The 72089-nt window shown below is 39.0% G+C and overlaps 1 long non-coding RNA gene across 1 annotated transcript; it reads right to left on the bottom strand.

Moving 5' to 3' along the window:
* Positions 1 to 51783: 51783 nt before the first annotated feature.
* On the bottom strand, positions 51784 to 59122 carry LOC116784779. Its single transcript, XR_004356240.1, has 3 exons — positions 59009 to 59122; positions 55648 to 55788; positions 51784 to 51976 (listed from the first exon to the last, which is right to left on the bottom strand). It is a non-coding gene; the product is annotated as an uncharacterized LOC116784779 (long non-coding RNA).
* Positions 59123 to 72089: the final 12967 nt, after the last annotated feature.

The following is a 72089-nucleotide window of genomic DNA, read 5'->3' as shown; positions in this document are numbered from 1 at the left end:
GCTCATTTCTTGAACCCTCATGGCCATCAAAACAGCTGCTAAATACAATGCAGACAAACATGACATAAAAGATATAAAAATGCCCTTGTGAAATCTTCCTCACAAAGACAAAGGCTAAAATATTGGTAGACTTCCTTACCCTCAAATTCCTATTCCATATAAAATTCAGAAATATGAATTATGTTTCTCATGTGTCCTCCTCTCATATTTCGCTACTATAAAATACCACACAGATAAAGTGTAAATTAGTTCTCCCAATTCTCACAGCTATTAAAGAAATAAATACATGAATCCACATCTCTCTTCCCTCACACACCTATGCAATAAACCATTTAAAGCATCCATTACTCTTGTGAGCCCAATCTTTCTTGTCTATGATATCTGTGGTGTTACAACAGAGTGAAGTATGTAAAATGAAAAGCCTCTATAAAGCCAAATAGTTAAACTCTTTATGCAGGTAGCTAGAATCTTTCAACAATTGTTCCCCTCCTATACCTGTGTTACCTAGATATGAGACACTGAGACAGTCTGTGTCCTCCACACTGTGCCTGTGAGAGAAAAAAATATGCAAGGACCACAAACTCTGATGAGCATGTAGAGTGACCAGTTTATCATCAAATATATATATATATTTACAAAAATGTACATATGGAATAAATTAAATTAGAAGCCAGTCTGATTTAGAAATATATATGTGATCAGCCTACCATAATTTAAAGAAAGGCCTTATCCTGCTCACCAGTGTGTTGAAGAGGCATCTTGTTGACAGAAGGGAAAAAAACCAGCTATGTATGCCTCTACCTGCTCTGTTGAAGGCTGCATTATGGAAAAATTGACCTATGGGATACAGAGATGATATTTTCTTTGGGGGTAGCAGTAGACGAGGAGAGCCCTTTTGGGAAAGTAGGGACTGGGGAAAGATGGACTTATCGTACATAAGAAAGGCTGTTATCTCCTTCCATAGCTTCATACTCAAGGTGCAGAAAAAACTAATAGGAAAGGAAGATCATAGACTACCAACACCAACTGCCAATCCATTCCCTTCTGCTTTTGCTTCTTTTTAAATGGGGTAGTGACATGCATCCTCTCTGCACAGCTGGCATTCTAGCATCTGAGATGTGTGTCAATGAGCTTTTGTGATCATGTATCTCGTGGAGCACATCCTCCAGAAGAATTTGCCTGGATGATAGTGGCTATGCTGCTGGGAGCTGGGTAGCAACCAGCAGCATTAGAAAATGGCAGCGAGGGTCAGGATCTCACTTTCAGACGTATCTACAAAATTACCGAGAGAATTAGCACCTAGACACACACAGAGTCTTGCAGTGTTGTCCACAACTTGCCTCCCACCAGAGTTTCTTTCCTACTGTCAGCAACAAAGCTGTGACTTAAATATCTATTTGGAAATCCCATGTGAATCCTTCAGGCAACACAGGCAGGAACGACTGTAATACAACCTAGGCACTAAATGAGCTGTTTGCCAGCTTTATGGTTTGTATGAGGAGTTCTGAGGACAGAACTTCACAAACCTAGTGAGTCGTAAGTCAGAAAACTAAGAAACCCACAGACTTAACATTAGACAACAAAGCTGGAAGACAGTAATGTTGCAAATCTACCTTGTGACTGTCAAGCACATACAGAGAATGGCAGAAAGGACCAAGGATGTAGCTGCATGAACTCCTCTCTTCCCTGCTCCAGATGAACTTGAGGAAAATCCATTGTTGTGGCATGGGTGTGAACAATATCAAGACTTTTCACCCAGATATAATGGAGGCACTTATGGTAGAACCATAGAATAGTTTGAGTTTGGAAGGGAATTTAAAGTTCATATAGTTCCACCCCCCCATCATGCGCAGAGACACCTTCTACTAGACCAAGTTGCTCAAAGACCCACCTCAGCCTGGCCTTGAACACTTCCAGGGATGGGGCATCCACAACTTCTCTGGGCAACCTGTTCCAGTGTCTCACCACTCTCACAGTAAATATTTGTAATATCTTAACCTACCCTCTTTCAGTTTGAAGCCTTTCTCCCTTGTCCTATCACTACATGCCCTTGGGTAATTCAGTGCTGAGCACAATATATGCTTTGTTTGAATTTTGCTTTTCTCAACTATAAAAAAGGCAAATGCAATTGAACATGACTGCCATGGTTAACTAGTTCATATCTGTGCAATGTTTTGACTGAAGATGTAAATTGTAAAGGCAGGGAGGCCCTGCAGAAAGACATCAACAAATTAAAGGACTGGGCAATCACCAACCATGGGAAGTTCAACAAGGGAAAGTGCTGGATTCTGCACCTGGGGTGGGGCAACTCAGGATGTATGTGCAGACTGGGGAATGAGATACTGGAAAGCAGTGCCATGAAAAGCGACCTGGGCGTCCTGGTCGATGGCAAGTTGAATACAAGTCAGCAGTGCCCTGGCAGCCAGGAGGGCCAATCGTGTCCTGGGGGGCATCAGGCAAAGCATCACCAGCTGGTCGAGGGAGGGAATTGTCCTGCTCTGCTCTGTACTGGAGCAGCCTCACCCTGGATCTTGTGTGCAGTTTCAGGCACTGCAATATAAGAAAGTTATTGAGCTATTAGAGGGTGTCTGAAGGAGGGCAATGGAGATGGTGAAGGGCCTTGAGGAAAAGCTCTATGAGGAGTGACTGAGGTCACTTGGTCTGTTCAGCCTGGAGAAGAGAAAACTTAGGGGACACCTCATTGCAGTCTACAAGTTCCTTGTGAGGGGAAGAGGAGGGGTAAGAACTGATCTCTTCTCTCTGGTGACCTGAAATTTTGTCAGGGGGGGTTTAGGCTAGATATTGGAGAAAGGTTCATCCACCAGAGGGTGGTTGGGCACTGGAACAGGCTCCCCAGGGAAGTGGTCACAGCACCAAGACTGACAGACTTCAAGAAGCATTTGGACAATACTGTCAGGCACATGCTGTAACTCTTGGGGATGGTCCTGTTCAGGGCTAGGGGTTGGACTGGATTTCTGTGCTTGTTGTTAAGACACACATTATTCTAACCTTTACCAACACCCATTTACAGTGATTAGTTTTCATCAGTCTTCAATGAAAGTTAACTCATTCTGAGATATTGTTGCCATTTTTAATATATTAGTAGTCAGATAGGTTTATCAATTACTTTAACAGCAAAAAATAGAAGTAGCAAGGTTTGATTTGAATGCATCCAATCAGGCCTTACTGGGAAAAGAGATACAACTCTGCTGTCTGCTGAGACTTCATCTCTGCTGCTGGATAGGTTGTTCCTGGAGGACTTTACAGAGATAAATTTTACTTTTCATTGTTTCATGTAGTTCTCTTGGCTTTAATGAGATTGGAAAGATTACTTAAGAAGTGAATGTGGTATGTAATTTTAACTTCTTTCCATTAGCAGGCCATACAACTTTAATAAAATATAAGGTGAAAGTTCTTAAGAATAGCAGAGCACCTGGACATTCTCAAACAGTTGTCTCTGCCTGACTGATTCATTAGCCAGTCTTTTCATACAAATAATACAAATGATGATGGGCGGCTGTGGCACAGTCCATGCTCACATGATCTGCCATGTCTATTACTAACTTCTTCATATTAGAATTATCACTTTATGTTAAACCAACAATTTAATAGTGTATTTTGTTGCATCTCTTTTACATCCATCAACATGATACTGCCAATTTCCTCTCTTAAATTAAATTTTTGAGACTGTTCTTTCATTTTTCTAGCCCAGATTCATGATTTCCATGCTTGCTATAAATATATGCAAATTTTGGTTCTCCTTTTTTACTGCGTATGAGGCATGAAATACCTTCCACAGCTCTGGAGAATAGCTTGTACATCTTACTATCCTCTTACTAACATTTCTTTTTCATAAAAGTGAGATTAAGCATGGATTCTGTGAAATAAAATTCAGTATCAAAGCATAGCTTATATATAAAGCTATTCTAAATCAAATCTACAGCAAGGATATCATGTTCATACTGATGCACTGAGGAAATATTAATTCCAAAAAATGAAACATGCATTTACAGTGCCAAGTTTCTCTCTGTTTTTTCTGAATTTTCTACTCTCCCCTACTCCCTACTCTGCTTTAAAGTGCCACAGAAGACTTTTCAGCATTCGGTTTGTAGAATCTCATAAAAGCTATGTGATTGAAATTCTCCAGACACAGCTTGGCTTCAAGATGTAAATAATGTTCTGATACTGATTTCCAGAAGCTCACTAAAAGCCTAAAATTTGCAACTTAACTGTTCTCAGAGAGAAAAAATGAAAAGGGAAAATAAAGAAAAAGAGAGAAAAAAAATAAAAATATAATTCAAGAAGGGACAAACAATATTACTCCCAGCAAGTTCAATCTTTTAAAGCTTCTTCCCTGAAAGACAAGCTTAAACTTGCCTGAGCACTTCCCCAGCCATGATTTATGCTGGAATTTACTATGTGTTGGCAAGATTTTGCAGTCCATTCAGTCCAAGCTCAGGCTCAGCTACCAATGAAAGCAAAATAAATACTGAAGATTAATATTTACTGGAGGTCAAAGTAGCATGAAAGAATAAGAGCAAATTTATTATGTAATTATTTCTTTTATAATTATTATTTTTGCTTACACTTGCTAACCCTTTAGATTAAGAAAAATCATCCATTTGTATGGATGACATACACAAAAGGAGGCTACACGGCTTCCAATATCTGACAGTTCTGGGGATTAAGAGAATAATTTGGTTTATTATGACTGTCTGGGTTGCTTGACCTAGCTGAGATGTGAAGAAATATGTGCCAGGTATTTTATTTTCCATGGGAATTCCTCTGCGTGGGCCAACAGGGCAAAATATGTGTTTCAGTAAGAACATTCACAACCATTCTCTGGAGCAGGGGAAAAAGGAAAATACTGAGGAGAGTAAAAAGGGGAAACAAAAAGAAAAGACAAAAAACCAAAGAAAACTCAACAACCCTGTTTTAAAAAGAACTATATATTTCCTCTATATTATATCTCCAGGTACTGATCAAATCTTTTGTGACTGTTTTCATAGTCAATGTGGTTACCTATAGAGTTGCCCACATCTGTCACCTGTGAGTTGAGATTTTCTTGCTTTGTATGTATAAGCTTATACCAGTGTAACTTACTCACTTCACTAATCAGGAAGCAGTTAGGAACAGATAGGTGGGTTTTTTTCATGCAATTTTTCTGTCTTCTCTATGTGAAGAGATGCACATTTTTTGTGCAGCCATGTCCTCTAGTCTGAATAACCTTTTAAACCCAGAGAAAAAAGTAGTTGATTAAAATGATGATTGGCTATCACATATAAAAATTATTACCAGATTATATCAGAACCATTTAGGAAGTTGAATCTTTCCTGAAAACTCCTCTGGTCAGTGCTGCTTATCAGAAAGACCATAGTCACACCCGTAGGTTTATTCTGTGCTGAAAACCTCCTCCATCTGTAGAAGAATCTCCCCCTATAGAAATAGGTGCTGGGGAAGCTCGCTGTGCAAATAAATGCACATATTAACCAATCTTTTTCACATTAAACAAGGCTCTTTGCCCATTAAGATCTTGCTTGTTTTCTCTGGTCTTTCCTGCAGCCCATCTCTAAGGAAAGGACAGGACATCATCATCCAAAACAGGTCTGTATAGCAGGGTGGGAGTTATCCCAAGTCAGCTGTCCACAATTGCCCTTCATTTAAAATGTAGGAACTGGTGATGTGAGTGTTGATAGTCCATTTCTGTGTGAAATATGACCAGTTTTGTTCAACCACTATTGCAGGACTGATTGTGGTTGTCTGTAGGTGTCCCTTTCTAACTCTGGTACTCTTGTTTTACAGGTAAAGTGACCCATACTATGCCTTTCCTGAACAGTAGAAAATTCAGTGAATTTTCTCCTTTCTTTTATCCTCTTTCGCACTTTTGATTGTTCCATGGAATTTAAATTAACGTTGAGAGAGCTGTGTGTAATGACATGGAAAATGTTTTCATATATGGGGTATTTGGACAGTCTGTGGGATCTGGATGCACTGAGCATAGTGCTTGACACTGAGGTCCTAATTTTCTGCCACATACAATCTTGTTTTATTATTTTCACCAGCGTGATTGAATACTAGTCGCTTTCTTGCCTGGGAGCATTCTGGATCCTGTTTTCACTTGCTCTGTAAAGACTATCCTCACTGATGAGACAGTAGTGAGCCATGCACAGAGATGTTACACTGTTAAACCTATCTCAGTTCATGTTTCTGCTTCTGTTACTTAAGCTGGGAAGTAAATCTCTGGGATTGCCTGCGTCTACATTTGGTTAAGATATGAATTCTGGGTTCCTCCTGAAGCCCAGCTTCTTGCATAGGATCCATCTGACAATGATAAAATCTACAATGTTGATATAAGTGTCTTTAAAAACCTTGCAATACCTTCAGGGTATATTATTTCCATGGTGTGATTCACTTAGTCTTAAACTAGACACCAAAAATAGATCAAATAAATCAATTCTCTACAGCTGGTTCTCTGTCTCCACTGCTCCAACACAAGCCTTCTTCTATGAGCTCATTCCTTTGTAAGAGTTTGAAATTAGGCTGGTACAAATCCCACCAGATGTATTTGCATCTACTATAGGAAGTCTGAACAAAGATTTCCAGAAAATCTGCCTGTCTCTTGGTAGGTAAATGGAACCCTTCTAAGGGGAAATTCAGACCAGCTCCTGATGAGTAGGTGACAGCTGCTATCAGAACAGGCACAGAATAGCAGGGCATACTCATAGGATAAGGAGGTGCTGCTTAAAGTGCTCTATGGGGAATAGACTGCACCTGAACTTTTCTCTTGGGACTGTGAATCAGCCCTGGGGGATTGCCCCAGGAGGCAGGTAACATGAAAAGCCTTCAGTTGGTCCTTGCTCAGCAGTGTGGATCCAGGTATTGCTCCTAGAGAGGGCTCTGCTGTTGTGTAGGTTCTTCCTATGCAAGTGTAATGAGGAGACTGAAAACAGCAGACGTTACTAGAGACAAGGAGTTAATGCAGTTTCTTATCTTCCCTAAAAACTGTTTATCCCATAAAACTAACGGGTTTAGCAGAAGTGAAGAAGTAGATATCATACCGTAAACAAACTGGTTGAATTTACTCAATTTTTTTCTTGGGAGGAGGGACTGTTAACAGAGTAGAAACTGGAATGAGGTCTATGGTTTTATTTCTTGAAGCAGGTATGATTTGCAATTAATTCTTTTTGAAGGCAATCACTGTAATTAAAGAAGAGAAAAAGGATTAAAGTTTGCCTTGCAACTGCTGTTAACATTTGCTCGTTGTAAATGAAGAGAAATAGAAGTCTTGCCCTCAATATCCTTCAGTTTTGTCATTGATTATTTTAATTGCTGCCATTGCTTATTAGCATGTGTTCATTGCTTGTTAACATTATATCAATACAAAAGCAACAGCCTTCACCATGTGCTTCAGTCCCTAATAGCACTAAAAACAAATAAACCCTGAAAATTTTAGATAATAGTGGGGAAAATGTGCATATCAGCCAAATGTGTTTATTGTGAATATACTAACTTTTCTCTTTTTTAACAATTTGTATTTGGGGTTTCTACACTGGACCACCAGCATACTTCCTCTGTTTTACTTAAACTTACTTTTCCCTTCCAAACATAATTCTTTTCAAGAACCTTCAAATGCCATTCTTCTGCAGTCTGAAATTCAGTATCTGAGTTATATCCTGGGGATTGCAGTGGTATTATATTGTCAACAGGGCTGCAGCTGTTACTATCATGTATAACACATGTTTAGAGTATAATTTTTTTTCTCTCTCCCAATTCTTTGACTTTGGTTCTTTTTTTATCTTTTGATGGCTTCTTGGGAGAAATGTGAAAAAAAAGAGGAATTAACTGGAGTCCCCAAACCACTACAAATGTAGATATGAGACCTTCAGATTAAAATAATAGGCACATCAGTCCAGCACTCGGTGGGGAAAGGTCCACATTTTTAAAAAGTCCACTGTCACTACAGTTGCTCTACTGAGAAAATGTAAGAAAGACTGGAAGAGCCTGGAGATGAACTGTGAACATACCATTAAGGAGTCCAGCTGAAGTGCTCAAATTGAAAGCATGTTACAGCACTGGGATGTTTATACTTCAACTCCATCCTCCTTGTCTGCTCCTGCTTTTCAATCCAGAGTAGGGAGCATGGTATGCAACTTCTGCCTGCACCGTGTTACCCACCAGCACCCCTGTGATAAACAGTTTGTGGGAACCTGCCCACTTTCAAATGAGTACTAGTACAAATGGAAGCATCCATGAAGCCAAAAGAAGGTTCCATTAAAATATTAAACTTGTGTAAAACAAGGATTAAAGGATGACTTAAGATAAAGACAGTGAAATTCTCAAACAGCAACACACTGCTATTGAACATTATCTTTCTTACAGCAAAGTAATTTTCAATGTGTGGACTATCAATGGTCTGGGAGGGATTTCTTAAGAGATTTGAAAGGTAACTAAGAAAAACAAAGGATATTATCAGGAAGCTCACATTTGTTTTTCAAGGATTCATGCTTAAAAAAAAAATGGGAAAAAAAGGTTAGTTGAAAAATAATGAAAATGACTGCAACTCAGTAAAGCAATGCATTGAATAGATGAAGTACTTATATTGTGATGCACTGAAGTAGTGTCTGGTAAATTTCACTTTATTCTCTCGTGTTTAGTTCTGATGGCAAGAAATTTCTCCCTGACATGGAGAACACTTCAGTGGAACTGGTCTGACACTGGTGAAAGAAGTAAGAAATAATCTACTATTTTGCAGAAATAGGATGACAAACTTGAAATCTAAAAGTCATGTGATTTGACATAATAAAACAGTAGTGAACGTGTGACTGGAACACATGGTAACTTGTAAAAAACAAACATAAACCAAAATAACATCTATCTTTCCAACTTCTGGGTGTGTTTAAGCCAGGGTAAAAACAGAATAATTGTCTTATCAGAAATCATGTTGGATCTCAATCTAAGTATACAAAAACAGAGTCTATGTCCCTATATCAACAAGATTACAGAACAGAAAAAAGCACTGCAGTAGCTGATCTCCCATTTCTTTTCTTAATGTTAGGTAAAATGGTTGAAATTCCAGAAGGCAGTGTAAGAGCTCTGTCATGATCCTTGAATTTCCAAAAGCAACCAGACAATAACATTTTGCTAAGGAGGTTATGAGAAAGAAGCCTTTAAAACCCACTAAATTAATTTTTAAAGGCTTAAAATAGAGTGGCAGTTCTGAGACACTTCAAATTATAACAAGACACTTAGAAGCAGAAAGAGTTATTTTCAAGCTATCCAGATGGATGAGTGAAACTGCACAAACATGGCTTTATTTTAAAGAAAAGATCTATTCATAGGTCTAATCCAGAAGTCAACTGCTCTGTTTGGATTCTCCCAGAACTCAGTGCATCTGCTGTATCTACCCCAGGCTCACCAATGCACCACAGCAGAACAACTATACTTATTTATTAAAACAAACAAAACTCACACAAATGAAACTCAAATTTAAGAAAAAAAAAAAAAAAACAACCAAAACCAACCAAACAAAAAAACCCCCAAGAAAACAACAACAAAAAAGAAAACAAAACCAAAACCTAACCATCAAGTTGCATGCAAAATTAACGTACATAATCACAGGACTGTATTTCCGCTGCTCTCCATCACCTTGAAAACTCACCTTCATTTTATGGACTCTGTCTCAAATTTTTGCATTTCACACCAGTTTGTGATACCTTTGGGAGAGAGACTGTGCCTTTGTCTTTGTTGAGATGGATTAGAAATCCCAAAAGCTGTGACTCTGGACTTTTGCGATCAACAACAGCATTCATCATAATAATATAAAAGTTACCGGATCTGCCTTGGAAGCTAAACCTTTTTTCTTGTGCTTCCTTTTAGAGGAAAATCTAGAATACTTAAGAACCATGAAACAGTGTAATGACACGTATTTACAAGAGCCACATATTGTATTCAGTCAGTATTGTAGTCAGTAAGTAATTAATATGCATACTACTTTTATTGCCATTCTGGTGATGGAATAATTGGGCAACAGTGTTCTTTCAGACAGCCTACTATGTCTCCTTATGGCTCTGAAAGTTGGAGTCAAGAAAATGAAGTTCATGGTTCAGCAGACTGAGCTGTCTTAGTCTCCATCCACTTCTCACCTTTTCCAAGCAATTCTTCTGCCAAATAGGTAAGATAAAACCAATATCTCTAAAACCACTAAAAACTTATGTTGCAATGAGTGTAATAACAGATTCAAGCATTTCATTTTTTCATTCACATTTCATTTTCTGAATGCAAAACAATTCACCAGGAGAAATGGTTGAAACAATGGAAAATGAACATCAAGGAGCCTACACTGAACCTGCCTTGCAGACAAAAACTTCATTGGTCTGTTTAATTTCTGATTCTTTGAAACTTGGCACTGTCTAAGTGTAAAGTGTGATTTTTTTTTTTCATTGCAATTAATATTAATATAATGTTTGCAATCTCGGTAAATAGAAGAGGTGTGTCTTTTTTTCAAGCATGAGACCTGAAAGTATTATTTATATCTTTGATGACATACCTAGCAAATAATCTTTCCAATCAGCTTAGGCTACAGCTTGTATGTAAAGACTTCAGTGAATAGACTGTAAAATTACAAAAAAGGGGGAACTGGTAGATTGGAACAAAACTCATATTGTACATAAGACGTGCGTTCTGCACAGGTTTAGACCCACTAAAGGTTTATCTGGAAAAATAGATGGAAAAGAAAAGAATATCTCAGGACAGCCATGTTTCATCAAACACTAAGGGGATTCAAGAGAATAGGACTGAAGATGCTGAACCAGAACAAGAGCCAACCCACTCCAGGAAGCTGCTGTTGGCTGTCATCAGTAGTGCTCAAGGAAAGGTCAAATCTGACCCTTGCATTGAGTAGTCCCCAATGAACTTGTCCTCCATAAATTTGCCTATTTCCTTCCTAAAAACTTTTATTCTTTTGGCTTTCATCACAACTTAATTATACACTGTGAAAAGGTACTTGCTTTGGTTTGTTTTCAACCTGCTACTTGATAATTTCATTGACTCTACCTGGTTTTTTGACAATGCCAAAACTATTAGCTTTGACAATTTTTTCGCTGATGTCAGCTGTTCTCAAAAGAAATTTGGACCTGAGCGGGAAAGGTTTTTCAACACAAAGAAAAGAATCTTGTCTGAATTGGAAAAAGTGCTTTTTCTGCCAGATAACAATTTTAGAGAGGAGAGCCAGAGACACTTGAACTACAAACCAGGGTAATATGAAGGAAATTTGGTAAGACAGAAATACATGTCAGTTGCCATTTGGAATTCCTTATCTTGTTGCATTTTTTCTTCAGAGCTTAATTCTTGTTGGTTGACATGGACAACGTCCTTTAATTTCAAGAACACTGCATTCATGCCGTTGCTAGATGGAGTTGCCTGGCACCAGAAAATGCAGTGACTGAACATCATGGTTTCACGTCTAATACAGGTCCAGCCTAAAGGAGAGAATTCAAATGTTTGACTGCCACAGCACATCCTGGCATTTGACAAGATCTATGGAGGTAGAAACCAAATGAGAGAGAGGGCAGCTAGATTTGTTAGTAGAGCAGCAACATGCAATGAAGTGTAGTGTAGATTTACATCTGTGCAACGTTAGAGGAAATCTTTATCTCCATTGTGGCTTACAGTTAGACTTTCAACTGACTCCTGTTTCCTAGGATACAGTAAGAACGTACCAGACTCTAATGAATTTGCTGCCTAACACATATTGAGATGTAACATATGATGGGAGTTTTCATATTACCCTTTTCTTTTACAGTCCCAAAGACTGTGTGCATTGAAATGAACTGTTGAGTACAGCAAATGATGCTCAGAGAGCTGCTGTGTTTAAAACAGAGCTCTTGGATTTTGCTCTCTCTCTGCTTTTTATAATAATTTTTTTTTCAACATTTGGTAATTATTTTTTTTTATTTTGAGTTTTGCTTTTTTTTTCTGTTTGGGACACCTCACAGATGTTCACTGAGACATCTTTATGCTTACTATTGTCTCAGGAATATATAAATATCAGTGATATGAGTACTTGGGACAGTCTAACTAAATGTCAACATTGCTTCTCACTTAGTTGCATGGGAAAGACTCACCATGTGTAAAATTACCTGTTAAAAAGTGTTTCATCTGTGCTTCTTATACAAAATGCACACATGAAACCTTGGAGAAAGACAGGTATCTTTAGAAGTAAATTCACTCATCAGTTTTAGGTACATGTCTTAGGATAGCATGAACTGCTCTTTGAAATGGCCCTTTTCTCTTCACCATCGGTATGGTGAACTCAGGCCACCAGCTTTCACTGCAGTTAAACAGCTGAAGGTAGCTAAGGGGACTTTTGTTCCTTCCTCTCCCCGTTCTGATTTTCCTTACCAAAAAATTCTTAGAAGATATTGAAACCAAACGAGTGAAACAAGTAAAGAATTAGGTTAGCATACAAGTACCATGACAACTGCTTTTAAGAATGTCTTTTATATTGTCTTTTTTTATCATAAGCTCTAAAAGTTAGGAAGCAATCAACACACAAAGAGCTCCATATTCTGTATGTATGACACAGGAGAAATTAAACAGATGGAGTTTCAGTTTTGTCCTTGTGCTGTGGGACACAACTTAAAATCATGACACGTATTACTTCAAAATCCATAATCTCTTCTCAGGAGTTCACATTTGAGATTTTGAAAGGCCTGAATGATCTTTAATTAATAAAATAGGTGGTCTCTGCATTTCACAGTAAAGGTCATTGTAGAAGCCTTCAAGGAGAGTATTGAGACTATAGATCTATCTATAACAAGCTCTGCCTACTTTCTCCATCACTGGAGGACTAACTTTCTCTCAGTAGTCCATGGGAAAGGTTAAACTGAAGTCTTAAGATGCTGAAACAATACCTTCACTAAATATATTTCTAATGTGTTCTGTTTGGGTGTAGTTTTCTTCTTTTCAGAAAGAAATCTCTTAGAGATGTTACAAGTACAGTGATGTCAATCAGTCTCCCCAAGACAAGTGTACCTCTGTAAAAATATAAGAATGGAAAATTATCATGAAAACATTGCATCTGGATTTACTCTACACACAAATCATAATTCTAGGAAATAATACAGTATCCTGAAAGAAGCCTTTTATTTCTAATGACAAGGCAGGTATCTTGAGAGTAGCCTTATTATGTGTTTTTCGTCACAGATCTGAAACAACCTTTCTCCTACTTCTGTAATTCCATCTCTCAAATAGAAGGTACAGACTCATTTCCAGGGAAAGCAGTGTAGTCATATAATCTATGCAATTATTTACATTTGATTTCTGTCAAATTGATGGTCCCCTCCCAGACAAAAGTTTTGTATAGGGCTCTTGCTGCTTTCCTTCTCAGGAAACAGAGACTGCCACACAGACACCACCATGCAACCATCTCCTCTACACCACCCGTCCTGGGCAAATGCTAGGAAATGGCAGGTTGGAAATGCCTGGAAATGTGCACTGTGTGCTATCAAGAGCAGTATTTTAATCATCTTAACTTTAAAAATGGATTTTTCAAAGCAATTCCAAAAAGAATTTGTTGTATACATTTTGTTTATTGCTTTGAAGACAGGAATATCATTACCATAACCAGTCCTTCACCAACAGTCTCACAGGAAAAGGGGCGGGGAGTAACAGAGAAAAGCTACATGAAGTGTAATAGTTACAGACTCAAGCGGAATATCAACAGCTGCAAGGTTAATTACAGATCTTGCCAAAATATATTAATAAAAAAAGAAAATGAAAAGAAAGGAAAATCTAAGCTTCAAAAATAAAAGATAAGAAATTCTTTAGAGTAATTATAGGCTGCTGAGGCCTTATGATAATAATAAAGAAAAACATCTGACTGAATTGATGCTGGAAGAGACAGTGACAAGAGGAATACAGGTTGAAAAAAATAATTAAAATCAGCTATCTTGGGTAGGCTGTCATTCAGACTGAGGAAGAAAAGAAATGCTAATAAAATATTAATAGGATCTTTTTGAGATTTTTAATAACATTCTTTTATACACAGGTAGCACTCCAGTTTGTCACTCAAGAGTATCAGACTTAAAAGTACCAGACAAACAAATGCCTGAAAAGTGGGGAGAAATGAAGAGGTTTTGGGCAAGAGTGTTTGACCTCAGAAAGAAATCACCAATACATTCAGGCAAGAGCTGTTTGGAGAATATTTTGTGGAAAATCACTGACTCTGCTTTGCTTCTCAGAGGAAATTATAGCAAGGAGGAAAAGTTATTTCAGACTGACAGACACCAAATGTCAGCAATCATGATATAATCAGTGCAGACTTTATTATATTTAAGTGGTTTGGAAGTCGGCAGATTTCAGACAGCTTCAAAATCTAGAGGAAGACTGTGTCTAATAGACAGTCTTATGAATATTACATACACAAGCTCTGTGTAGCATTGCACATATTTTATGTGATAAATTCTTTTGCAACTGTCTCTGCAGCTTCTTTGTCAATACCCCTTTTGCACTGAATGCCTTTCTTAAGCTGACTTGAAAACCCTCTGCCTTCCCATTTTTCAAGTCTTTACATGAAGCAACTTTGCTGCTGACCCAGCCCAGCTCTGTAACGAGCTCCAGAGAAAATATACTTTGTCAGTCCAGAAAATCACTGAAGTCACTGTGCTCAGACAAGTTCAAGGCAACTGCTAAATATTAAAAATGCGTTGTGGGTTTTTTTTCTTCCTTGTAATGTAACTAGACCTTGTTAGAAAATGTTATTACCTTAGGGGTGGTTCTCAATCCTGTCTGTCTTAGGCAGCTGCTAGGACAGGTTTACCATCAGCCCTTTTTCTCTCCACAGATAAAGCTGCTGAGGATGACACACATCCCAGACACGTGACATGGGGTGACTGTACCACTGTGTAATCTGCAGCTGCACTACATCTGTCACAGCTATCGCAGCTACTGCACACCTCAGCCCAGATGCCATTAATTTTAACTCTACACCTGCAGCGTGCCCGATCTCTCAAAAGACGCTTTAACAAGCTCTTCCCTTCTAAATCAGCAGACTTCCAAATCAGACATAACTGATTAAACTGGCAAGTTTTCTAAGGAGATGGAAGGGCAAAGTGAGGGAAATAATTAAAGTCCTGCCCACGGAAATGTGTTGCATGGTTTGTGATTGTCACTAATGACAGGTGTGTATCTGTGGGTGGAAGGAGAACGGATATTTATTCATTACTGGAGTAAGCTGCCTTGGATATAATGGCTGCTGATAATAATGCCTATTTTAGGATTGTTTGACAGTTCCCATCAAGCACAGAAAATGGTAAATTCCAGTAGGTTGTTTCATCGGAAAGGAGCAGGGTAAGGGGGGAGTGAATGTCAGAGTAGAATTTAGTCATGTCTGACAACAAGGCTGTGGGACAGACATTGTGTTCTCCATACTAAAAATCGCTGGTGAGCATTCTTACACCATTGTGATTTAGAAATTTAACAAAGAGGCCATATTTGTAAAACAAATGTGACCTTTACTGCCACTGTGTAAAGCCAATCAAATATTGGCAAATCATAAAAGCCTGCAAAACTCTCAGGTCAGTTACAATCTGGAGCTAAATATTTCTGAAAATGATACCCTCATTCAGCATGCTTGTCCAGGCTGCTTCAGTGGTGACAGAACATGTTCCCATGTGAGAATGGGCTCCCCCTGCACAAGTGTGAGCTATGCATCTGTACCATCTCACAGTTCCTGCTGAGAATAGGTTCACCATACACTCTCTGCTTCCACTAAAAAGTTGAATCTATTCCCCTTCTAACCAAGAACTACAAGTATGGTTGGATAGGAAAATGCTGACAAAAAAAACTTTGTACGTGTATACAAGCAGAGATCAGAGAGTAATGGGGGACAAATAGGTGAGAGAGGTCCTGCAGTGAGAGCAGACTTTTTGTGACACAGAATAGAGAAGATGAAGATTCCAGAGGCCTCACAATCATTTTGCATTGCTGTGTCCACTATGGAGATCTCTTCTGTCAGGTCCATATGCAAAAGCCAAGGGGGGGTAAATCATCTGGTGAGCAGGTACTTGGTGTGGCAATAAACCCCTTCCAGTCTCTGGTTCCCAAGACCTCAGTTCACAGCTAAGTCTGGAGAACATACAACAAATATGATATGGAGTCATTACACACTGAAAGATGACAGAACATACCACAGAATTGGATGAAAACATATATGAGTATTTGAAAATGTTGATTCAATGGCCTCAGCTATTCTTACAAGTAAAAAATTACTGTTTGAAACACAGGACATAATGAAAATGCTTTAAGGCAGCTAAGCATAGGTTGAAGGACTGAGTATTCACGTACAGGCAACAGGGAGCACAGCTGCTCTCTCAGGCTGGATGCCAGTGCAGCAGACCTCCAACCCCACATGGAGGCAGTTCCTGGCATCTCCAGCTTCTCCAGCTGTGGCCACATGCTGCACCAGTCTATTTGAAGCTGACACACGGTTCTTCCTCATAATATGGTGAGGGGAGGGAGGGGCCATCTGTCTCCAGGCAGGTGACAGTGAACTGGCCTTCAGCAGAGGGGTTTGTAGTGGCCTCCATTTCCATGTGCAAAAAAACCCCACCTGTGCACAGCAGACCAGTGTCTACTGCTTAGAGGTAGCAAAAAGTACTGACAGAGGGGAGGACCAAGTTCAGAAGTTAAGTACTGAAAAATGTTGTGTTCCTGAACTATCATGTCTTGAAGATGAATAGGGACAGAAGACCATTTGAAATGCAGAGGGTCAAATTAGATGGCAGGCTGTGCTTGCTTTGATTTCTGAAGCCTATGATGTGCTGCAGTTCTGCAGGCAAACGGCCAGACTGAATCAAAACAGTTCAATGTCTTACTCAGGGTCTTTCCACTGATCCAGGCCATTTTCTCCTGTTTCAGATATGGGTGTTAACAAAACAAAAACCCAGCAAACAAGTAACAGATTCTGAGAGAAGCTGCTACCAGGGTCATGATCTTCAATACCTCTTATTGGACATTATGTAGCCTTTGAAACTTAGAAAATTAAATACTTTCCAGAATTAGTAGATTTTAAATAGCATTTACTGTAATAGTCATTGATGATAAACAAACAACTGACACAAGTCTCAGATAAGCATATCTAAGATTTTTTACATGACAATTGTAAAAGGAATATGTATGTCATTGGATAAGCTGGCATCCAGGAATAACCTTACTGTAGACAAAGCTCTAGAATATTCTTGTTATTTTTTGTAAATGTACCTCTATAATTTATAATTCTGCTCAGCTTAATTGCCACAGCTATGAGAGACTCAAATATTGCTTCACAATTATTTACAATTACGTTTAAAAAGATCACAATAAAACATAACATTACTGTGATTATATAAGCAATTAAAAAAGATGTTGTTATACCACCTTCTAAATAGAGTACATATATCATCCAAGTATGCACATCTCACTGATTTTTCTGTGACTTTGATTTACAAGATGTGCTGGACTCTGCAGTGAGGATTCATCTCTCACATGGAGATGTTTACAGGTTAGACATCTACAGCTTAACTATTCAACACTGGCCACCTTTGAGGCAAGGGAAAGGAATGACTGACCTACTCCTTAAGCATGCATTCAGGGTGGATCAAATGAACTGGACTCCTAAAATATTTATTTCTCTTCCATTAACTTAAAGATGACCCAAGAAATATATCTCAGGTGTAGACAGACACATTGCAGGAGTACAGCCCACATTGACTGTCTGAAAACAGCAAATATCTTCCTACATCAGTTCCCCATATACTTCCACAGAAAAGTGGAAAGCTTAATGAAATTTCAGTTCTTTTTGGGGTTGGGTCTGTGAGATATCTAGAAAAGCATGTTTTACTATGTAAAAAGGAATGAAAAATTTAATATTTACATTGTGAACCCCACAAATGCAGTACTTGGCAGACATTAAACTTGCAGCAATGATCTGGCTAGCTGAAAGTGGAAACCTGATCCAAGTCAGGAGAGGTTCTAATCAAAATGGAACATGTCAAATATCAGTACTACCTGATGAACAAAGGTGTCTGTGATGGCACGAGGCTGCTTGAGAATAGACTCTGTCCTTTTCGCCGGTTTTGTAATGTCTTACCTTTTGTAATATAAAATGTATCTGCGGGTTTTCTTACTTAGGTGAACCTGCAATGTCAGCTATGTAATTACTGGAAACATCTGTGAATCTAGAAAATTTCTGCAGGAAGTGGACAGTAAGATCTGAAGTTTTTGCCCACAGGAAAACCCCAGAGCCTCAGATTTGCACTCTGGGAATCTTGTTTTCAACGCAAAGGCAGAAAAATTCTCTCAGCTTAGTAGCTTCTTGATGGAACACAATGACTGTGCAGACTAAGGCCCCCCATGACAATAAGATATGTTTTATTTCCTGACAGATTCTCTTTAAATTTGTTAAAGTGGAATTTAGACAAAGCACTTACAGTTTTTTAACATTTTTTCTTATGCTTCTGTCTGAATAGTGATCCAAGAGGAACAATGAGGACAGCCAAACCCAGTAGGCACAGCATAGTGCCCTCAGGATAAAAAGCGTTTCTGCGTCAAATAAACTATAAAGCTTATTTTTTTAAAAAAACTATTCTATGCTTTTTATCCAAAATTATCAAAGCTTTAAAAGGGATGAAGCAATTTTTTATTTATAGCAGGGTAAATTAATCACAGACCTAGTCAAGGTCAACAGCAGCGCTTCAGTCTTCACTGCTGCTGATCTATGTTATTTATTTTTACACTATTGCACTGCTTTGATCCTCAGCTCACTTAGGCTGTTGAACTTGCTGAAGTGGCTTCTGGGTGGGAATGGCTGGGCCTTGTTCTGTTGCAGAGGCAGAGTGCAGACCCAGCCAAGTCCCAGCTCCAGTGCAAGAGTCAGTAATTGCATCTTCCAAGACGTTATACAAGGTGATCCTAAGACAAGGCTGGCAGAGCACAGAAGATACTGCTGTTCTTGTGTGGAAAAAAATTCTTCTACTCAGATATATTTTTAAAATATCAGTCAACTTGACAGATTAATTACCAACACAGTTATCTTCAGACTTCCACTAAACCCTCAATCAGAGCAGGTTTTACAAATATATGAGAAGAATTCTAGTGTAACTAAATTCAACGACATTTCTGTCCTTTTTAGTGAGGGCAAGTTTTCAGCTGTGATCTAGGAAGTCATTTAAACAGCACAAGTAGTTGTGTTATGGGTACAGCACAGAGGACTTGAACACATAAAATATGTCAGAAGAGATACCACCAATCTGTTTTATAGCTGCTTAGATAAACAAATGACTCTAACAGAATTTAGAAAGATGCATGTTCAAAATGTCAAAGTCAAGCTTTTATCCCTGTTAGTAATTATCTCATGTAAGATTCTTTCACACAGTGTAAGTTTAAGTTTAAAGAGAAGAGAGCATGCTTTATAGATGTTATTCCATGTAACACATTAGTAAGGCATATGATGTACAGAGTCATAATAAGCCATGCATGAATTTCACCACTTTTCTGATTTTCCATCAGTCATTGCAAGTATTTACTCTCCTTACTTTAAGTTGTGCACTTTATTTTCAAATGGAAAGATATTTATACAGTGAGGCATTTCATGTCTTAAACATACAATCAATGTGGGGTTCCAAATTGATGTGTTCTGACTGTGGTAACAAAGCTGCAAAGCTTAATAAATCTGGTGCACAGAACTCTGAAAGCAAATTTGGGAGAGAAAAATCTTACAAAGACAAACCTGAAGGAAACAGATATGAGACAAGGTATCTTTTTAAGGTTTATCTGCTCTAAGTGATCTCTGGGAAACTGGGGACAGTAACCCAGGAGGAAAAAAATATTCTTCATGTTTAGAGTCAGGAGGTTTCCAATGCCCCCCAGATGCTTTTGAGACATGGTAGTGGTGGTGTTTAACCCTGGTAGGTAGCTCAGCCCCACACAGCCACCCACTGACTCCCCCACGGATGGAGGAGGGAGAGAATCAGAATGGTAAAAGTGAGAAAAAATGATTTAATAGATAAAGGAAAAGCAAAGTAAATGAGAACAGGAAATTTATTCACTACTTCCCATAGGCAGGTAGGTATTCAGCTGTCTCCAAAAAAGCATGGCTCTATCATGTGATGGCTACTTCCCTGATCGGGAAAATCCCTGCTTGATTCTTTATGAATGAAAGAGCTAGAGGATTTCAGGATATTTGTGTCTAAGTCAAGACACTTGTGGAGACACCTTCAATACTTTTTAGTTGATGGTTGGTCTCAAGAGAAAGTTGTGGGGTTGACTGATATGTGTGCATGTAAGTGTGTGTGCACTTTCCTGTGGGAATTTTTTTCTGCATGTTAGAATATATAATGCAACATGTTTAAGAGAACAACATTGTACAAAATGAGAACAGTGTAAGTTTTTCATTGTCAAGATAATACAAAAAAAATTGCAATATGTAGTTCTGTTAGAAAACATTAAAACCCTGGCAATACCTTTGACCTTATCCTTTCTCTTTTGTACCTCTTTTTTAGTGCTTAATCTAAGTCAACTTTTGCACTCCTGGAGTAACCAGCACAATTGTTGCTGCATGGGCACACAAATGAACAAGAGCTCTGTAGAGCATTCAGTTAAACTTTAGTGGGGACAAAACTGTTGAAATACCTTTCAAGTTTGTCTATGTGACGTTACCTTCCAGTGACGTTACCTTCTACTAACCCTATAGGTTCCCTCTCTGGTGTTATACCATTACTGCATGTCACTGTTAAAACAGACAGCAAAGAAAGATTCTAGTAAATTTTGTACAGTTCTGATGATGACAGACCCCACTAATCCAAAGTAAGGGCTGCCCCTGCGTATGTGGGGTCATGTTGGCAATATGTTTATGCTCTCTTTTTCTACTTATAGAAGTGTTCAAGGTGGAAAACCAGAGATTTCTAAGTTTCTCAGCCAACACTAGCTGTGCCAGTTCTGATTAGCTCAAACATCTGTACATTTTCATCACCAGCAAAACTCTTGGTACATGAGTATCATGGTGGTGTTTGTGGTATTTCCACAGCCTGAACTGTCCAACTCTTTTACTGATGACCCAGACTGACATTATGTCAGAATAGATTGCAAAAGCACAAATATTTTGCTGAGGATCTCATCTGAAACACACCAAACACAGCTGAGACTGAAGTACATTTAATTTGCAGGCTCTGTAGGAAGGGATTGGAAAACTGCCCACAGAAGTGCCAGAAGGAGCAGCTGAGGCCATTGCTGTCTTCTCAGCAGTTGTGTGAAAAATATGTCAAGCAGAGATGAAGTCTTGGCACTTTCCCTTGCTCCTCCTAGTGCATCTGCATAAGAAGTCGATGTTCATAGCAGAGAACTGGACAGTGGGACAAAGCTTTGGAGGGGCAGAGTCCCGCAGATCCTCCAGCACTTCAAGAGAGTTTCCTGTACACAACAGTCTCATGTAGAAGGGGAAATACTGGAGCCGCCTCGTTTCTTACAGCTATCTCTATACACATATTGACTGCCCAGCACATCTCCAGTTTCTTCTTTGCCAGCACTGGGAACATGTGAGGAACAAGGTGATTTGGGAAAAGTGTAGGGCAGGACTACAGCTATCATCCTCTTAGTCCCTTTGGGAGGCTTTACTGATTTTCTGGTCTGCCCAATCAAACAGTAAAACATGTCCTGCCTGTGGTTTGCTTGTTTCAGTAATGCAATTGTCTCAAAGGGTCTATGAGATAATACATTGGTACTTAAAAAAGAAACGATGTCAGAAAGGCACATGCTTTTAAGCGGGTGAACTGAAACTCTGCTCATAACAACTGACAGTGTTACTCAGATCACATGAATTTTACTGCTGAACTTTATAGGCATATCATTTTTTTTTCAGAAAAAAAATAGGTAAAAGCAGTCATAATTTATTAATTTTCTAAAGTTGGAACTGTTTAATTCTGTCAGTGAATCCTTACTGTTCTGTGATTAGTTTATCGCAGATTATATACAATAGTTGAAGTATTCCCACTCACCCTCACCAGCTCTAAAACGTGTTTCTGTCCAAAGGATGGCAAGGGAATCATTTGAGGTGCCTTTCTTAGAAAGGCTTCCATTTAAAAGAAATGCTATTTTCTTTTGAAATAACACTTCTTATTTTTGAAACTCCTCAAAGTGCTAGTCATGTCTATCACTTGTCTGTCCCTGCTCAGAGCTTCAGAGCTTAATGCAAAAGTCTAGAAACTCTTTGTATGAAAATTTCATGCCTCCAGGTGCTCCATTGATTATTCATGAAGCTTTTGGAGCTGTCACCATGGGAGCCAATTGGCTACAACTTATTTAGCATATTAATGACCTATATGAGTTAGTGCATGAGGAGACATCACGCCACCTGGAATGCAAGTGGCAAGCTGCTGCTGACTCAATCAGCTTTGCAATGGGAAATAAGGAATTGGAAATATTTTACACAGAAACAGCAAAGCTCTTGCATGTCCAAATGCATTCGCTCAAATTAGCATGCACGGCTTCAATAGCTTGTTTTCATAATATGTTCCTTTTATCTGTGTGTTTGGCCTCATTACAAGCTCTCTCCTCTTGCCAGAGCACATGCCTCTGAAAAGGTTTAATAAGTGAGTCATGTGGTTTGTGAGACATTACATCAGAATGATTTAATACACCAAGGGCAGGGCTATACGTCAGGTCCAGCTGCTGTTACTGCCGTTACAGTTTGTGTAGCAGGTAAGTTGATGGTCTCCAGAAAGCAGCTAGATAATGATAACAATTAATTTTATGGCAGCAAGAGGGGGACTTCAGCTGAGCTAAGCAAGTTTTTATTTTCCCCATTTGCTGCAGTGCTGTTACACCCAGTCAGCAGGTGAAGCCCTGCCTTGACGTTTTGTCAAAATTAAAATGTTAGAACCAAACAAGGAAATCGCCGAGGGGGAGCTGGGAAGCAACGGCGTAAGGAAGCTCTGTCTAAAACAGAGGCAGCCCCATTAAATCCGCAGACAAGCGGTGCTAGCAGCGTGCTCTGGCGGGGCTGTGCTGGACCCTGCGGACAAGGTGCCTCCTCTCCCCCGAGCACTGCAAATCACGCGTGGCTGGGGAAACACCGACCACCGCCTGGCACCAGCAAAAAGGCTGAATGGCCAGGCTCTGCCTCTCCTGGTCACAAGTGCAGTAAATTACTTCCTGAGCAATCCCGCTACAGTCACGGAAGAAAAAGCTAAGGGTCGGGGTCAGTCAGAATAGCACCGTCTGACCTTTACATATTTGAGATACAGAAGATACATTGCTAAAGATTTATTAAAATTATTTGAGGCCACCTTTGGGGACATAAGAAATTTGTTATACAGTGCATGGCTTCAGCTGGCTGACAGGGGTTTAGGGCTCTTATTCTTATTCTGGAGGCCCCTGAATCCCTGAATGAGGGCAGGGTGACAAACGAGAGTGATATAGTTGTGTAGCTGTGAAAAATCAGTCTCAGCAAAAGTGGCAAAACACTTAAGCACATGCCCAACTTATTTTCACTTCCTTCATACCTTCTGAATATGTTCTCTTGACTGGTACATTGATTGCTTGAAGATCTTGCTTGAAATTCACAGTTAATTTATTTAGTAACTAAAACAAGCAAGAAGTTGCTCACGGGGATATGGTACATGACTATGTAGTGTATAGAACTTGCTAAGAAAATGCATGACCTAATACCTATGTAGGTTGTTCTTTGTGATACAGTTATAATAATAATAATTTTGCAATGAAAGACCAGTTGGGAGAACCACAGGCCGAAGTACAACTACAGCTAGGAGAAAACCAGGAGGAGGCAAATGCAGAGCCTGTTTGGATGCATAAAAATACATGTGGGGAGAAAATCCACCACGCACAGGAGCTCTGTGCAGCTCCTAGCCATGCTATTGCTGTCCATATAGAACACCATGTCTCTTGCACTAAAGTGTGATGGACCCTTTCAGGAGGCAGAGAAGGACCTCTGGCACAGAATGCCTAAAGGGGCATAATTTCTTCCTTCCCCATAATTTCTCTCTTCCCCCTCCCCCCCACCCCCCTCAACAAAAGGCTTTATCTGTATGTGCTGGAGAGAAAAACTTACTTCCAGAGATCTGTCAGATTTGGTTGGACACCTGTTTCCTAACCCTAGGAAATATCTATTTTTCTATAAAGATCTAAGTGAGATTTGTGTGATTAGTTCACACTTTGATTCTAAGTCTTAGATTACTACACTGGTCATAGGCATAGAAACTCTAAGAAACTGAGACTTTGTTCTTCAAATTTTACCTCTCCAAAACTAGGCAGCAGCATACCTTTGCACACAGTCACTGATTTATTAAGCACAGACAACCCTCAGAGAGGAAGGAATGCACACGGACACCATAAAGGCTGTTGGAGTCTCATACATCTAAATTTTCCCACATGCATCTTTGTGAAATGAGAAAAAGATTATAATTAAAAGCTCCCTTCTGTCTTTTGAAAGTTTTATACCATTGTCCAGTATTCAGGATACCTGCTTTCACAGCAGACTGGGCCCAGCAATCCTGCTGTCCCTGCTGCCCATATACACTGTGTTCTGCAGTCACACAAATTTCATCTGAAACCACTGCAAAAATCTCAACCACGATAAACCAATTGCTCATCTAATTGGCCACCATTTCTTCAAAACAATAGGGTTACTCACAAGGAGAAAGAAGCTTGGGGCAAAGAAGAGGCAAAGCAAAAACAAGAACCCACAATTCATAAGCCTCACCCCTTTGTTTTACCAACCAACATCACCAGTACTCTGCCAAATGGGAAACATTTTCTGGACATAATGGAAAACATCACTGCCATGAGCTACTGGTGGCCCACCTAACAATTAACTAATGGAATAGAAGTGCAAAATTATTTGGGTGTTAGAAGGCATATAGATTGGCAGTTTGAACTGATGTAGTGATGCACATTTTGTAGTTACTTTAAAAGAGCACATGCTGCATTATTTCATGTTCTTAATTGCTGTTATTTGAACTGAAGTAAAGCCTGTATGTAATCATATTGTTGAATCCCCAGAACTGACTTTGTTCCAGTGGAATAAAAGCTTCCATTTGCTTATTCAGACCTGAGGGGAGATGAGTTAAATTTATATATTAGGCAAAGAAGAACCATTTTGTCCTTTTTTGGTGGTCTTTCATGCAGGAGTTAGCAATAGCTACAGGTACTGTGCAAAAGCAGAGGCAATGCAATGACACAAGAACTTAAAATAACTGCATCGAATGGTCTATGATGGTATAGCAGTATGGAGTTCAATATTGAACTATTAGCCTGTTAAATAACTCTTTATGTCCAAATTAATTCTGATTGCCTATTCACAGCTTAGATTTCATAAGGCCTTCTTCATTACAAAATGAATAGCTGCTAATTTGTTGCATCTCTAAGTAAAGTTCCAGTAAATTATATTTAAAGGAGGGAGAAAAAAGACCTTGTTATGAAACAGTCACCAGCTGGCCATACCATTGCAAGTGCTATTTTCTCCTTCTCTTTGAAATTCAAATTTTTTTGTAAGTAAGACTTCAACTCTGAGCTTGTAGTGATGCATATAAAAATATATTGAATGCTGCACTCTCATATACATGGATTTGCATGTTGAGGACATTGGGCTGAAGCTGTCTACAACAGAGATAATCTTACTGAATTTGTACAATATATCGCATAACAGGATCCTCATTACAAATATTGTTGCATTATCACCACAAAAGTAATAGTTAGGATGAAAAAATCCAGAAACAAAACACCCTGAAACCAAATATTGCCCTGTAGTGAGGTCCTGTGGACTGAATGTTTTTGTCTTTAAATTTCTCTATCTAAATCTCCACATTGTATCTTGGTGCCTGATTCAACGGTACACAGAGCTGTTAGAAAAGGCTGCTTTCTCCCCATCACCTTGTACCTGTAGGCCTTCTTGTCCTTACGCTGGAAAGGTGGGCTCCTTCAAATCATTTGTGCCATTTCTGCTATCTGTAAGAACTTTTGTCGAGTCAATTCAAGCCATTAATTTATCAGAAAACAGCTCAATGCACAGAACCAGACTTTTTTTTTTCTTGTGGCACTGAGCCATTCAGCTATCACTACACTATCCCTCAGAAAACTCACCTTGGCACTAAAATTAATCACAATCTTACCTCCTCAATCCTGTTTGAGTATACTTCTGTCATGTTACCAAGTGATAGAGTTGCCACATGGTGTATGTTTCCCATCAAATATGATGGTTTATTTACTCGTCCAAGTATCTTCTGTTATCTCTATTAGATAGACAAAGCATCTACAGCTGCTAGAAAGGCTTGGATCCCAAATGACTGTAGGGTTTCTTCAAGACTCAACTGCCTGTACATTCTTGTAAACACCTGATCTGAAGTCTGGAGATGGAGACCAGGGAAACACCTAAGTCTCAGATGAGCAAAGGCATTTAGAACAGAAGTGGGCATGAGACTTGGATTCAGCAGAGGACAGCAGGTGCAAAAACTTAACAAATCAGTCAAGGAGGCCACTTGACTGTGCAGTCTGTAATAGGTGTCCCATCTAGAAAGACCTGGCTTTTAAAGGACTTCTTTTAAGTAATACATTTTCCACATGCGGATTTATGCCATTAGTTTTCTCCTTCACGTGATCTTCCTTGTAGTATAGATCCTTCTCATGTTATCCTACAGGTGCTGGAGGGATGGAGGAAAAGATCTTCATCACTAGTTTTTGAAGAGTCTATAGCAAAAGCTATGTCACAAGAAATTTGTTTTAGCATTCAGCTGGGCCCTTACAATTTCTTACCAGCTAGTGGAAAGCTAGTGGAAAAATGTTTCTTGAGTAAAGGATCTCAGGAGGGTATTTTCTGGATACAGATCTGACTGACAGTAGAGCTGGTGTTTGTGACCTGCTGTGTAATCATAGAATATTCTGAGTTGAAAGAGACCCACAAAGATCTTCATGTTCAACTCTTAAGCAAATGGCCCATACAGGGATTGAACCCACCACCTTGTCGTTATTAGTACCATGCTCTAACCACAAAAGTTAGTACAGAGGACTGTTGGTCTGAACAAGGTGGTCATGGTGGTGGAACCAAACAGCATTTCCTTAAGCAAGATCAGAGGAAGGAAAACTCTACCACCAGATCATGCAGCCTGAGGACATCTGTGGGAAGGGCAGGGTTGGAGTAGTGAGGGAAGACAGGGAAGGAATTCATGGTTTGCCGCTGTAATGAGGAAATATCAGAAACCAGCTGAGAACCTGGACTAGTTAACAAGAATATGCAGAGATTTGTGAGCTAAGGGGATGAAGATAATAATTGAAACTCTATGAGTGTCTAAGCTCACCCTTTGAACAGGGGGAGATGGAAGAGAGGAGTGTGCCAAGATCATCATTTAAGTGAGAGGAAGTTTTATAGTTTGCAATTTTGCTGACAGTGATAGAAAGCCTTGTATCAGCCTCATCATACTAGGGCTCTTCTGTAATGAGTTTATCACCCATACCAGGTTTATCACTATAATGAGTTTATCACCCATAATGAATTTATCACCCGCGCTGTTTGGTCAAAGCTTTCATAAAACCTGGTAAAGATGCATCAAAGAATATCAATTTAATCCTTTTAAAACAATCACACACATTCATCTTTAGGGGAAAATGAGAACATGTTCAAAACATCTTTACCCTGAGGAATGTCTCTTGGCAATTATGTACAGTCCTATCAGCCTGTACTCCCCACCAATAATTCCTGACACCTTAAGCAAGAGGAATAAAATGTCCTTCAGGATAAATAATAATACTAGATGTTATGGCAGGTTTTCTGACAAAAAGGGGCAGAAATCTTAACTGTCCAGTTCCTGCCCCACTGCATCTGGTCTGTGCCAACCCCATTTAATTAAACAGTCTCACTGTTGCTGTCAAATTACTTCACTGATCTTTGTCCACCTCTGAGACCGTATCCTGAGCTCAGCCAGGTTGCCAGTGGTCAGCTCTGATGACCTCGTACTAGAAGTGTGACACCCTGTTGTCTGCGACAGCAGATGATGTTTGTCGGATGAACCCTGACTGAGGTGCATATTCCCATTCCATGGGTATTTGCCTCTGCCCAGCTGTGGATATCTTTGCACAGCCAAAGAAGCATGGAATTTTAATACTGACAACAATGTCGCCTGATACAAGAAGTCTCAAGAGCTGCTATTAAGCCTGTTACAACTTGCAACAGTCAGTCTTTGTTTTACTACCTACTCCTGTTTGTTAGGGTTGGGAAGCTTTATGAACACAGGTGGCCAAATTCAGCTGTAGTGTAACTCCCTGGATCCCAGTTTGGCCCACAAACTCATATACATTAAAATTTCTCAGCTGAATTTGTTTTGCTGAAGTTATTTTTACCTATAAATGCTGAGCATAAAAGTAAAGTTAACTTCATAATTTCACCTACTATATTCCCCTCAGTGCCATTTTTCTGAAAACAGAGTGTTTCAGCAATACACTCCCTTTATTAGATAAACGACAATTAAAAGGCAACACAATGTCCTTTTATGATTTTTATTGCTTAGCAAAAATCTAAACTGAACTGGCAACTGACTTTTCTGTTTCAAAAAATTACATACTCATAAATAATTCTAAAAGAAACAATTTCTTCATAATATAAAATTTACTATATGATTGTACATGCCAGCCTTCTTGGTTTGGTTTGTGGGCTGTATGTTAGAAATTAATGGATCTGCCTTTAGTTATTCCAGGGCTGTATTTGACTCAGGAACTAAAATCCAACTGTAATTTCTCAATTGTACTCTTATATTACAAGGCCTGTGGTGCCACCCAAAACTTCTTGCTAGCTAGAATGCTACATTTTTTCACATCTTTGTATTCTAATGCTTTTAATAAAGAAAATTGCACTATACATGTAATTTCATAGAGGAAATTTGCACAAAACCTTTAAAATTCTTGGAAATCACCTAACATGCAAGAATTCAGATTAAATTGGTTACCCAAATAGCTGTTTTGCAATTTGGGGCCCCCAATATGCAATCGTTTACATCTCACCAATCTATCAATCGCCAATTTTCAGCTGGCATTTTCTCTGCAAGCAATACACTGCAAGTGCTGTTTGCAGCACATAAAGACAGATGAAAAAAAGGTGAAAGGAAGAGCAAAAATGAAAATAATAGTTGGTAAAAATGAGAGAGAATACTATAATTACTTGTATTTCCACAGTATCATGTCTTCCCAGAATTCAAGCTGTGCATAATAGCTTTAGTGCAGGGTCAAAACAGAGAAGCCCCTAGGAAAGGGGATGCAGATAGTATGTTTTTAACCTTCCTGGGGAACCTTACTTCACAAAGATTTAAAGGTTTTTAATCTTCATCAGAGGATGTTGGCTGGAAAGTAGTTTATTTCAAAATGAAAATGCATTAATTAATGTCTCTTGGAAAACAACAATCTACAATATCTTTCTCTGTGGGAGTAACTTGCAAGCTGATTATGTGGGCTGATAGATATTCCATTGGAGAATGTACAGGGAATGTTAAGGTTGAACAGTTAAGCACACAGAAGATGGGAAATGCCACACTGCAGGATTCCTGCGCATCCTTAACTTTGCCTCTGGTGTGTATGTGGTATAATGTATTCATTGCATATAATCTCCCAGACCCTACTATAAATATATGCTGTCTTCTCTGATCTTAGATTTTACACATATCAGTGCATGCATTAAGTACTGTGTACAACTCTCCACCACAGCTTATTAAAACCTTGTATAAGACAAGTACATAATAAAATTTGTCTGAACAGCTAGTGCAGATTAAATATTACATTTATGATATAGGAAATGGCAGGCATTTGTTTCAATAAATTATCCTGTGAGCTTGAAAGACTGAATGCTACATGGTTGCATGCAAATTAGCCATGCAGTTAGCTCCTTCATTTCCTGAGAGGCTCAGGAGGCCTGGCTTTGTTTCTACTTGAAAAGACGCAGCACAGGTACTGCGGCAGACTGGAGTTTTGGCCATTCCCGCATCAAGCAGGAAAAATAATGGGAAGGGGTCCCTGGGACCACTCACAGACAGCCTACATGATTTTCTTCCTGATCCACAGGGCTTCACCTGTCTGTTGAGCGCAAGAGAAAGTTACTTGTTCAGTGTGGCCAAAGTTGGAGCAGGGGATGCAATGAAAGCCTCCTAACAGCGGGGCATTTGTGCACATATGCTACTTGACACTGGAAATGAAGGAGTAAAAGGAGTTTGTGAAGTCTAAATGGTATTCACAATGAAAACAAAGTACATAATTAGTAAGGTTAAAGATCAGAGAATCCAGAGAGAGTTGAGGTTTTATAAAACCCTCAAAATGTATAAAACCCATGGGTTTTTTTCCATTTAATTGACTCAAAATGCAATGAAAGCATGTTTCTCTAATTAAATAAATGTCTTGTGGTATGCAGAAATAAATACCAATGATTCTTAAATCATGGACTTTGAGTCTGGGCAAAATAGTTTTTTTATTTGGGTCTTAAGGGATGTTTTTTAACATTGGTTTAATTTTACTGAGTACTGCACTTTGTTCTGCACTTTATCTTTCTCTCTCTATTCAAATACAGGTCTAGTTGATTTTATTCTAACTTAATCCTGCCCTACCCTTTTTCTTGCTGACACAGTGAAGGGTCAGTTCTTTCCTCTGTCTCTGCTGATACTCCTCTCTCAGAAAGCAGCCCTTCTCCACAGCTGCAGTGGTGGCTTTACTGATCACCCCTTTTCTCTCCAGCTGGGTGCTGTAAGAAACTTAGGAGAAAAAGGAGGGATTGGGCCTGTGCTCTCACACAGTCTCTGCCTGAGCAATACTGGCTGACAAAAGTGGGGATGTCTCTCCTTGTTGAGATGTTTCTGATAGTTTTTATTCCATGAAGTGGGCAAATGCTGCATGTGCTCAAGGTCTTGTGACTTTCTCCAGTCAAAGTTGAAATTTGCAGGGTGTGATTCAGCTCAGTCTGAGCAGCTGTAAAGCAAAAAGATTCACACCTGACTGATCATCTCCCACAGCACAGAAAAAATTGGTCAGGTACAAATCACTAGTATTCACAGACTTTGAACAACTTCAGCAATCATAGCTAAATCAGAAATAACGAAATACAAGCACTAAAGTACCAGAAATGTCACTTTAACCTCTGTTTTAGAATATAATTGAGTTCAACTCAGGTTTTTCCCTTTATTTGTACACTTGTGTTCTTGGAGATTTTAATTGCTCACTGTTTGACATTGTTCCAGTTTACATAAAAGTATGCTTGAGGACTAGATATAATGCAATGTAGGATAGAGATACTTTTTTTATCTTTATTGCACCATATCAGAACCAAAGATCTGCATAATTTTCAGTACATGCACCAAGAATATCCTTTTTACACAGATAAAAATCCAATTTATCAAATTAATTTTAAGGAAGTATAAGGAAACATCAGAAACAAAGAAATTTTCTTTAAGGTAAACCTTTGCTATCTTAATTGTGTTCACAGTCATCATTTGCATTTTCTTTGCCCTTGTCATTCTCATATATATGTTAAGTATCCATTAACAGGCTTTCTGCCAGTAATGGTCTTAGATCCCAGTGGTGGACTTCTTCATAGACTCATATGCCATATCTATTATAAAAGCTCTGTTTGTAGTAACTCACTCTACAGCCTCCTGTTTCACTTATTACAGGCACGTCCTCCCAACCTATGCTCAAAAGGACATTCTTTTAGTTTGAGAAGGAGGAAAAAAAAAAAAAAAAAAAAAAATCAAAAAAAAAAAGCTACAATACTTTCAATTCATTAATTTAATACTTTAACACTAACTATAATTACTATTGTTTCTCCATTCCTTTTCCCTTTGATGGGAAAAGTTCTTTACCTTAAAATACAGCTCTATTATATTGCCCTTTTCCCAAATCTTCGTTCACGAAGCTCAGCCATGATATTGCCCTCACTTCTCTAGACACCTTTCATGTCCCAGAAGCATTCTTTATTTATGATTAAATATAGGTTTTCCTCAGGATTCTGAAAAACAAGTATTGTTTCCATTCCAACTCCAGACTATACAAATTGTTGTAATTTTTATTATTAAGTTAAAAAACAGAGATACTGCTCTTCAAACACAGCTGAAAAGCAGGTGTGACAGAGGCTCCACTCTTTTAATAGTAAGATGGAAAACATCTAATGGAAGCTAGGAAAAATCAAAAAAAACAACTTACCAAGACCTGTTAGACAGAACTAATAATAATTTAAAAAAAGACAATGAAACAATAATATGACAGTTCCAGAATTTGTATCAAAAATGCAGCCTATTTCTCTAATATTTTAATTATACTTCACTATAGCAGAAGAAATGACTAAAGAAAAAGCTGTGCAATGATTTCTGTTGCAAACTTTGACCAGTTTCCACCCCAAGCTGGTACTTGAAACTCAAACTGAAACTCCTTTGGTGCCTTTGGCTTTGCTAGGCTCTGATGGAACTTAGATCCTGTCTGGGAGGATCTGGACCTGCCAGCATAGCAAAGCGCATTCTTGGTACAGTTGTTGCCAAGGGAAAAAGCAATATGGTAGGCTTTACCAATGTCTAATTTACATCAGAGATGCTGACCTTTGTTGCTGTTTCTTTGTTGTTTCTTGATGAGTAGTGTGTGCGCACATATACACACAGGGCTGACTTAAATAGTCCAAGATATATTTAGATCTACTGGGGCAGAGCGATGGGGAAGGGAAGAGGGTGTGGGTAAGCCAAAACCAGGACTAAAACTCTTGTCTGAGTGTCTATGTTGTTCAGATGACCTCTAATGAGTCTTAAGTGTCTTTTCAGAGATTCAAATACATTTCTTTCTCAGCATGCTCAGTCTGCCTCAATCTCATGTTCTCAAAACATTCATAAAGAAATATTCCTCCCGATACTATTTCCAGAGGTTGTCTTTCTCAGATGATTCTCCATTATGATTTCAGCCTGACTGTCAAGTATCCCACACCTAAGTTAAAAGCTTGACTTGACTGAACGATTCCTCATACTGAAGATGGCACCTTGTCTAGGCCCCCTGGTACCTGGAGTGAGGAAAATTTTATTTCTGAGGATTCACTATTTGGACTGGCAAAATAATTTTTTTGTAGTATATGACAATTTCTGGAAGACTGAGAAAAATGGGAAATGTGTAAAGGCCCTGTAATAGCCTGCATTGTGACAACTTTGGAGCTGGGCAGGAAGGGAACAAGGCAGTATATGTACTCAGTTTCTGATCTGTTTTGGGTTTGTCTTTTTCACTAGTCCCCCTGCAAGTCTTTTGGCACAGTGTACTTTGCAGACTGGAGATGGTAAATCTCCCTTGCCACTAGCTAATAATACAAACCTTTGGGCCCATTTACCTGGGAGGAGGAGGATAGATCAGGTCCTAAACATCACCCATTATTCTTTGATATTTCATTACTTAAAATTTGCTCCAATTTCCTCTTGAGAGAAGTCCTTACAGCAAGGACTGCTCTGAACACAAACACCACCAGCAGCTGAGGCTTCCCAGTGCTCAACATTTGTTACAATGCAGGAAAAAGAAATTTTTTAAAAAAAGACAGAGGACCTTGATGGCATGTGTCAATTAAGTCTTTTCATAATCATTACTGTATTTTATTTTTTATTTATTACTATGTGTTACTGGGATAGTTGTAAGAGTCCCAGTTGAGCTCAAGCCTCAACCCAATGCATAAAATTGGTGAGGACTGCTTGAAGATCCCACCTGTCTGAATGAATTGTTGCTGGACTCTGGCTCAGATGGTAATATTTTCGTGTGCTCTTTGTCTTCCACCAATTTAATGCACATGCGTTTTGAATATGGCAAGAAAATAAAGAGTTGAGAGAGGCAATCATCTTCTAAACAATTAGGGGAAGTCAGAGAAATGTCAGAAGAGAAAAGAAAACAGAGAAATAAAGGGATTTGCTCAATATCAAAATGACAGACAGAAAGAGAAGTAAGAATCCCTTTCCCTTCTCTCTGAATCAGTTCAGAGCATTGCCAGAGTCCTGGGCAGATACGGCAGAAAGCTCCATGTTCTACGCATTTTTTCTCTTTTTATAAATGCTTTGTTAAAGGCATCAAGGCCTGGGTGCATTAAGGTTTTTAAGGGCTCTTCTGTCACTGACACACAGAGTCAATGCAATAGTTCAAGAAAGACTGCACACAGAACAGTAAATGAAGATGACAGGCAGTGTTCTGTATTACGTCCTTCCTGTTGGAGAAGTACAGAAGCCCATTAGGCTCCAACCAAAAGTTAAAAGCAGTAAAAACTTGTTTTAATTAAAAGCTTGAAATTCAGGCTGATAAAAGGATTTGTGTAGGAACTGAAAAGAGCAAGGACAACATTCACCTATGGTTCAACTTCATTGAAACCCAAAGAAGTTTACTGAAGGTAAATTGGATCCCAAACACTTGCATATGGAAATTTGGCATCTTTTATTTTTGCAAGAAAAAAGAATTCAGTGAATTGTAAAACTGTTTTTATGTTAACAAGGTTGAGATAAACAGCAGCAGTACCTTTCCTTTGCTACTCTGCAGCTCTACTGCTGTTTCTCAAAATCTTCAAAGACGCAGATTAGGTGCCTTTACAACCTCTTTGTTCTCTTATGGAAAAACAATTATGGTGCAATTTCTTCTCATTCAGATTTTAAATCCTGATTAGAGACATGCAATCTGGCATTCAAATAAAATATGTAATTTTGTGCATCACATTCATCTTTCTAAATTACAACAAATTGTCCAATTTTTACTTTGTGGACTCCGTAGTTACAGCAATCAGCTTACCTGCTCTTCACCTCAACATATGCTATAGTGCCCTAAGTGATGAGTGTAATTTTAATCAAAAGGCTTGGAGAAATCTTCTGAGCTAATAGAATACTTCAGGTTGGAAAACCTGTTGCCTCAAGAAAGCACTAGGTATTCAGACTTTCTTTTAAGACTAATACAAATCAGGTTTTAGGTGAGAGGGGAAAAAAGAAAAAAAGGAGGCGGTTTGCAGTTTTTTGGACGAAGAAGAAAAGAGAAAACTTCAAACTAGGTTAAATTTGAGATTGTAACTGATTATTTTTTAGATCATGATGACATGAACCCTCAAAAATACCAATATTGCCCCATTAAAAAAAAAAAATCACGTTAAGATCTATATATGACCATTCATTTCAGACTCCACATAAGGCAATACAGACACAAATCCATGCAATTAAAAGAAAAAAAATCACAGTTAATAATTAGTGCACATCTGGTAATAGGGGCTTTCTCAGACCTCAGTTCTGAAGGCAGGAAAAGGAAAAGGGGAGCAGAGTGGAACAGCCTCTAGCCCTTACTGCCCAAACGTGGAGATGGCTAAAAGGAGTTGTTCCATGTGGAATGAATAGTCTATTATCCAGAAAGGTAAATTTAAGAAAGTAAAAAAACACCCAAAGAACAAACTGTTTTGAAATTATATTGAAGGATAAAGAGTTTTGCGAGTAAGTTGGAGTATGAGAGGTAACCACCAATTAAATGATCATGATCTGACAAAGCTGGCCCAGTAGGCAAAAGAAAGAGAAATACTGGCATGGTAAACTACTCTGAAAACTTTGGAGAACAAGTCACAAACTCTTTCAACTATGCAGTCTTGATGTGTGTTCCTCTCTTTCTTACCTTCAAAATGTCTAAAAAGTTAAATGTAACAGCGTTTTAAAACAAGGTGGAAGTTGCAATGTGAAGCACTGAGGACCATATTTTATGCTGATACAATTCCACTGAAACCAGGTGAATTATACCAACAGATGTTACCTCTGAAAGTCAGGAAATGCCAAAGTTAGGTAGGAATGTTAGGCATAGTGACAGTATTTTTACAATACAGAAAGCACACTTATTTTCATTCTCAAACAGCTTGAGTAAGTTGTTGAGGAATTTGAAAGGGTTCACTCAACAGTACTTTCCAGCTCCCAAGATAGCCTGAGAATATCTCATGATAATGAAAAGTCACCAGTGTGCATGTACTTAACCGAGTACAACATGAAAGGATGAAAATAGATTTATGCTGTCTAAGAAGAATGCACTGAGAAAATAATCTCTTGCTTTTCTACAGGCATATACGGATATTCCCATCAATATTTGTCTGCAGCTAATTCATATCTCCATTTCATGAACTGGTGTCATTGCTTTTAAATCAGTAACCTGAAGCTCAGAAAACCACATGTTTTTGCTACATAAAAGATGTCTTTGTAGTAACAGCTTTTTAGGAATGGAAAACTTATAGAAATATAAAGATAATTAAAACAGATTTTTAGGGATTTAGGCAGTGTTCTCTTGTATCTGTGAAAACCAGTACAAATTTTCCTTCCTCCTGTTGTTTTGTTCCTTTCTTTGTGCTTGATATTTGGAATTTTTTTTCTTATTTTGTTTTTCACATGCTCATCCCTGAGAAAAAATACCACCAATGAAAGTTACTGAGGCCTTCTAAAACAAGGGTTTTACTGTTGTTGTATTCAGTTATTCCTGTATAAAACAGTTTGCCTTGAACAGTGTCCATCCTGCTATCCAGACTATGCCTGTACTCATAGCTGAGGTGGCCCTAAGCGAAAACTTTCAATACCAGAACGATATAACTGTGGTGCTTCAGGCAGCACAAGCCTCATGAACTTACTCTTTTGGAAACAAAATCTGAAGCAGAAAAGTTCATTTTCAGGCACAGGCTGTTGTGCTGTGCACTTCACCTACATCCAGGAAATGCTGCTCTCTCTCTCAAGGAACATACAAACGACACGGGCTAGAGAAAACCTGGATTCTAGCACCAAAGTGCTCCATTGAGAAACTGAAAAGCAAGGAATGAGAACTTCTTCCTGACCATGGTATGCATGAAGGAGGAAGCACAAATGCATGTTCGGCAAAGACTAAATGCTGGGTAGGGCCTCATCATTTCATTGGAGATTCAAGTCCAATCTTACTACTGAGGATGGAAAGTAGGATGGAAATTGACTATGAAGGACACTGCAAGCTCAGAGAGTTGCCCATCATTTATGTGATGAAGGTGACATGTCAGGAGGCTTTACCTCTAGGGTTTGTGCAGAAATGCCTCTCTGTTCCATTTTAAGATGAACTGTGCTTTGTGTCTATGGGGAAAAAAAATCCAGGACTCGGATATCATGTTTGTATTGCCCTTCTTCGTTCTAGTTGTTTTTATTCGTTTCTTATACCAGTTGAAAATCTTTTATAAAGCCTATCACAAAGGTTATTAGAATTTTCCTGTGAAACACAACCCCAAGAATTTCCATTGTTAATTAAAATGTCATCTTTCTAGCAATTAATTAAACAATTTCTATTGAGAATGTAGTGGAGAGCAGATCTCATGTGACTCATTTTAAACAGCAGTTTAAATTACCTAGGGTAAAATCAGGTGAGCTTCTCAGTGAAGAACACCTGTTTTTTTTAATATAGCAAGTAAAATTCTTGTCCTTGTTGAAAATTCTCATTTTTAAGGATGTGTCAATGCCTTCTTTATGATTCCTCTTCAGAATTTTTCCCTAGTCTAGTGTGAAATCAGTTTTCTTCATTCATGATCATCTCTGATGTTATCCCTCATCTATGTGAGCCTGAACGTAATTAGAAGAATGGATTAATTCGTGTCATTTAATAATATATGTAATATAATTACATTCCCACTTGACTTTCTTTTTATTTAGAACTTATATTTACAGCAGCTAGATAGCAATATATGTTTCTCATCTTTGTTCTATTGATACACAGGCACCTACTACCAACAGATCCTATTATATCTCTATAAAACAGCTCATAGAAGACAGCTGTAGTAGTAGAAGTATAAATCTTTTGAAGAGCACAATAATGTGGCATCATTATATGTGTTAGATGGCTAGGAAAAATCTTCCATATTTTCATAATCTCATCTCCTTAACAGTAATTAAGGGAATCTGTATTAATAATTAGCAATTAGCATTCTGAAATTCACCAAATTCATACATTTGAAATTAAACCAAAAATATATTCCTTCTGAAATGTGAGTTTTCCACTCCAAATAGCAGTTTCTTTCTTTCTGAAGACTGGAACTAGTTTTGCTCTTTCTTCCAGATGAGATGCAACTCATAACCCCACTTGATTTCTGGCAAGATATGGGCCCCAACGTCTCCTTTTACCAAGGTATTCATCTGCTTTCCAGCTCCACCCTTAGTCTGAAGGGATTTTTGCAGGTTGGGAACCTGGACAATTCTTTGCATATTCATCCCTAAAATATGCATAGTTTCTAAAAATTTCATAGTTTCTAGCTTCTCCTGAAAGATGGTTTAGCAATTTGTAACTTATTATCATTTTCAATAATTGTTCATATCACTTTTTTTTTACATTATTTTAATATTCCCATAGGAAAATGAGAAAAACAGAATGAAGGGAAAAGAATATTTCTTTGAAGTTTTAATACTGATGTTTTTTTCTGTGCAATCAAAACTTCAACTGGCAGCTTATGTCAGCAATCTAAGAATCTGTTTTTGCCACAGAATTTCTTGGGTCAAGAGCCTTGGGGAAAAAAAAAAAAGGCAGAAAAGAAAACCACCAGGATTTCTATTTCTACATGATTTTTCCATGGGAAAGCTAGTAGGAATTCTGCCTATGGAACACCAAATAAAATCTGGCAATTTGCAAGTCATTATCTGAGAGACTCGTGGAATTCTTGAGGAATATTTACATTAACTTGATTCTTGACATCTAACATTGTAAAAGCTATTCTACCGCAGTTTCATACAAAGACAAAAGAGACAAACAGAGGGGTACACTTTCAGTTTAACGAGGTGAATATAATTTGATTTCCTCCACAGTCGAAAGAGAGTGAGAGGCCACTATTGAGGTGCTTCTGGGCAGAAATTTATCATAGTTTGGAATCACCCTTTGGAACAGTCTTTCAGTTCACAGCATAGAAAATCTTGGACAACCAGCCTCCTTTTTAAAGTATCTTTTTATAATTAAATTTATGTGGTGAGAAATTCCCCATTTTGCCCCTCTCTATTCTTTATAGTGGGCTTTCATTTTTATAAAAACATATTTTTTGCTGAGATGCTCTGAATTATGATTTAAAGGGTTGCAGAAGACACAGGAATTCTTCTGGTTTGAATTTCACTACACATTGCAATCCATATGTATAAATATTTTTATACTATTTTGTGCTTGTAACCAATGACAGAAAATCCCAGTGTAATAAAAGTAAGTCTTGATTCTTAACCAGTTTCAGTGTCTTACGCTAGAAGATTTTTTTCCCTAAATTTAATAAAGCTTCACTGGTGCTGAGCCAATATTAATTATATAAAAAACAAATTAGTGGTCTGTCAAAGTAATAGAGATAAAATTATCTCCTTTTTTTCCAATGGACAAACCAGATGGCCCCCCAAAAAAATCTTATATTAGGGTCTTTGCTAGTCACTGAGAATAACCATATTACTGATATTTTGTCAAAACATCCAGTTTAAGATGTCTCCTAGGAATAGCTGATGAGTTGAGACTGAACTGTTCGCTTCACTCTTAAAGGACAGCATTTATAATTCCCTTTTAACATCATAATTGTATCATATTATCACATTCATCACATTTTATCATCATTTCTCAGTCATCGTTTTGCATGTGCTGTTAATGTCCTTAGCCCAAGTCACAGCTCTCATCGATCCCAGTGGTATCCAAGAGGCTGCGGTGTGGAGGCCTGGAACATCTCCAGACCCTTTCTGAACCTGAACCAGAACCAGGGCAGAGTGGCAGATGGATATCCACACCAGGGGCCTCACTTTTTCCTGGGTCAAATTAGAGCATGGGGAGATGAGATGGATGCTCTCTTGGGTTTAATCCTGAGATAGATTTGGGGTTGGGAAAACTTCATACCTAGAGGAAAGGGCTTGGAAGAATCTTTAATATCCTATATTAATATCCTATTTAATATCCTATATTACTTAATAGAGCTGGGCAAAATATGTTCCTAACTATGACATTATCTGAAGTGCTTAAAAATTAGTGAAAAAAAGTATGTGAATGGTTTGAAAAAAATAAATAAGGTCAAATTAAAAGTTTTGTCATAATTTTTAATTTTTAAAAAATTATTTTTTTATCTTTTTGATTGCTTTATTCTTTTCAAACAAAGATAAATCTAGACACAACACATAATTTTGAATTGAAACCTTTCATTTTAATGTGTAGGACTTGGATAATTTAAAAGCTTTGTTTACAAAATTTGGATTTGCAAGTATTAAAACTGCCAAATTTTGCCTTCAATCATCCACTAAAGTGACTTTCTCCAGCAGGAAAACACGAAAACAAAATTTCCCAATTTCACTGAAGTGCCAGAGGAGCTTAGAAAAGGTACTAGACAGAAAAGTACCCACCTCTTGATGCCTTTCCAGCTTCCTGGAAAACACCAGTGACTGTACTGAGACCTCCTCTGCCTTCAGGACGTTGTTCTGCAGCCCACACTGGGAGGAGCTGTGGGAGGAAGAGTTCTTAGGACATTGGGGAGCAATGCTACACCACCCCTAAGGTTTCAGTATATGGCTTGTAGCTCACCTGAGGACAAGAGAGACAAGAGAGAAGAGCTTTTTCCACCCTCACACCCCCACCAGGCACACTGGGGCGCCAGGGCTTAGGAAGTACCACCAGCAGGATGCTGACAGTCTCTTCAGCAAGTATCCAGGGGGAGACAGGAGGATCCCCATCTCTCTACTGCCCCTTTTCCCCTCAGCAGAAACCACAATTTGCCTCTTTTAATGCTGCATGCTGGACAATAGCCCTGAGCCTGTAAACGTGACCTTACCCGTAATCTCCACATTCTTTCTGCATTCACACTTGCTCTAGTGAGGTTCACCTCCATTTGCTGTAGCAAGTCCAGAGTAATAAATCCATAATTTCAATTCCATTAAAGAAATAGAAGACAGTAGAAAGTCCATTTCCATGGAATAACTGCATTTTTTCACTAGATTAAGGTGGTTTTGTTTTCAGATTTAAACCTTACACGCTGGCACAACCTAAAATCCAGAGATAAAAGTTGCTCTGTAAGAGATAAGTGTTATTCTTATTGATTATATAATTATCTAGAAATGCACCACCACAAAGTCCTCAAGGTTTAATCTATGCCACATCAGAGCTTTATTGCTATTGCAGTCACTCTGTGGTACAGACAGACTGAGTAAACATTTAATCAGAAAAAGATATTTAGTTTCACAGCAGGGTGGGTTTGTGAGTGTGTATGTAAGCACGAAAGTTTTTTCATTTGACTTAAGGGGGCCAAATGTTGCTCTCAGATATGTACATGCTGTTCCTACTAACATCTGCATTTTTGCATATATATACCATTTCTCTCAAGGGCTCCAAAGGGAGTGATTTTCAAGGCCTAAATGCTTAAATTATGATGTTATTTATAAGTCGTTATTTAAAACCACTAACTTTCTAGGTCTCAAAACCATCTACTGCATGAGCTGTTGGAACAATAAGGGTTTATAAAAAATTAAAATGAGAAGTGTAGCTGAGAAGTTAAGTACCTTGCTCAAGATCTTACCCAATCTAGGACAAAACTCACATCTGATATTAGTTTCTCTTTAGAGGGAAACTCTAAAGAGAGGAAGGGAAACTCATGCCATTCTGGAATGGCCAGACCTGACTAACTCACTATATGACTTCTCATATTTTAGAGCAATCCTAATTTATTCAGCTTGCTTGCTTTATTTTAGATTTAATTGTAAAATGTGCCCTTGTTCTAAATTAAGTTCATTAGTTCACATGGGTAACGAGAATAGCTATCCCTCTTTAAACTACTATGCCAGAGTCTGAAATGATTTCTCTCTGTAGATAAACTGGTAATGAAATCAGCAGAGTTGCAATGAATTTGGATGCCTCTGTAGGGGCCACATGGTCCCAGAGTTATTTTAACTTCTTGTTCCATCAAAATCTACTGGCATTTATTTTTATGCCCATTAACATTTCAAATTAAAATCTTGGTGCTACTTTGACATATGTAAATGATCCTGCTGTCCACATGGAGTTTACCTGTGCATCAATAGCAGGCTCATTGCAGCTGGTCTGGGGTTACTGCACACCAGCAAAGAGGGTCTAAGACCCATGCACAGTTGGACTGACCTACCTGCAGTTCAGTGGCCCCACCACATTTGGGATGAACCATAATGTGAGCTGTAAGTGTAGGCCACAGTGAAGTCATTGGACTCTGGGCTCAGAGAGCAGCCCTTCCAGGTCTGAAGCTACCAGTCAGTGACTCTCAGAGCTGGCACCTGACATCTCCAGGGCTAATCATTGGAGAGGAGACCTATTCCTAAAAAAGGCAGAGTTAAGACAGACCTTAGACTCAGAAGAAGAAAATTCTCCTATTAGACTTAAAACTCTGTTAAAATTTATTATCATCTCTGAGCTAATAATGTTTGAATAGAGGGGAAGGCAAGGTATTGACCTAAGGTATCACTGGGCTTATAGGGTAAAACATGAAAAAAAGCAGGCAATCATAGGCAGAGATACAGAAGCAGGATATTTAGATTTTGGGAGAATTGATTGGTTTGATTTTTGTCATTGTGGGTGGAAGCTGACTACAAGCCCTTTTTCTTCTCTTGGTTATTATCTTTGTCCCATCAATAGTTACCATCTTTCTTTTAAGCCCTCACAGCAATTTCTAGAGAAATGCAAAGCCAAAACAGCTGTTCAAAGAATCAAATCACTTGCTATCAGTTCTAGTTTTAGGTTTGGGCAACACAATTTTTTTGGTTTTCTAAACATGAGCAGCCATGCATATAGATGACCCCTTCCCATAGGACTCAGTCCTGTGACTCATTCTCCTGTTACAGGATCAAGCTGGGTGGCCAAGCAACCTGCTCTTTACTTTATTAGGGACAAACAGTAGGCAGGAAAATAAGACAACTGGAAGGGTTGCTTGGGACTGTCACAGCAAGTGCCTCAAAGGACTGAAGGATATGTCTGAATGGGAACTATCCAGAGACTCCATACAACTCCAGAATAGCCAGGGTAGCCAGAGCAGCCTAGGCTGACTCACCAAAGTGATGATGAGAACCAAGTAGCACAGTGTTGGAGAAAGTGTATCAGTTTTGGTTCTGTGATGGAAAAAGGTTTGAAGAGAAAAGGTGGGTTCATAAAAGCATCTCTTCACTTTAACTTTTGACTTGAGAAAAGGAAGAAGCATAGATTAGGGCTGAAGCTTGTAGAGTAGAGCTTATTATATCAATTAATAGAAATTAGTTGGTTTTATTATTATTTTCTACCCAAATACACAAATTAAATTTGGTTGGAGAAGTGTTTGAAGCAGTCGGTCTGGGAGTTCACTATTCTGTAGTGTCTTTCTGATGTGTGTTGTCAAAAAAGAATCACTTTTTTTTTTTAATAAGGAAGGAGGTTTCATGCCTAACATGAAATTCAGGTAAATCACAGAATCACAGAATCAAAGAACATGCTGAATTGGAAGGGACCCACAAGGATCATTGAGTCCAACACTTAGCCCTGCACAGAACCATCCCCAAGAGTAACACCATATGCCTGAGAGTATTGTTCAAATGATTCTTAAACTCTGTCAGGCTTGGTGCTGTGACCACTTCTCTGGGGAGCCTGTTCCAGTGCCCAACCACCCTCTGGGTGAAGAACGTTTTTCTAATATCCAACTAAACTTTTCCTGACACAACTTCAGGCCATTCCCTCGGGTCCTGTCACTGATTACCAGATCAGTGCCTGCTCCTCCTCTCCCGCTCAAGAGTAATGATGTAGTCTGAAAAGTTGAGAGACTCCGGAACACACACATTTCAAAAAGCAAACTGAAAATGAGGCATCATCCTCAAGCTTCACCGTCCAGGCACTAAGGCCTGAGATCTAGAAAGGAAGCCTCAGAGCAGCACTGATCTGAAGCCATCAGCCCACAACATTTGCTAGTGCAAGCGTGACCTTGGAAAATTTTAGGCAGAAAGGAGCTGCCAAGCGTGCCCTTTGGGATGGAGCAACTCCATCAGTTCCCCTTCAGGGGAGAGACATAGTACAGGACTCACCATCAGACAGCATTAGGGAAAAGCCACTGCTGGCTGCACCTGAGTGACTTCAATTTCAGTTCGTGAAGCTCCAGCGCTGCGGGAAGAGGATGAAAAAGCACCTGAAAAAGTCACTGCCAGTGACAAATATACAGAACAGAGACATGTTGAAGCACAGAATTAGCTGCAGAACAGCAAACAAACTTTATCTACATGCTACCATCGGGCTCCATTGCTTATGGGAGGCTTGAGGTGGTATAACAAGCTGGGTTGCTCCAAGATTTCCAAGAATCCATGTTAAAGAGATTAGCCCTTGCATTATTCTATATGTCATTTGTTTTCCTTTTTAGTTAGTCCAACAGATTAACAAGAGGATCAAAAAAAAGAAGCATGCCATATCATAGAAGAATGAGTCAAAGAAGATAGGAAATACATTATTTTACATTCGTATCATAAATTAGCCAATGGTGAATATCTAATCAAAAATGTACTTGGTACAGTGAGAATATGCAGAGTATGGGACTAGAAAGAACAGATACTGAACATATTGTTAATCCATGGAGCAGGGATTTTTCACTTATTTCACATGTCTGGTAAGTTCTGCTGAGTAGACTCCCTATTTCATTGTTTGAATGTGTGTAAGCTTAGAAGTGAAATGCAAAAAGTTTCAAATACAAGGAGTCTGCATATTTTGAGTAGAAAGCTGTTTTCCTCCTGTGACTCAGGGATATAGGAGTGAAGAGAGCTGTTCTCTTCAAAATCTAACTGAGTCTTCTTAATGACACAGTACAATATCTTATTTTCTACACTTTTCTACACATTTTCTACACTCCAGTATGTTATTTTCTGAAATTCAGGCTGTATTTCAATTTCAAAAAGTCTGATGCAATTGAGATGTAACATTAATTAAAATTACCTCATAAATATACAGTTACAGTGCTACTCTTCATTCCAGGTTTGAGACAGCAGTTACAAGGCATTCACCTGTCCTCACTGCATTGATGGCATCCTCACTGTAGAGGAAGTGCTGCAAGAATGTGCTTCAGGCAATTAAAAAAAAAAATTGTATTGCCATGTGTTTGAAGAAACTTAAAATTGGGGAAAAATAATGAAGAGATTTTGTGCTCCGTCTCTTTATCTTCACACACAAAACTGAGGATATCATATTTTTATAAAATAAAAGCAGTCTTTACAATCAAATTTTAAGACACTACTGTAAATTTAGATGGATAAATAAAAACAAGGGGTGTATAAATAAATGTTCCATAACAGAGTAAAATAGGTGTACACATTCTATAGCAGCCTCCCTGCCTTAAGCCATCCCTACTGTTTTATAAGCAGGAAAGGTTTTCCAGGTAGTCCTATAAAACACAACTACTACAGTTAGTTGGAGAATATATTTTCTCTGAAATGTTGGAATAGACAAAAAAGAAGGTATCTTTCAATCTTGTGAGTATTCTTATGTCTTTTTTTTGGCATGTTAATTTCTGGTGGAAAATACATTTTTTTCAATTATTCCTCTATGTACTTTATTCTAACTTGAAAAGAGAATACAAAAACAACTACAGGTGTTTGGTGGTTTTTATTTCCAATTAATTTTTGTTTAAAAATAACTGTTCAACTAGGTCAAAATATTTTTCTGTTTATTCAAAGTATTTTTTTCAAAAACTAAATCCAGACATTTTAGTTTTCTACAAAACAAGCCACTTTATACAAAATTCTTGAATAGTAATATCTTTCAGTGAAAAAAGTTCCAATCAGTACATCCAAAATACATTGCTTGTACTACTTCTTTAGAACACAAATGAAAGTTTTTAAAACCTAGAACACCAAAAATCCTGATGTCATTTGATCCCTGTAATCATTGCAAAATAATGTAATAATAGTAGTCATTCTGAAACAAGTTGAAAGATCACCTAAATAGAAAACCCTTTCCTTGGTCACAACATTAGCATATTATGAGAAAAATCCTCAAGAATATGAGGTATTATAGAACAAACTCTTTATAACTTGACATTGGTAGCATCATCTATGCTTTATGCAATCTGTCTACTGAGAATACAAAGAAAATCAGAATTTGGAAAAGGGTTGAAATAGGCACAGAAGTGGTTTTCGGTGTATTAGACAAGTAGCTACGAAGATTTATATTACATACATGGATATTTGATAAGACATTGTTATGATGATGTCTGACCAGACTCCACCGTTCTAGCGTATGATAATTCCAACACAGCATAATCAAGACAGTTTTCCTCGCTGCACCAAAAATCAGATTTTCAAGGGACTGACAGGGAGAATTCTTGATCATCAGCAGTGGTAATCAGAAGCTTTACTTCTCAGCAATCTCCATTTTGATTTCTATGTGTTTCCTGTCTAAATTCATGTGATGTTTCATGTTCAGTGGTACATTAATGTATGAACACTTCAAACTATACCCTTTTTTAACTCATGATTGTTTTTCTTTCCAGATAGTATTTCATTCTGTGCCTTCCAGTCCAGCTTTTTACTTTACCCACATTTGCCTAGTAATGTTTAAATTTCTTCTCCAGTGCCATCTCTGCTCATAAATACTTTCACAAAGGCCAGAAAATGGAAAATGTATTAATGTCAATACTGTATTTCTATTCACAGGTAATATGGGTGCTGGAAAGGTGATTTCCATCCTTACCGGCTGCTGCCTCACACATTATATGTTTATCCTTGCCCTGTCTAAATTAGCAAGGAAATAATCTTTGTTTTATTCTACTGCTCTATTCCTCTTTTGCAATATTAGATAATTGGTCGCTGTCTTCGGGTGGGAACGACAAAAGTTAGGAAAATATTATCTGGCCTTTTAGGCTTTTTCTCAAATTTTTGCATATTTAAATTAATATTTTGCCTTGAAATTTCTCATTACCCTTTCTTGTAAAATATATCATTTATGCAATGAATTATGCATTTTACCAGCTCTCACCTGAATGTGCTTATTATCAACCTTGCCTGTGCCTGCTTAGGAACACTCCCTCAGTTCTTGCTCTGAGCAGCTGATCCCGATCCTACAGCGAGTCCTTTGACTCCTTTAGCTGCTCATGGATGTGTCTCCCCAGCATCAGCCTCCTAATCCTATCCTGGCTGTACGTTTCCTTCGGCACTGATCCACTACCAAAAGCTCAGCTGCACCTGTGCTGCTGCCTCAGTAAGGTGGGAAGATCTTAGCTGAGAGATGGCCTCATGCAAATGGCCTTCATGTGTTCAAAACCTTGCAGCCAACCTGGCAGGAAATGAAATTAAGTTACTCAGGGGTAGTTGGGTTGTGCTTTTGACAATGTGGCAGGGTTGAATTTTAAGCACCCATCCACCCACTGTAATTCTGACTTCATTCCAATAGCATAGGACAAGAAAGTACAAGTTTCTCAAATGCAAGTCTTGGAGTGTAATTATCCCTTGAGCCACTGAAGAAAAATACAGGGAAAACATTTTTCTTTTAAACTGCAGCTTTAAAGATGGAAAGCATTTTCAGTGTATGGAAATGTCTTTTAACCTAGCTCTGCTGGGTATAAAATGAACTTTATTTTGAGTGACAGTCTGCTATTTTCTTCTCAGAATCTTCAGTCTAACTCTATTTCATGGTGTGTCGACTCTCTATATGATTACTCCAATATTCAGGTGCAGAGAAGTAAATGTTTCATGAAAGTGATGTCCCTGTCAGTAGTGTGCATATCATCTGGCCCCCTGAGCTGTCAGTGAACAGATTGTAGAATTACCATTAGAATACAGGAGCCCATAGCTGCAGGCAGTAAATGGAGAGCCGGTAAGCATATGTCACCAGCGTGATATTTTAGCTTCGTATGAATTTGTAAAGTGGAAATAAGCCAGCAGTACCACAGCAACTGCTAACTGTTCTTACTATCCATGTTTCCACATTACACCATATGTTCACAAAATTTGCAGCAAAAAAGGAATAAAAATGGCTTTCCACTTTTGTGAAATATAACTTTGTAAGATGGGGTTTAAAATTTCATTGGTCTAATGCTTTAGAGCTGTGTTTACCCTGATGAAATTTACTTTTTAAGATATCACAGGATTTCTGTAGATGTCTACCTAGGAAATTACATTTAGCTGCCAGCAGGATAAAAACAAGGCACATCTGGTTTGATCCTCTAGGGAGGAAGGTGCTAGATAACGTTTGGATTTCAAAGTCAAATTATGTTTTTAATCGCATTCAAGATGCGGTTGGATAGCAGTCCATCCATGCAGGCAGAAAGAGAGTTCATCAGTGTTGGCTTTCACTTTTTGTTATTAACCTTGGCAAATTTTGTCTCTCAAATTTGCTACAATTGTTTTGAATTAAAAAGGAAGGCCTGGGGTCAGTGAAGAGGTACGTTTGCCTTTAATGTCAATTCTTTATTTTCAAATGTTCGTTTTAGAAATTATAGGAAGACACGGTGGTAATTCCATTAGGTCTTAAACCACTTACAAATGATAAGTTCATTACATCACTTTCCATGGCCCATATTACACTTTTTCTCATTTGTAGTAACATTGAAGGAAACCAAGACTCCTCTCTCTAACTCCCAACACCTAGTGCAAAATAGTAATTGACCAAAATGCTGGTATTTGGACACATATTAAGTCTGAATTACATTCTGCAGATATCTGTGCCTCCCTATCTACTCTGCAATATGAAATGGGAGGGACACCCTGTCAGAAGGACATTATGCTTTTAAGAGATGCAGGATACTTAGACACTAAAACAAGATGGGGTAAATTTGGGATATAAGCGTTAACCAGATCAGGGCCCTGTTTCTTAGGTGAATAAAGCATATGATGGTCCCTTCACCCAAAAGGTTATCTGGGACTATGACAAGACATTATTATTAGACAGTGAGAAAGAATTTTTTTGCCCTATGCTTTGACACAGAACAGTAGCTTTTGATCACCCATTCCCAGATGCAATATGCACTTATCACCCATTGTCTTGCAGAGGGTAACAGGCACCATTAGCACAACCGTAATTATTAATAATGATTCAACCAATGAATAAATAGATGGCTATTTTCTTGGCTGGAACATGATAAATAGAAGTAGTGACATCAGAGAAATTTCAGTCTTAATAGCTGACAAGGTCATACCTACTGAGACACATCCCATACACAAAAACTAGAGATGTGTTTAATTATTTCCTTTATGGAAAAAAACCCAAACAAACCACCCAGTCAAATGTCATGACCTTCTGAGCATCCTTGTAGAGTCATTTATTTGGTAAAGCATTTGGACAAGTTCAGATTTTATTTCTTGGAGGTGAAAAAGAAAACACAGCTCTCTTGTTCTGATTTATTGGCTAGCTGAGTTAATTTGTTCTCTCTATGGGATTATTGCTATGCTGTTTGCTGGCCATCATTTGGAATTGTAAATCTAATTAATTTTATGTGCACCTAGAGCTTTTCTGTGGTAGTCTTTATACTGCTTAAGTATAGATAAATAGAATAATAATAATACATGTATAAAAATGAAGCAAGACCAGGGGGAGGTTACAAATTAGGAGATACTGAAAGACCAAAAAGATGAAATTGCAAACAAAACCAAATCCTCAAGCACTGACTGTCCTATGAGGGAATAGTCTTATTGAAATCCGGATTTTTCTTTTTTTTTATGTGTGTGCGTGTGCGTGCAGCGAGGTCCATGATCTATGACTGCACTGAATTTGAAGGTTCTACGCAATGGCATTGTGAAAAATCACCAATATGCCTGCAGCATACTTGCTTGCTTTCAGCAATTTTCTTGGCTACAATCAGATAAAGAGATTTGATGACCTTTATTTACCTTAATTTTTCCAAACTGAAGGCTTGCTGCACCTTAGTATAGATAGAAAGGAGTTGGTTCACATACCATGGCTGACAAATTGATGGTTCAGGTATGAGGAAACTCTCTATAAAATCTACATTTTGAACCTCAATATAGTCTATATATTATTATATTTACACATAACATGGTAATAAGAAGGCTGATTTGAGAGATTTTTTTTATTTGTGTGTGTATATATATATTTATGGTAAAGAAGGTTTTCATATTGTCCTCTAGTGTTTCAAGTATTCATCAGATAGACATTTCACAAAACCCTGGTTCCTGTTGGATTACTGGTTTATCATTTGGTAAACCATCAGTTGTCATCAGTACAGAAAGCAAAAATAACATGCCAGTCTCAAAGGCCCTTGTTTACATAAAATTCCAGTTTAAAGTATGATCTCTCTGATATGCTTCTCTCTGTAGAGATAATTGTATGCAAAGAGGACAGAAATCTTGACAATACTTTTAGATCAACCTAAAAATACCCACTTGTAGCTTTCCATTATCTTTTCTGACATGTTTCTGTTGCCTTTTTACTTTTTAGACTTTTTTATCCACACTGAGAATAAAATTGCTTAAAGCTTATTGGGTTCAAACTTCAACTCTGCATAATGTCATTTATTTAATAAGAATGTTTAGGTGTAACCTTTTCTCGCTGTAACAAAAGTATTTGAGGAACTTGATATGGTTCTTCAGTATCTATTAATTATTTTTTTTTCACTGAGAGATTCAATTAGCAGAATCTTTCATTTTCAGCATTTCATAATGAAAATTGTGGTTTTCTTCATTTTGGAATCATAGAATAGTTTGAGCTGCAAGGGACATTTGAACAACATCTAGTCCAACTCCCTGCCATGGGCAGGAACACCTTCCTCTAAATCAAGTTACTCAGGGCTTCATCAAACCTGGCCTTGAACATTTTCAGGGATGAGGCATCCACAGCTTCTCTGGGAAACCTGTTACAGTGTCTCACCACCCTCACATTAAAGATTTTCTTTCTTATGTCCAATCTAAACATACCCTCTTACAATTTATAATCATTGTCCCTTGTCCTGTCACTACAAGTCATGGTAAGAAGTCCTTCTTCATCTTTCTCATAAGCACCCTTTACATACTGAAAGGCTACAATAAGGTCTCCCTGGAGCCTTCTCTTCTCCAGTCTGAACAAGTCCAACCCCATCAGCCTTTCTGCATAATAGAGGTGTTCCAGACCTCTAGTCAATATAGTAGCTCTCCTCTGGACCCATTGTAACAGGTCTGTGTCGTTCTTTTTTAAAAAATCTTCAGTCACCTGCTTTTATTTGAGGTGAAATTTCCCCCATACTGTTTTTAGATGAGATGGATAATTTTGTGTATCTAGAACTTAATGGCAATTAATTATTTATGCATTTTTAATCTAGTAAATAATCACAAAAAAACAACTATCTACCTAAAAAACTGGCTACTTAAAAGTGAAAAAAATGAGTGAGAATAAAACCATCGGCAAATAGCCCTACAACCTTGTCCTGGAGCAAAAAAAGGGGTAGCAAGAGTCAGTAGGGTCTCTGTGAGGAGGATAGAAAGAACCGAAGGGATGTTTGCTGTAACACCAGCCTAGAAGATGGAAGGGTGGAAGGAAACACTACTTGTTTATTTGGACTTGCTGTTGTGACCATACAATGTTTTAGTCTGTCTCTAAAGCTATGGCTTGGGTAAGTTCCCCTGGTGGCTCTGCAGCAGGACAAGTTCTCTGTATGCTGCATGATATCAAGGGCTTCTGGTTCTGCTTGACCTGACAAGCCATATCTGAAAAGCCTGAGAGCAACTGGATATTTCCTTCCTCTCTAAACATGTACACAACACTTCATGTTGAACCAAGCAATGGGTTCAAAGAATTCTTTCTAAGTACCTTCAATCTTCATTTCTCTCAGAACATACAGAAAACCATGAAGAACTGGTTGTCCACCAAAAGGTCCTTGGGTTTACACCCCTGCAGAATCAAGATTGAAGGAGACACTATGGAGCTCATCTGCCCTGTAACCAGAGCAGGTCTCAGCTAGCTCATCTCAGTGGAAAGCAAGGCTGAACTGTCCCACCGTGGCATAGCTAGTACTCAGAAAGCTGTTCTCTATACTTTTTCCACTTGCTCTGAGGAAGTGCAGCAACTGTCAAAACAGGAAGAAAAATCATCACCTAAATTTCACCAGATAAGAGTTCTAGCGGGCAAAACTCTTTCACAGGCTATGTCCACCTGAAATAAGGGTCTTCCTATTAGCTATAAGAACACCAGAATAAAACAGAATCTGATCATATAAATACAAGCTCCATATTCCCTACAACGTCTGCAAAGTGTTGAGATTCATGAAACCAGATCTTACATACAATTACAACATCACCAAGGCGTGCTTGGTGAGGATATCAGTCAGCTTGCAGTTCTCTGTCCCCTGGAAGCCTGGAACAACCAAAGAAAAGAACAGTAGACATAATATTTCCTCACTATCAAAAGAAAACTCAAACCCTGAAACACCGAAAGAAAAAAAAGCAGATTTATGCTGGCTAAGATGAGTTATTGCTTTTTTTTTTTTTTCTCCTTGTGTTTTTTTACCTTAGGTACTTCTCTGAAGCAGACTTCTTCTTAAACCTGTGCTAGTTTTTAATCACAGCAGCACAAATAAAAACTTTGCAAACATCTGTTTCTGTTTGTGTTTGTATACATTATGAAGCAATTCTTTAAAAAAGAAATCTGTAGGAGAATTTGCTACCCAGGATGAGGCCTCAATTGCCAAATTCTATTTGGGATCTAATCCTATATCTGTATAATAAATCCTGAAAATGATGTTTACACTGGAAATGCTGACAGAACTTTCACCGTAATTACAGCATGTTACTATAAATACACGTCTGTGCAGCATATATATGTACTGTATCCATATATATACCCTGTATGCAGTGTTTTTTTTAGTCATATGGCATTTCATGTTTGACTTTTTTCAGAAGTAGAGATGTTGCAGCCCTGCCCTGAACACAGTTAACAACAGAGACAATAATAAAATTATTACTATATTTATTGTGACAGATCCACACAGCTGTCACCTTTGATGATGATATATTGATACAATAGACTGCAAGAATAAGCAACTGACTAATGTATATTGCAAAAGATAAACCTGCAAGTAGGAATTTTGTTCTAATTAAAGGAGAAAAAGACAAATGTGCAGGTGATAGGACTATCTCAATACACTTTTTCTAGTATCTCACAGGAATCTCTCCAAAGTGGGTTTTAACAGCCTTTATGCTTTCTAGAAACTCAGAGGAACAGAAAAAAACCCCAAACCAAACCAAAACAAAAAAGTTATTGGGAAAGAAAGAAGCATCCACAAGGTGCCCCAGCACACATTACTCCTGCTCTGTGTGAAAAGAAGGCAAGAGCTCCATTACAGTATGATATCCCTCAGGGGTATTGTCACTGTTGTCAATCAAAACAAGTTTTTCACGAACACATTTACTAAGAAAACCTTGTCTTTTTGTGAGGGGCCACTGTCAAGACTTGTTAGGAGTAAACAAGGCAAGTCCCCTCCCGTTTACATTGACATCAGAAGGATGTACATTTAGCTGTTTCTCAGGCTCAGCCTCTCCAGTGTGCAGAATCCTGGAACATGCTGAAGCAGAAAAGCCTGATATGTAAGGACAGGCTTGGAGTGAGTCAGTGAAACATAAACAGACCATACAGGACAAGGAAACCACAATTACTGTGGGGAGGCAAGCAAGGGGGTTTATCCGTGAAGTTTTCTGAAATACTAATTGCAGTTTCTTTCGTGACAATTAAGACATTTCAAAAGATAAAGTAAATAATTCTATATATGCAAAACCATATATGCAACAACCATTCAGCTTACTGGTCTTATTCTGCAGCTCTAGAAGGGCAGGGCTAATTCTAAATCAGCTGAATTAGTTTTATCTTGAGTTCTAGTAATAGTCAGTGCTTAGTCTTAAAGACTAAATCCCCAGAGTCATGAGTTTCTAAGATAATCTCATGCTTTATTACAGCAAAAAGCAGAATTTTTGTTGTTATGGTCAAAAATTAGCCTTAGAGGTTCCCCAGGGCCCTTTAATAGGAAAGCAAGTAAAAAGTGCCAGAAAGCTTCTTGCAGTTTTAAGCAAAACAATGAGTTTTCTCTTCTTTTTGTATAGACAAGCAAAACCCCAACTCAGACAGCAAAATCAGAAAAGCAAAATAGCAGCAAGCAATAGGAAAAAAAATTGAAATTGAACTAATTTTTTTAACTATTCTACCTGTAGTAAGATAAGAGATATGAGAATGACATTCCTGTTATAAGTAATGCCTGAAGCATGGAGCAGCTGAGCAAGATTTTTGGTAACTCCAGACAGAATGAGACTACAGAAATATCAACTAATCAATTGCTTACTGAATCAACTTGCTGCCTTAGGTCACAGCATTGTTATTTACAAGGTCTGGCCTCTGGATCTCATTCTTACTACCTATGCAGATACCCACAAATTTTCACCTTTTATTGATGTAACAGCACTATTTCATGGAAAAATATGGGAAAAATTATCATCATTTATGGAGTAGACATATAAATGCAGAACATATAAAATTCAATGCTATAAACCTAATCTTATACGTATGTTCTTCTAAATTCATATTACTAATTTTAAAAGAGAGGTCATATCATCAGTAACTACTATATTTCACCTTCAGAGAAATCATCCCTTGTAAATATTTTCCACACTTTTTTTTAAATGTGTACTTACAGTGGAAGTATTCCAATACTTTACTTAATTATGTATGTATATATTTGTGTATAAAGGCGGTAAACTATATTTACTTAAATCTGCATCATTTTTTAATCAGTAGATAAAGGCACTATTGCACTATTTTGGTTGAAACAACTATTATTGATTCTTCATTTCTTGCAAAATATGTTCAGATTTTTGTATCTCATAACTAGAATTATTAAATGGAAATTGTTTTTGCTAGTTATAGTAAACCTAATACCTTTCTATCACAGCTCTCTTATGAAAACATTTACAATAAAAGAAGTCTGAGGTCTATTTACCTCGCATTTGTATTACAAAAAGTTATACCACAACTACAGAAGTGAGAACTACTAGGATATTTTGCTTTGCTTTGTTGTTTTCTTTCATATTATCCAGAAATTTGCAAATCTGAATAAAGACTGAACACATATTCAGAACTGAAAACAATATGTGTAACTGTATAGACATTAAATATTCCATAACTGAACTTAAGATTGTCTCTGGGACAAAAGAGTCCAGTTTGCAGGAGGCATCCTTGAGGGAGACAGATCTGGAGAAATGCCTCCAAACAGCAAGGACAGTTGAATTGTTCAAGGGAAAAAGGGCCAAAATAATAATAGCCATTAGCAAAGAGCAAGTACACTACTGGTTTGAGCTGAAGTGACATGCTGACACAATTGTGCACTGTAGGAAACAATACAGAAATTAGAAAGCTTCATACATAATCTGTGGAGACTGGGAAAAGTTAGATGCAAGAGAATTTTTTTTATAACCTAGTCCCATAATATTTCAGAAAGACATTCTTTAAAACACAGAACACATCTATGCTACCTAAATGAAAAAGTGCCAGGCAGTGACTTTGAGCACTGACTGGGACTGCTAGTCTTCTGCAGCGCATAATTGGTAGCATATTCCCTGGCAGAGTTTTCGCCTGTCCCAGTTACAGTTCTCTGAGACAATGACTGGGCACAGTTCAGGGGATAACTTGTGCCAAGACCATTCCCAAAAGGCCATGTGGAGAAGAATGCAGTGGTTTGGGTATCCCCCAACCTACACTCTCTTAACTTTGCAGCAGTCAACACTGCACCCTCAAACACTCCTCTTGCCACAAGACACTTCATGCAACACATTCCCACAGCTTCATGTTATAAAAACATCACCCTGGTAGATAACAGTCTTCACGTCCTTTCACACCCTACAAGTAAAAAAGAAATCAAATATAAAAATAGGGTTCTTTTAAAAAGCCCAGACAAGTTACAGGAGTCAGAACATACCCCTAAGATCCTTGGGCGGTAGGACTATGACAGTGGTCTCTGGTCTTGTTTTATTTATTACTATAGACAGATCAAAGAGACTTTCACTGATACCTATGATGCATGCTACAAGATATCAGATCTCTCAACACACACACAGTACTGAAGATACCACTACACATTTTGGTTTTGTATTTGTAGCGGTGTTATTGCATCAGTAGCCAATTCAGTAAGACAAATCAGCAATATTTGATGGAAGAAATTTGACAAAATATCAATTAAATGCAAAAGGACATTCTGAGTGTCACAAGCTTTTAATAAGAAACCCACAAAGTTCAAGTCATTATCACCCAAGGTCCCTGGCAGCTGACAGATAGAAGGTCAGCTCTTCAAGAGAGCATGGAAATAAAATCAATACACAGACACACAGTGGTGGCTGTATGTTCACCTCAGGCTATATAGCCTGCTGTGTTATGATGCATAGTATTTCCAATTTCAGTAGCCACTGGCAGATAAAAGAACAATGTGACTAACAAAAAATTCAGTCCTCTTTGATTCCCCAGCTGAAACGAAGAAGAAAGCTTTTGCTAGCTGGTTTAGTTAAGGAAAAGGAAGCAAACACTCATAAAAAGAACTTATAGAGAGCAAGGGCACTGGCTGACATTACTGAATACATTGCACATTTTCTTAACCACTTAGCTACAGCATCTCATTTTACTGCAACACTGTACCAAGCTATTTACTGCATAAGAAATGTAAGAGAACTGGCACTGTGAGTCTTTGGTGTTGTAACAGAGCATACCAATGAGTAAAAAGAAAATAGATTCTGTTGAGGAAATATTCACCTTGCCTAAGCTTCTGACTTTCATACACTGGAAATTTACATAAACTGTCTGGAACATCCAGATCCTGAGACAGTTCTCTACAATAAGGCCAAATGCTTCCTTTTGGTATCACCTGAGATCAGAAGATAACTTCACCTACCACCTGTGAAACTGTAGGAGCATAATTCTGTTATCTTTGACAGAATATGTTGTGGTAATGATTAATACTGCAGCAGAATTAACACTTTTTTTAGCTAATTTTCATCTATTTTTTTTTCCTGAATATCAAAACAATACTTATTTAAAAAAAGTTAGGGATTTTTATGTTCATTTTTATTTTTATTGGGTTTGCATCACAAGGTTTTGGTAGGTGAGGGGGGCTACAAGGGTGGCTTCTGTGAGAAGCTGCTCAGAAACTTCCCCTGTGTTCAACAGAGCCGATGCCACCTGGCTCCAAGGCAGACCCACCACTGGCCAAGGCTGAGCCCCTCAGCAATGGTGGTAGCACCTCTGGGATAACAGTGTCCTGGTTTTGGCCAAGGACAGGGTTAAGTTTTGGCGATAGCCGAGAAGAGGTGTAGCTGAGGGGCATGGCCACTAATGTTCTTCCATACCACCTCATCATTGCCAGGGATTGGAGAAAGGTACTCCCTCTTCTGAGAAGAAGGGCGTTCCTTACCGTGGGGAGAAAGCACGGTGGGAAAGAGCCGTTTCCCTGTGTCATACCTTTTGTTATTAATATTGTTACTGCTACTGTTTATTTTCTTATCTCATTGCTGTTTCCAGTAAATTGTTCTTATCTCAACCCTGATTTTCACATTTTGTGCCTCCAATTCTCAACTTCATCCCGCTGGATGGGGAAGGTGAAGGGGAAGGGGGGAGCAAGCGGCAGCATAGTTTTAGCGAGACTACTAAATTGGAGAATATCATTCCTAAACCACAACAGACTTAATTTGACACCCAACTAATATTGGGTGCTAATGTTGCTGTCATAGCCTCGGAAGAGAGTACAACATGGAAGCTGATGACTGCTAAAATTTTCCTAACACTACTTCCTCCATCTTCCCCCTCTCATAAAAAGCCAGTGCACTTCAGTTAAATGTTTGCATAAGTGAGTTCACAAATAACTGAAATACTTTAGAAAACATTTTCCATCTTAAGGTAAAGCATGGAAATTTTTAGTGTAAACTGTTAAACACGTGAGGAAATTAAATAGGGGTGCATAATGGAAAGTTTCTGGTTGCTTAAATCTACAATCGACATATCATAGAATCACAGGTTGGAAAGGACTCCTGGAGGGCATCTGGTCCAACCCTCCTGCTCAAGCAGGACCACCTGAAGATAATAGCCCTCAACTGTGTCTAGATGGCAGGATGGAGACTCCATCCTTATGGAGGATGGAGACTCCATAAGGCCCCCTGGGCAACCTGTGCCAGTGCTGGATCCCTCACAGTAATGACATGTTTTCTTAGGTTCAGGCAGAGGCTTCTGTGTTTCAGTTTGTGCCCACTGCCTCTGGTCTGCCAGTTACAGAGGGTGTAATGGTCTGCAGTGGAAGCATATAGAAGCTAATTTACAGATTTTGTTCTAGTGGCTAACCCAACTGTGTGGCACAGGACAGTTCCCAGAAGAATCTTCAGTTCATTTGAAAGAAAGAAAGACACAAGTCTCCCAGCTGCTCATGGGTTCAGGATTTGGCACTGGACATGTTTAATTCCAAAGGTGTGACAACAAACCTATTTCTTCCAGAATTAACATTCATTTTCATACATCTCAAATGAAGAATTTTAAAATTTTGTAGTGGGTACGACCTGTAGCTTTTCATTCACATTAAACGTTGCTGAGCTGCAATTCTTTTAACTTCTCTTACAGCTATTTAATTTCCCTCCCCATCATTACCAGTCATTTTTGTTTGGTTATTATTATTTTCATTTGTTTCTTTTTGCAAGAAATGGAGGAAGATAACAGCTATGTCACGGTGACAGAGCACCAAATCTGGGCTCCAGCCCAGGTGCTGTCATGGCCATGTCACAGGGAGCAAAATGTTGGTGGTGCCTGGATTGGTACCTGCACCGACCCACTATGGCCATGGAGAACACAGGTGAACAAGGGCTGAGAGAAGAAGGCAGGGAGGAGTGGGGAGGGTAGGAAACCAAGGTCTGCCTGTGGCAGTGGAGGAAGGCTGCTCCTCCTTTGCTTCTCCTGTGTATTGCAGATGGGATATCTAGACAGGGATGTGACCAGACTACAACATGCTCCTGTATTCTCCCTCCTCTGCCACTCAGCCAGAGAGCTACCAGGCTCTACAGGACAGACAGGCACCCCATCCTGGTCTTACAGCAATCTGGAAGCTTCCCACAACCACGGGCAGAGACAGCTCCACACTCTTTCCCTGTGGCCAAGGGTTGGGCCCCACAGGAGCTCCTGGCACCAGCCCTAGCAGTGTAGTGGCCATGTCACAGTGGGAACAATGCTGGTGGTGGGCCCCTGTCATAGTGGGGATGGTGACATGATGGCCCAGGACGAATGCCTTGTGGCTGTCAGGGAAATATGGGATGGACAGTCCTGGTGTGAGGCTGGTAAAGCTCCAGGCAGGGAGGCTTCCCATGCTGACAGAAGGTAGATTCTCCATTTGTTGATACTTCTGTCTTTGACTGCCACAGACCCAGACAGAGCTACAACCAAATTATGGCACATGCCAGTCTTCTCCCTCCTCCAGCACTCAGCTGAAGAGCACTGCAACTTGTACTAGGACATGAACCTAAGCTTAAGGAAACATCCATAGCTTCATTCTGTATCACATCATGGTCCTACAGGTGGCTAGAGAGTTCCCACAGCTGTGGATGAAGGGAGCTCCACACCACCCACCATCTCTGTACCCTGTCATGGTCCTAGATGCAGCTGGAAGGGCACCAGAGCTATGGACAAAGGGAGTTCCATGCTACCCCCCCCTTTCCTGTGTGAAACTTCTCCGTGTCTAACCTCCTTACAAACATGCAAGGGAAAACTAGAATTCACCTTGTGAAAAAGACAAGTCTAGAACTTCATCAGCATTATTTGTCTTAATAAAAATCTGCAATGGAAGCATCTATGTAATACATACTAGCACCAAAATATCTGCCTTATCTATTTCCTGCTGATTTTCTAAATATTTGTTCTCTCAGACAGAGCAACAGCAATTTATTAATATTTATTTTTAAGCCCTGAGGACAGATTTACACTTCTCAGGAGGGAATGCATATATATGTATTTATGTGTATGTGTGTATATACAGATATTCATTTGCATATATATATTAGGTGCATATTATACGCATAAAGGAAAAGTCACCATATGGAAACAATGCCAGATTTTGAAGACAACTCACCTAACAACTATGAAATGACTCTCCCTGCAGCTCTAACTCTGCCTGCTGTATATGTGGATCCATTAGATGAAAGCATGCAGAGAATGAGAAAGACTCCATGGTCTGAGGCAGTAGAGATAGTTGTGCCTGTTTATTGAAAGAGAAGATTTCTTTTTCTTTTACTCTTTAATTTTTACCTTATTGATTTTTTGCTTTTTCTGTTTGATGAATATTGATTGTACTCACGCAGTGTTGCACTCGTACTAGTGCTTTTTTTCTCTCTTTTTTTATTCACTGCGGTAATTTACTTGGGGTATGAAAACTGCTGAGTGTCACAGAATCACAGTATCACAGAACTTGGAAGGCACCTATTAAGATCACCCAGTCCCTCCCCAGAGGAGGGTCAAATACAGCAGATTGAGTGTGCCCTCAGCAAGTCAGCAGTATCTGCTGATACACCAGAGGGTTGTGTTGCCGTCCAGAGGGACCCCAACAAGCTGGAGAAATGTGCTGACAGAAACCTCCTGAAGTTCAACAAGAAGTCCTGCACCTGAGGAAAAACAACCCCATGAACCAGTGTGTGCTGTGGGCCACCCAGATGGAAAGTTTCTCTGCAGAGAAGGACCTGGGGGTCCTGGTGGACACCAGACTGAATGTGATCCAGCAATGTGCCCTTGCAGCAAAGCACAGCAATGGTGTTCTGGGCTGCATTAGGGAAAGTCTTGCCAGCAAGTCGAGAGAGTTGATCCTGCTCCTTTATTCAGCTTTGCTGAGGCCACACCTGGAGTACTATGTCCAGCTTTGTGTTCCTCACTACTACAAGGAACCTACTGTATTGTCCCGTCAGCAGATAACACTGTGGTTAACATCTCTCACAAGGACAACCTTGAGGCTTCTTCCAGTTGTTTGAAAAAGGTTCTCAGCAGAGTCATCACCTGTCTCCAGGTGGAGCTGTGTGCATTCCTGCTTCTCTCACACATAAAGGGCAACTCTTCCTCCTCATCATCCCACCCTGTCCTTGTTAAGAGCTGATACGCCTCCACTGCAGCACTCTATTCATGTGAGCCATCCTGTCACTTGTTTGTGGTTGCACCCAAACCACAGCCCTGCTTGCTCCCTGTGCTGCTGGGTGTAGGCATTTGGGATACAGCTTTTCCTGTGCTGATTTCCTAGGAAGGGCATGAGATCTTCCCCCTCGTGCCACCCCGTCAGCATGGATGTGCCTGTGCTGCAGGCAGGGCCCTTCCACCCTCTTTTGTTATTTCCAAGGTGTCCCCTGTCCGTATCACCCTGCACCCTTTGATTAAAAATCATAGAATCATAGACGGGTTTGCGTTAGAAGGGGCCTTAAAGATTATCTAGTTCCAAAACCCCTGCCATGGGCAGGGATGCCACCCAGGTTGCTCAGAGCCCCATGCATCCTAGTTGTGAACTCCAGGGATGGAATACAAAGCCAATCCACAACCTCTGCACTTCACTGTCGGCCTTCTCTTCCTTCTCTTCAGCTCCCCTCCTCCTCTCCCAGCAATTCCCAGTGTAAATCCCTACACACCAGCTTGGCCAGCCTGCGGACAACGATGGCTCTGCTGCCCTGTCCAGGTGGATCCTGTCCTGACAGCCCGCCATCTCCGCAGCCGAATCTCCGCCGCCAACACCGTCTGTCGGAACCGCAAGCCCCCTGCCCTCTTCCTGAGCTCCCCATCCTTGCGGGGGAACCGCCGGGACCCCCCCCGGGACCCCCCAGGCGGGCGGCGCAGAGCGGGCGGGGCCGAGCGGGCTGAGGGGGCCGCCGGCTCCCTCTCCTGGCCCCGCGGCAGCACGGCGGGACATGGGCCCTGCTCTGCCCACGGGCAAAAAACCCTCCAGATTTGTGGGGTTTAACCGAGGCATTCGTATTCCCCATTAACCCCCGGCTTCCCAAAACAGAGCGCCTTTTCTCTGCATGTGTTATTTCAACACAGATAGACTTAGCGCCGAGTGTCTCCTGATTTCTGAAGGGGAAAAAACCTGCTGAGTCGAGCGCTCTGAGCAAGTGGGAAAATTGGGTTCAAAACCTCTCATGAGGAAGAAACAAATGATTCCTTGTCCTGTGTTTTCTTGATACGTGTGCTAAACACCAAGCTCTAATGGGAATGGGAACAGCTTCTGCATTTAATGAGACTAAACCTGCATTGTTATTATACTGGCCTGAGATTAAGCTCCTGATTCTGCATCACAAGTGGAGAGAGGCAATATTCAGTCTTAAGGAATTGTCAGGGATTTAGAAAGGGCTGGCAACTCAGAGGAAAAAAACATGTAAATAAAATATATCACTTTTTTTTTATCAAATCATGGAAAATTTGGAGAGACTCAAATGTGACAGCAGTCTGCAGTTGTCTCAAAAAAAATCAGTAGTGTTTTCATCTAACTCTACTGTAACTGTAACAGTGTTGCTGAGCAGCAGGTAAGTGGACATTATTTGGTGCATTGACTCCATGAGCTTTATAAAACTTATGCAAACAAGAAGACCAATAGTGAATTTATGACAAAAGATTAGGGGTTTGTCTATAGGGAAAATTCAAGAAAGATTCACTCCTTTAAGTGGATTATCAAAACCTCATTAAGCTTTGAGAATCCCCTTATTCAGTATTAAATTGTCTTTACGCTTACACTGAGTGAGTTTTAACACTTTAAATTTACACCTTCAATGTATTTGGATTGATTTTCCTCAGTGTCCCTGTTTAGAAAGATCCCAAACAATTGGATCTTAGGCAGTTTGCAGCAACACAAAACACTTTAAGATTCATCCTCTTGATCCAGGACCGAGGTCATTACTGTCGCTGTGGTGAGGAATCTTTCCTATACTGTCTGCGCTGTAATATCAGATCCTGTCTAGAGATGAAGACTCAAAAGCAAGATTTAGACTTCCATATGAAAGTTAAGGTAACAAGTGCCAGTACAAGAGCAAATGGCCTCAAGTTGTGCCAGGGGAGGTTTAGATTGGATATCAGGAAAAATTTCTTCACTGAAAGGGTAGGCAAACATTTGAACAGGCTCCCCAGGGAAGTGATGGAATCATCGTCCCTAAAGTGTTAAAAAACACATGGATATGGCACTTGGGGATATATTTTAGTGGTGACCACAGTGGTGCTGGCTTAATGGTTGGACTCGATCTTAGTGGTCTCTTCCAACATTAATGATTCTATGCCTATTGAAGGTAGTCACTGTCCTGAACTTCTTCGTAAATATAGGAGAATGCCAGTATCAAAGTCTATAGGAACACTGTCTACTTATGGTTGCACTGACTGCCTGAGTCTTCATTGCAGTTGTTGAAGCTTCCATAGAAGTTCAGCCTCTGGGGACTCAGTTTGACTGCCTGAACTTGTGCCTCCCAAGACAATTGATGTTGAGACTTATTCAATATATCCACATGAGAACAGCAGATAAGATGGACATATCCTGAATGAGAAAAAACATTAAGGCCCCCCGATGAAACTAGGTACTGGTGTTTAGTCAAGCAAAATGCACCCTAAGTCTTCTGTACTAGAAACAGCTGATCGTTGTTTCACCTTTATTGACCACAATGGCAGGTCAGACACATCCTGTAACTTCAAACAAATACATTCACAGGCCTTAATTTCGAATTTAATCAGAGTTCAAATTAGTGGTTTTGGTCTTGATTTTGGTTGTTTTATGTTTGGTTGGTTTTTGGGGTTTTGGGGGTTTTTTTGTGTTTTTTTTTTCTTTAATTCTGATCAGAGTCAGATGTTTGATATGCATTCAGCTGAATTTCACATATAGCAGGGTTTTAGGTAAGACACAGGCACCCATATCCCCTGAACTTGTGTGACCAAGTAAGGGTATGTCAGTCTCAGTCATGAGGAAGAATCTTATGAATTTTGTGTCTGCAGAGCTAAGCAACTTGTATCTCTATTCTTAACATGAACTAATTTTAGGCACTCACATCCCAGTATAGATGGAATTGCAGTGGGCTGGATCTTCTCTGGCATATCTGTCTTTCAGACTGGCACAAAGGACATAGGACTGCTTCTGACAATCTCTTCTCACTCATTTTTCCATTGCTGGAATTTTGTGGGTGAATAAAGTTTCCTAAGCAAAAAAAAAAAAAAAAAAAAACCCCACAAACCTGAGTGATTTTTTACTGGCCTGTTACTCAGATATACTCTTATGTCCTACATAAGCAAATTCCTACATGGATAATATGTGTGAGAAAAAGAGAGCAAATAGATTTTCTTAAAGGACAGTCTTGTCCTGTGAGTTCTTTTCAGGTAACTCAGCTTTTTCTTCAGGGACAAAACCAAATAAATTGCATGTCTCCTGATAGTTTTGGGAACAGTGGAAAAAACAGTGGAAGAGGCGGGAGTGGGGTGGCACTCTTCTCTTGTAACTTCCACCGATGCCTTGATTTTATGTCAAGCTGAAAAACTCAGATGTGCCGTTACTCGCCTGGTCTGGGATGGGAAAAAATACTAGGAGCAGGAAGGCGCCTGTGTGTGCGCGGCCGGGCGGGGCGGGCGGGGGGCGGCAGAGGGCGCACGGCCCCGGAGCATCGCTCGGGGGCTCCGCCGGGGGGGCAGCCCCGGAGAGCTGAATGCTGGACAAATCTGCGAGCATCCCAGCCCCGAACAGTTGCGATCCTTGGCTGCCGTCCCAACAGCCCTTCCGTGCAGGCAGACTTTCGCTGGAGCTGCCGAGCGGCGCTCGCGCAGATCAGGTTTCAAAATTGGGATCTAATTTTAAATGAGATGTCAAAAACCGGGACTGACAAACAGTGGGAAAGACTGTAAGGAGGCAGACCACAGGTAATCTCTGTGAACAGCTCGGCAGCCATGCTGACAGCTGGGAACGGGAACCCCGGAGCGCTAACGTGAGATCTCAGACTGCTCCCCTGACCTGGGACAAACTGCTCGGGGCTTCTTCCTTCAGGTGTTGAGCTCCTCCTGAAATGCTGCTGAACAGTTTGACAGGATCAGTGGAAGCCAGGAATGTTACTTCATTCTCGTGAAGCACTCGGTAACCTATGGGAGCCGTTTTCCTTCCTCACTTTATGTATGAAAGAACCCACCTTATGGAATAAATAAAACCAGGACTACAGAGCAAAGTACTACAGTACTCCCTCATAAAATAATGCACTTCAGTAGCATCACTGCATTTGACGAGGGCTCTTATGTTTTCTTTTCCTTGCTCTCTTTGGAACATTACAGACCCTTGAAAAAGTCTCCAAGCCAGAAGCAGAGAAATCTGGCTGTGCAGAAGGGAAGAAAAGTGGCTAAAACAGCCAGGCAGCCACTGTCTTGGAAATACAAAAAGTATATATAAAAACATTGAATTAAAATAAGCAGTGTCCACTATGTCCGGGTTAAATAGTCTGGATAAATGCAGTCACTAAACAGATATAACAGCACCAGCTCAGATGAAGTCAAATCATCTGCTGTTTAGAAACTTGGGTAGCAACCTTCAGCTGGACAGCTAGGCAGGAATAACAGGAAAACTCATTTGTCAAGGATGAGCTAAGGACTTCTCTTTACTCACCTTTTTTAATTTTTTCCCTCTCTTTTTGTTGTGGTGGTGGTTTTTTGTTTTGTTTTGTTGTTTGTTTGGGTTTTTTTAGATAAAGAGTTAGGAAAAAGTATGACAGCAGAGACAGTCTGCTTTACCAGACTACCTGAAGAGTGGTTGCTTGAAGGCTTCTACTTGAGTCCAAAAGCAGGGAAGGCAATAGCATAGTGCAATGGGATGTAGGTTTTTGATGAAGAAATATATCTCATTATCTGTGAAATTTTTCAATAGTCAATGCTTTTAATTTTAAAAAGGACATTATCTGTCTGACTGAAGAAGATGTAGACATTGTAGAAGACACTAAAAAGATCCAATTAAGAACCAATTTCCTCTATATCCTCAGCTCATTTCAGATTGCCACTATCAGTGTGTCTTTCCTCACTTCATTCCCTCCTAGACGTGAGACCAAAACCCACATTTCCCTCACACATGATTTCCCACAGTACATTCAACAGTATTTTGGTCCACTCTTTGCCACCAGATTATTTGGTTATTTCTGATCCATCTTGGCTGTTTTTTCTTCTTTCTTTGTGTATGATGAGTGTTTCTGTCATCCTGCACGCCTGAAATGGATGTTGACTTCCAGATCATTCCATAAGTCAGGGAATAGAAATCTGGGCTCAGACTGCAATCCAAGAAGGACTCTTTATATGTACAGATTTTCCCATTGTCTTCGTCTATAACACTATGCAGCACCAACACACTACGAGTGCAACCAACTCATAGGTTTTAAGTTCACACATGTTAGGGTGACTTGCTGAATTAGAGATCGAAGTATTTGGCATTTTATAGATTATTAGACTATCTAGAGGTAGAAGCTATTAGCAAATAGTTAAAAAGAAAAGATAATTGATGATGCTTTCATTAGAGAGAGAAAAAAAACAGAGAAGGTGTTATCAGTACCAATCGACGTTGGAGACTGAAATCTTGAGCAATTCTGAAGCGAGGAATTTGTTTTCAATCCTTTCCTTCTAGCAGTATTATAGAGACTGAAATCCAGGTCCCTGATTAACCTCTGAGTAAAGAATAACCTTCACCTAGAGAGCTCTACTTTCAAAAGAGTTGGCCCCTGTAACAAGAGCCTGTTCAATTATTCTTCTTCAAAGAGTGCAGGCAACCAAGAATGTCAGCTTCATAGAAGGAGCTATAATTTTGAAGCAACTTCCTGTTTGTCGAACTTTTTTTTTTAATCTCAGTGTTGTAAATGGAAGGAAACATCACAAAGGAGATTTTTCTTTTTCTTTTGTTCCATATTACATTTTGCAATTGCAGAAGCTTATAAATGAAGATTGTTTTCTGTTGTTTATAGATTAAAAGTGAGCAGACTCTTTCTGCATACCTGACCAAATACCTGACAAATTCAGATCTGCCAGATAATATATCACAGTGTTCTGGTTCAAAATCAAATAATGACCTCCACTTAAAAAAAAAGTAAAGAAAAGCCAAAACCAAAAAAGCAACCCAAAATCACACACTAGCTACTATTCAGAAGAAAAAGACACACAGCTGCTGGGTTTAGACATGAAGTATCTCCCTGCAAGAAGTCAGCCTGTCAAAATCTCTCTCTCTTGGCAAAGTCCCAGAAGGGGAGTATTTTCACAAAGATGAAAAGAGTGTTAAATGCTAACATTCTTCCAGATTGGATACGCATTCTTTCTTATACATATTTTTGTTATGAAACAAATGCATTTTGGTAAAATTAGGAATGTGTTTCAGTGTTTCCTCCTCTACTGTATATTTTGTGTGATAATATGGCACTGATTTCCTATCTAATTTAAACCAGTTTAAAATAACTGGTAACATCTAGTAGCTTTCTATTCTTCCAACCTTTATTTTCTTTTCAGTGTGTTTTAATGCAGAGAGGGGAGTTGGCTGAGGTTATTTACTTTTTGTTACTTTTCTGTTTTAGAATAAGAAGACATAGACTTTGACCTTCTCCCTTCTGTTCATGACTTCCTCACCATCACCAAGCTTTTGTCCCAAATTATTTGGCGGAAAGAAATGTTTAGATTTAAACTGTGATGTTTTATGGTCTCAGATTCAGATCTTGAAGGACAATAAAAGTCTTTATCAAATGATATGCTGGTTTCTGCAAACATTCCTCCAGTATTCAGAAGCTAGAAGATACATGTACTCTTTCTTTGTCAGCCCTTATATTTTACAACATTTCTGATTTGGGGGGCCAAAATTAGTGTTTGTCCAGATATCAAAACAAAACCAACAACAGGAAGAACAAAAGAGAGAAAAGGAAAAAAAAGAAAGTAAGAAAACCAAATCTATAATCTTCTCCCCAAATACATGCTCTTCAGAACTTCAGAACAAACGAGTGGGTGAACAGTATGCACATGAACAGACACTTTCACAGATATCCCTATAAACCTAAACCGTGCTCTTTGGGGTGTACAGGAGCTGTGCAGTAAGGGCAGGCTTAATCTCAGAGGCTGAAAAGCTGCAGCCTGATAACATTAAACGTGCTCAGATAGTACTGGATACACATAATATGCAGATATCAGGTGCTACTCTCATTAGAAGACTGGATCTTTGTCTTGTCTTTTAAACTAATTGTTTTCTTTTCTAGCATAGTAGCCTTTTTCAAATGCTTATGCTTTCCAGGAAAATAGGTTATTTTATTCAGCCTAATGTGTTTTCCTAATCCCCTTTTTTCCTACATGGTTACTGACATTTTAAATAAAGTAGTCTTCACAAAATAGTGTCAATTAGACAATCAAGCTTTTACAGATCACAAATACTAGGCTATAGACATAGGTAGGTGGAACATGGTTTGGAAAAGAAAATACACTAAATTAATGAAATTAATGTGAAGTCTTAGCCTCCCATCTCTATCTAGAAAACAATATATGTGCTTTGTTTTAAACACATTCTAACACTCAATTCCTAATCTGAGAAGGAAAACCCACCCTCTACTGTGGGTAAGCTTCCACTCCAAGCAAAGCATCCACCAAAGCAATTGTAGCTGACATTCCCTCAGGATCACTCCTAGCATGTGCAGCCTGCGAGTTTCCTTGGAAACTGCCATGCAGCAAGCATGAGATTATGGCACATGACTGCTAAACTGTACAGCTTTACCCAGGAAAATAAAGGAATACAAGAATGCTAAACAGGACTGCAATCTACCTCTCAAGGACAGTAATTGCTGATTTTCAACCTGAGGCTTCTAGTGGCCAACAGATTGATTCTATGTATTCACAAAAGATAAGGAACTAAAGCAAATATGTCGTTTATAAGCTTATGCTCGTTCCATAACAGCCTGGTTTTCTGCTGGGAGGGGGTAACACTGAAAAGCAACCTGAAAAATCACATCTCCGAAGACCTTCTACAAGAAGTCAGCTGTGAGGCCTTACGACATTTTCCTTAGGCTGAGCTAATCTGAATAAACTACCACATAGAGACACTTTTTAAAAGAGGCATTCCCTCTCCCGATTATATGGTTATACACCGTTTATACAGTGCTGAAGATTAGACGGTGAGAATGGCCACAGTGGTCCAGCCAAGTAGCTACCAAACTCACCAGCCTGTATCTGACAGAGCCTGTAATAAATAAACTGAAGAAGAATATAAGTACAAAGGAAAAACATGATTCTTTGTATTCAGGCACTTTTTACCCCTTGCATTGAAAACAGAGTGACCAATTGTTATCTATTCACCTTCTTTCTACTAATGATTTTACAGCTCCTCTATCAGATTCCCCTCCAGTCATCCCAGTTTGAGGCCAGAGAGCACTAGACTCATTGTTTTACAGTGCACTTTTACATGCAGTTTGTCTGTGGTGATGTCAGCTTGGAACATGCATTTTCTTGTAGCTTTATTAGGCGAGACTGATTAGCTGGGTCCTCAAATATATAATTTAGCCTGGGGGCTTTGTAGTCTCCATATGAATTTGACCCAGGATATACAGGTCACAGGAAAGCTTAATGATATGGGTATTTAGATGTTCTATGGGAGCCCAACTTTGTTGTTGCCATCCCCTCGCAGCAGTAGTTATTACACTAGTTCTCAAATTCATTCATATTAACTTATACTGACTTCAAAGGTTCTGATTTAAATCCCACCTCCCCTCGCCGATACGTTTCTGGGAATCTCCTGCATCCCTCCAGACCCTGCCAGGAGCCTGTGGCTCTGGAGCTGCTGGGGCACCCACTCAGAGCCATCTGGCGTCTGCCCGTGGTCCTCGGGGGCACCGCTCACTGAAGGACAGCTGCCCAAAACAAATGGCGACCTCTGTCATCTGGGCCATCAATTGTTACAACATCTGGCAACTGGCTTTCTTATGAGAACTGACATTTGCTTGCTTTGGACCAAGGATTTTAAGATCCATGCGCCAAAGTAGAAAATGGGCAGATCCCAATTTTTTATTTTTTTTTAATAGGTACTTCAAATGTTTTGCAGTCATTTGGAATAGCAAGATAAAAAACTCAAAGCAAATAATAAAATTATTGCAGTGAGAGAATCCTTTTGATAAATTTTTGCTGGTCTTATCCCATTCCTACCTTGAATTAATATTTTGCTGCAGCTGCAAAAGCTTCTCTAAATTCTGTTACAGAGACTCTTCTACATGTCAGTGGTGCATTTAACCAAATGTAGTGACTAGAATTATTGTCTCCACTGAATGTAGGTGCTTGGCCATGTGAGTTTCTATCCAGCTTTACATCTGCACCCATGTATACAATAGCAGCAAGCTGGTCTGACTCCCTGTGCTCACTCTCTTCTAATAACTTTTCTTCACAAGCTAAATACAACAAAAATATCAGGGTGCCTCTAAATTTGAAATATTTCAATGTACTAAAAAGGGTCTTTGGTCTTTTGCTACATTCATAAAACAATTTGAAAAAAAAAAGAATTGAGAAGAGGGATATCCTTGAAATATTGGCAAAGCTAGTAGTGAACTTCGGAAAATTGCATTCAGGTATTGTGTACATTTTTATTGTGTTACTTCAGTCTCACAGATGGCTGCAAATAAAATAAATGTTTAACATAAAATATTTATTTTAAGCTACAAACATTGCTTTTAAAAGATTCCTTCCTTAAACTCTAGGGTTTTGACAGAAAACAGAAAAAAAGCAAATGACTATCAAATAAGCAACTAAAATAAACTTTCAAAAAATAAACTTTCAAAATGAGAAATAAATATTATTAACCACGAAGTAAAAGAAAACCAAATAAAATATAAATGTGACCAACATGTAGATATAAAGAAACATAGAGGTTATTTAAATGTATAGGAAGAAATTTATTATTTAAAATCTACTAACTGCAATAGCTAATGCAGACTTTCAGATCTAATTGAATTAATCAGCATGAGCAGATACTAAGGTGCAGTGGCTGCACTGATTTATCAAAACACAAACCTTCAAATAGTTAATTCCAGAGGAACAAAAAAAAAAAAAAATCTAAGTGCAAATACTTATATTTCTCTGTGTTGAGGTTTCATCTGGGCTTCCTGTAAAAATGGAGACGGAAAACAATACTGTCGAGCTACACAGCCCCATTTCAAGTACCTCGCTGCAGCAGTCAATGACGGAGTCTGAAATGGAGTTAGGCTTGTTTAGCATGCCTGCAGGGTCACGCGGAGTGACCCGGTCCCCTCTGGTTTCACTTAAAGCTCAGATTTTCTCCATGAAGATAACGTGTTCCTCTGATATTTAGTTACCTGGTCTCCAGAAAGACCTCATTTTTCATGATGTGATTTTTAACCTTTGTTTAAGATGTCCTTTTTTTTAACATAAACTCTTTTAACCTGATATATTTCCTTGAAGAACACGTGCTTGCAAAGAAAATGTTTGGTTATTGAAACATCTTAACAAATCAAAGTTCACTGTAGTTTTAGCTTGCTAGGCTATAAAGGGGTGTTAAGGCAATCATTAAGTGTTCCTGCTTTAATTTCTTTTGATATTTTGTGCTATAAACATATGAATATTCATATAGATTGTATGTTCATATAGATTCATATTCATATAGATTCATATATTCTGTATGTTCTTATTCTGAGAGCTTTTGTACTGAAATAAATCATGAGCTAGCACTTCCATAGCTTTTTTTTTAATTCAAAACGTTTGATTCGTGATAAACCGGCAAACAATTTTTTAATAGATTAAATTATGACAGAAATTGTCATGAAAAATGCCAGCAAACAGCTCAATTGCCTTCTGAGTGCAAAATGCTCCAAAGTATTGTTTGTATACTGAAGGTTTTTTGAGAGAACTGGAAAATTATTTTTTTTTGCCAACTTCCCTGGCTTAAATTTGTATCAGGTGGGGTATAGGTTGGCACTGAGAGAGGACCTGACTGAGTGCATTTGGTTGAGAACTTGCTTCTGTTTGTCTGACAGCCACAAAGGCACACTGGATGCAATATCTGTGCAAGTACTTTCTGCTTATCGGGAATGGCAAGTCCCAGACCACCTCCCTGTCCAAGTGCCCCCTTAAGAGGCCTGATTGGCATGTGAGGAATGCGAGGATTAGTGATGTAAACTGCAGCAAATCCAAAGTTTAAGAAG

This window comes from Chiroxiphia lanceolata, chromosome 3 (genome assembly GCF_009829145.1).
Source record: "Chiroxiphia lanceolata isolate bChiLan1 chromosome 3, bChiLan1.pri, whole genome shotgun sequence".
NCBI classification, from domain to species: domain Eukaryota; kingdom Metazoa; phylum Chordata; class Aves; order Passeriformes; family Pipridae; genus Chiroxiphia; species Chiroxiphia lanceolata.
Note: the sequence above shows the minus strand (reverse complement) of the source record. Positions and strands in the feature narration are given on the sequence as shown.